The sequence below is a fragment of the Pinus tabuliformis genome, chromosome 6, assembly GCF_031772625.1.
Source record: "Pinus tabuliformis cultivar Carrire ecotype Pingquan chromosome 6, CPIR1, whole genome shotgun sequence".
In the NCBI taxonomy this organism is placed as follows: Eukaryota; Viridiplantae; Streptophyta; class Pinopsida; order Pinales; family Pinaceae; genus Pinus; species Pinus tabuliformis.
Window position 1 is genome coordinate 606,685,932 of NC_142292.1, and position 72,089 is coordinate 606,758,020.

General features: G+C 36.3%; 1 protein-coding gene, 1 non-coding gene and 1 pseudogene across 2 annotated transcripts; all 3 read right to left on the reverse strand.

The window, feature by feature from the left end:
- Positions 1-20,427: 20,427 nt before the first annotated feature.
- On the reverse strand, positions 20,428-24,094 carry LOC149260032 (NADP-dependent malic enzyme-like). The gene is made up of 6 exons (XM_089378517.1): positions 24,038-24,094; positions 22,943-23,026; positions 22,743-22,841; positions 21,946-22,044; positions 20,750-20,895; positions 20,428-20,643 (listed from the first exon to the last, which is right to left on the reverse strand). The coding sequence occupies exons 1-5, from the start codon at positions 24,056-24,058 to the stop codon at positions 20,842-20,844; spliced, it is 357 nt and encodes a 118-aa protein (XP_089234643.1). The 5' UTR covers positions 24,059-24,094; the 3' UTR covers positions 20,428-20,643; positions 20,750-20,841.
- Positions 24,095-24,238: 144 nt separating this feature from the next.
- On the reverse strand, positions 24,239-25,822 carry LOC149260033 (putative nucleoredoxin 1 pseudogene; annotated as a pseudogene).
- A 4,769-nt stretch (positions 25,823-30,591) lies between these two features.
- Positions 30,592-30,665, reverse strand: TRNAE-UUC (transfer RNA glutamic acid (anticodon UUC)). Its single transcript has one exon. It is a non-coding gene; the product is annotated as a tRNA-Glu (tRNA).
- Between the last annotated feature and the right edge of the window lie 41,424 nt (positions 30,666-72,089).

The following is a 72,089-nucleotide window of genomic DNA, read 5'->3' on the forward strand; positions in this document are numbered from 1 at the left end:
ATATTGTTACATCATCAAGATAGACCACTATGATCTGGCCAATAAGCCCATGTAAGGATATGTCCATTGCACATTGGAAAGTTTCACCAGCGTTGATTAGCACAAATGGAATTCGTCAAAAAGCGAATGTGCCCCACTTAATTTTGAACGTTGTCTTAAGTCTATCAGGATCTACAACCAGAACCTAGTTATAACTTGAATATCTATCTAATAGAGAAAACATCTCGAACCCTGATATTATTTGTAGTATTTTCTCCATGGACAGAAACGGGTAGTTTTCTTTGTCTGAGGCACGATTGAGATTCTAGAAATCTACAAATAGGAGGATCTCCTCGGACTTCTTCCTCACTGGAACCAAATTTGACACCAGTGTCGAGTGTTGCACTCTGTATATGATTCGAGCATCCAAAAATTTTATTAACTCCTTTTATATGAGAGGCTCAAGTGTTGGATGTACTTTGCTCATTTTTTGTTGAAATGGCTTGGCCTCTTCCTTGATTGGTATCACATGCTAGATGATTTGTGTGTCATATGTATTAAGCTCATCATACATCCAAGGGAACACATCACAGTACTACTTGAATAAGCGGTTGAAATATCTCCTCCCTTGTGGTGTGCAAAAAGTACCGAGATTGACATATTTCAAATCCTTATCAATTCCCAAATTGATCTTCTCATGCAACAGAGTGGAACTGTGGGTCTTGGCATTGACAAGTCACCAAAAATGGTTATACAGATCATACAACTTTTCCAATAATACCACACCCTTGGGGATGAGGTTCCCTTTACTTGCATTGGCTTCATCTTGCAGTGCCTTTTCGTGCTCGTCGTCATCGATCGTTGTGTCCTTAAATACGTCAGCCTTCGCCATAAAATGCAGTATCTGTTGGTCGTCATAAAAAATGCGTAAATTAATGACATTATTCAAGAGGAAAGGTTTATAAAGAATTTCAATAGAAATACCATCCCTTAATGGTGACATCCTAGCAGCAGTGTTTTCTAACGCATCCATGGTTGCATTACGCATTCTTGGAACATAATAATATTAAAAACTTGGAAATGTGAGATAAGATGTCATACCTCTTGTTGGTAACTTTTAAGATGAGGTGACACATAATGTATGGTTTTATGTAATTATCAAACCACAGTTTCTGAGTCACCTGCTACTTTCAGGATGGCAACATTGGAGCCAATGACCTTTTGCAAGACCAAGATGAGTGCTTCGTACTCAACAGTGTTGTTTGTGCACTCAAATTCCAAGCGGATAGAGATCAAATTATTTCTCTTTAGTAGGTCTATTAAAATGCAACTAGCTCCATATCCTTCTTGTGTTTTGGAACCATCGAAATACATAGTCCACATATCATATGTACAAGGACTTGTAACTGCACTACTACTACTACTACTACTAATTATACAAAGTTCATTATCGCCAGTTGGACATGGAAGGAGGTCCAACTGTCTGTCTGATGGAATTGGGGATGGTTGTGAAAGATAAAAACCCCAGTTGAGTCTAAATAAAATAATTTCCAAATAATAATTCTGTGAAATCCATTAGCTCGTTGTGCCCATTCAAGGGAGTGACAATGTGTTTCATATATCTCTCTGATTCTACCTAGATCTTATTTTTTCTACCCCTATACGGAAGCCATAAGTGTGACCAATCTGTGACAAAGTATCCTTGTAGCTTTCTAGACTAGTCTCTACTCAACAACACTCCATATGCTTCTAGAATGTCCACAATCACTATGTTGATGCATTGGTGGACTCGTTTGTCAGATGATAAGTGAATGATAACATCTTTGAGTTCACAAATTTCTTGGACATGAGTCATGTCCAAATGAATGATCTATGTACCTATCTTTTCCCATTTAGCATTGATTTTCCTAGAAATCGATAGTGGCATGACATTCATTGATGCACCCAAATCAACCAAACAATTGTGCACATTGAAATTGAAGATTTCTAAAGTTAGAAATAATGGAGAGCGGAGTGTGTTTGCATCCATCATCAGTGCATTCAGTACATATGTGATATTATTATGAGACTTACTAGATCCCTTGTTCAAAGAGGTAGCATTACCTGTAGAGGTTTTCCCAAGTGCACGTAGAAGGATGTCCTACTAGCTCATGATTTTGGTTAGTTCGAACATGGAGATGTTTGCACGACCCTTCTTCATATCATCCACAATGTTATAACCTATAGCAAAAAGACTCACTAAGGTGCCCGAGGATGGAACTTCGTTTGTTCTATCCGAAGAGATGGTTTTGTCCTTATTGTTGTCGGAAATACTTTTCGTTGAAACTGCTTTCCTGGACTTGCTCTGAGTGTTTTGCACTAAGTTAGCCAGTGGGTTGATTTTCCTTAACAGATTTTCTTTGAGTTTATTCTTCGACAACTCAATGGTGGTTTTCGACCCTTGGCTCCTTAGATTGTAACGATTTTTTTTTTTTGGGGGCTAGATCATCACTCGAAGGCAATTTGTCAGAAGTACTCTTTAGGGATGTGAGGACACAATTAAACATGTTCACAACATGCCCAACACTTGGAGATTCATCAACTATAGTAGCTTCTTCCTTTTCTTCATTAAGCTCAGTTTGCTCTTCAGCCATGACCGAATCGACAAGTTGTGTAGCCATCCTACCTCATGACTTGGTTCCATTCTGGGCACGTCTTTTATGAATGATTCTCTTGATGAAACGTATAATATTGATCCATATCTATCTTCTAAATGTTTAGGATAACATTGGAACTCTACACAAAATTTGCTAGCTGGTTGCTACCACTAATAGAAGTTGTTTCCCTTCTGAATAGCTTATACTTGGGGGGCTTGCTACTCACGGTAGTATCACTTTTCCTTTGTTTGATTTCTGTCATTTCAGTGGTCAGGGACTTGACGAGATGAGTCAAGATTTCAAGATCATTTGGTTCTTTCTCTTTAGCCTTGCTCAGAGAGGCCTAAGACCTCTTACTCGTGTCCTTGGAGTCTTTTGGTGGTTCATCATCTGAGATGAAACCAATAGCACACAAGTCCTTCTCAACAATTGTATCCTCTTCATAATTTTATGTCAATCTCTATTTTGCGGTTCATTTTACAAATTGCGCAATACTTGCTAGCAAGGAAAAAGTGTAGTAATCTATGGTGATGGAGTTATGAAGTTTTGTATTCTCCAAAAAATTGTTCAAGATGCATTGAAACTTTTGTTAAAATCTTTAACTTTATCCTTCTACTCCATCTTAAGATTATCCAACTCATTTAGTAACATGGCAAGGGTCTTGTCATCAACAAATTTTTCCAGAAAGATCTTCTTGAACCCCCTCCAATTCTAGATGGATTTTGGAGGAAGGATGTGATACCATACAACTTCTCTACCATCCAAGGCACATGGAAAACGTCTGCATGAAACATCATCGTAGTGCACCTCAAGTGTTTGTAGATGTAGGTAAATGTTTTCCAAGTGGTATTCAACCTTCACTATCTTATCAGGGTCATACTTCGTTAAGAGCTTCTTTGAATGCCTTGGTATCTTATGTAGGACACCCATAAGTGCTAGTGGGACCTAAGTCATCTAGTCCAGATTTTGATCTTTCATGTCTTCTTCTTCATTGTCCTCCTCTTCTTTATCATAATCTGATAACTCTTCTTCCCGTTCTTCTTCTTCTCTACCCATCCCACCAAAAGTTGTGCCCGAGAGTAGAGTGTTGTCTTTTTCACCACTGTGAAAGAGTGGGGACTCTTCTTGATTATTCACAAATTCTGCAAAGTCCTCGAGAGTGGCAAGGACTACTTCTTCAAGAGTCAAAACTAATATCCCTCTGGAGGTGGTCTTGTTCTTCTTTGGAGAATATGGAAGACTAATTACTCCCAAAATCGATCCAATAACTTTTACAAATTGATGGGTTATAAGGTGAATGGCCCAAAGTTGATCATAGGGATTTCACGTTCAGGCCTGTTCTGAGAAGAGTTACCAACTTCAGAAGCATGAATAGGGGAGGTGGAATGAATGTTGTTGCCTTGACAAAAAGATGGAATGAAGGGGTTAGTGGGTCTATTAGTCATAAAATTCTGGTTTCCCTCCTTCTAGCACCAGAAATGTTGATGTTGATGGACCCACCAACATTCAGGGAATCTCCCAATATGAAGTCCCAATTATACCTCACACTTTTTGGTGTAGGAGTCCCATCTGGTATAAAGGCCCAGTTTCCAAATACTTAAAGATTTGGCTTGGATTTAGCTGTCAGCATAAGAGAGTGATAAAATGATATCTTCGGAAAGCAAGGGAAGTGTGCCTAGTGAGTGTGCAGTTGCAACAATTTTGAGGTTATTCTACTACAAAGGGGAAAGAAAAGTGAGCCTCTAAGTGAGAGGTAATAGTACCACCCAAGAAGAGAAACACATCAACCAGGAGAGTCTTTCTAACATCTAGCGGAATCTTCCACATTAGATGCAGCAGTCGTTACAACCAACAAACAAAGGAAATATTTGTCTAGTATCCCGCAGAATAGTCCATAAGGATGGGACAATAATAATAACCATTACAACAAATTTTCAACAAGATAAGGACTAAAATAATTGAAATAGTTCAACTATCTTAGTACATGTGAAAGCAAACATGAAATACAAACGTCCACAGAATAGTCTTACAAACATTCATAATCCATGCATGAAGAACGTGTTGGTCTTAAAATGCTTCTATTATTAAATAAATGTTCCAAGACACATGTTTACAATGTACATCACTAGCCCTAGTAGTGGGACATTGGAGCCACTCCTTTCTCCTCAAAGAGCTAGTTGATCTCTCTAATGCCTTGTGGGAGGAGCAAAGGTGAAAATTCCTTTGTTCATATAATGAGGGGTATATATAACCAATGGTGATGCTTCCCCTTTGTGACTCTTTGGCTAACCTCATGACTGTTCAACTCCCTATCAATTTTCAACTTACATGAATCTTCATATTCATGTGTGTCCTTTGGAATTCCACATTACAATACATTTGAATACAATATACATGGTCCACAATCATGATGTGTCATATGACTACTCATGACATAACATGACATGACAATGTTGACATGGACTGATTGATGATGTGGCAATGTCAAGTCATTGTTGCTGCTAAGTGTTGGATGTCTTCTTAGATATTCTTTCTCTTATCCTCCGCATGGCTTGGTGATACAAAGTCTTCAATGATATTAATTCTTGGATGGTATTTGCAAACTTGTGTCCCTTTGCTTCCTCTTGATAGATCCACTTGTGAATATAGATGCAAGAGAGCCTTTAGGCATGCTTCCCTCCTTCTACTTCTTCATCATCTCACCATGAATTTATAGTGTACATATTCCTGCAATTCATTCATGATGAGACTACATCAATCTAAAAACCCCCTAGTCTAAGATGATGCATTCTTGTCCATGAACTGAGCCTAAGACAAGTCATAGACTGGGGAAATGGGCCCAATGATTTCACATTGCACGTTTCTAGTAGACAGGGGGAGAGCTTGATCACTGAGATTGCGCAGTTTGTAGCTTAGGCTAGACTAAGGGATATTTCTGCACAATCCTCACTGAGGGGAAAAATTGTGCAATGCCCGCTAGAGTGTTGAAAAGTGTGCAACAAGAAATGCTTGTTGAGAATGCAACAAGATGATGGAGCTTAGTGAAAAGAGTCGCCTTCACTAAGTGGGCCCGCAGGCAAATTATGGCGCAAGTTCTATTTTTGATCCCAGCAGGGATGATCACAGTATGGGTGATCATAGTATGGGTGATCACAGTATGAGTGATCACAGTATGAGTGATCAAAGTCTATTTTTAGACTGGCTGTCAAAAATAGAAAAGTCAAATATTATTGTCTCATAATAATATTTGGACTATAAACTTGATCTTATTCTCTTGGAGCACTTCAGGATGAGCTACGGATGTGGTACATGCAGATCCCAGAAGGAAATACATGGTTACCTATGGGATGACTAATATTTTCATGCAGGACTTCAGTTAGAACTCAAGTGAGTTGAGTTTAGTGGACTGGAGGTGCAGTTGATGGAGTTGTGTTCAGTTTAACTTTGTTAAATTAGTTGTATTTAGTCTAACTGATGAATAGACTAGAGATGAGTTGGGTGAATTAGTTATTAATTAATTCACAAGTTATTAACCCATAATGCAACTATAGAATACATCAGTTAACTTAGTTGCATGTCAGTGCATGTTCAGTTCAACAGGGACAGGTGTTAGAGGATCAGATTGCTATCAGTTGTGACTATAGCTGTGCATGATGATTTGCACAATCAGAGGGATTGAGTATGCCAATGAATTGGCCAATACCAAGAATTGTAGCTTGTGCTCACGTCCAACACAGTGTGAGTGATTATTTGCAGGTCAAATACGGGTTTGGTAAACCATTCTCATCAATTCTTGAGCAGGTATTGAGCTGTGGAGGCAGGCAAGCAGCGGGGGAGATTTGGAGATCAGATCTGAGTTGTATTATGTGTAGCATGAGGAGATAGTACCGAGTACTTGGGATGAGTATTATACTATGTATTGTTACATGATTCAATCAGTATAATATACAGATAGTGTGGGGTTTTTAGCGAGATGCTTTCCCCGGGAAAATACTGCGTTGATATGTGTGATTGATGCTTCTATGTGCACCTGTGAATGTTTCTGCTTCTGTAAATTGATGATCAACGTAGAGGAGGTTATGTATTATGCATGTATTCTGCAATAATGTATAATCAGGATAATCTCTGTGAATATGTGTCATATTATTCAAAATTTTCTACATAAAGGACAAAATTGTGTAGTTCAAGCAGGCAGTGGTTATTATGGGATGGGGCCCTAGGAGGGAAAACTACGCAATTTTAGGAGGTAAGGGGGACTGGGCAGCTGAGAGGCCTGAAGGGCAGAACTGGACAGTTTCTGGATGCAATCAGCGCTGACTGAGGAAAGGACATTGGAGTAAGAATTTGCATAGTTTTGGAGGCCAAGGGAGGCTAGGGTTTTTGCGCATTGTGCAGTTCCAGTAGGCAATGGAAAATCTTAAGGGTTGAAGATGCAAAGTGGATAGTTCAAGGTAGACTGGGAGAGGAAATTGCGCAATTCTGGAGGATAAGGTCAGGAGTTGGACTTAGGAATTGCGCAAAAAAAATAACCCTGGAAGATAGGGATAACACACTATGCAGTTCAAGTAGCAGGTTCACATCCAAGAGGGCTAAGACTGCATATTTCACAGTTCATTCAGGGACCGGTGAAGCTAAGTTTCCCAGTCGGGAGGATTTTCTGAAAATGGCTAAGTGCAAGAAGGGAGATGGACTTGTGATAAACCTCAACTAAGATCAAACACTTAGCATACTTTGATGAGACAAAAACATAGATCATTGTAACACACAAAAATCATTCCCCTTTGCATGACTTCATCATGACAAGATATGACAAGTGCGACACTTAAGATAGGCTTTAGGATGACCGTGATGACACTTGTGCGAAAATGCTCAAGACTTTGTGTATGAGTGCGACAAATGCTTACATAGTTGGGAAAAGTCATATACATGCATATCAACCTTAGAAACCACCAGGAAATGCTCACAAACATTGTACGATAGTCAAGCATGCGAAAAGATGAAAGTTAGCCCAACATGCAAAAGGGACCAAAGAACTTCCAGAAATCTCATGAAATGAGCTCTAGTGTTTGCAACAAGAAGGAAAAGGCCAAGGAAAGCTCTAAAATTTGGGTGCAAGCCAAAATTTTGGAGGTGTTGTAGCAGCTACAATAGTACTATGGTCCTTAGAAGATGTTGTAAAATATTGGTACTATGGCATACAAATTGGATTTTCCTGCATCTTCCAAAGTACACCCATTTTTCCATGTTTCATGCTTAAAGAAGGTTATCGATGACAAGCTCCAAATTCAAACAACATTTATAGAACATGATGAGGAAGGAAACACCATATTGGAGCCTTAAGAAATCACAGAAACAAGAACTTGATAGCTACAAAATCGATCAATTTTAGAGTATCTCATTAAGTAGAAGAACTTACACATTGAAGATTCCACATGGTAGGATAAGAATTTAATACAAAAGCATCCAAAACTACTCAAATGTTGAGGATAACACTTTTTTTGAAGGAGGTGCATTTTAAGTCCCTATAATACAAGTGTAGCCCCCCTATTGTTATTATTGTGCCCTTACATTATTATTGTTATGTAGGTTATGATTATATTGTGGCCCCTTAAACTCATATATATACAAAGGAGGTATTGTCATTTGTATCATCCAAGAATTATTCATTTATGTGATGTAAAGGAGGTTCCCCCCTTGAAGAGGCTAATTTTCTAGTCAATGATCTATCTTTTCTTCTATTTTGTGTTCTGGTTGCATAAAAAAATAGACAAATTCAGATAAAAATGGCATCCTCAAGTCCTACCAAGATCACAAATAAAAAATGTAACAAGAAGTAAATCAATCACAAATAGATTGGTAGGAAAGCCTTATTAAATACGAGAAAATCATATTTTATGGGACCAAATTATATATGAGATTACAAAGTTATGGAATTCTTTTTCATTAATTGGAGATGAATCTACATTATCTTATTAGATAAAGCAAGCTATTTAACATGTTTGGAACAGACTAGACAATAAACGTCAAATGGTTGACATAATTATAAATTTCCTCAATTCTAAAAACTAGCATGAATTGAATGAACTAGGGGTTATAAACATTACATTACTAATTATGGAGAGAAAAAAAGTATTGAATAAGAAAAATATCACACAACAAGCTAAAAATAAATGTAATATAATAGAAAAATGTAGAGCATTTTTTGAACAAGTTTAATATTTTGTCGGGGATGGGATTACCTTCTTGCTAGAGTAAAAATGGTAATTTAATTTCATAGGAAGAATACAAAGAGTTGATTTTGAGGGAAATAAATAAAACTAAATTTGACAAATATGAAAAGAATGTTAAAGGGTCATTTTATCTTGGAAAAGTTAATTGATGATTTCAACCTCTCATGGCAGCTTAAAATTCTATCTACTACAGTGACTACATATGAAAAACATATGGAATTGGATATAGCTTACAAAAAAATGGATACATTTAATTACCCATAGGTTCAAACTATGATTATCTTGCTCAATTTGCATGATGATTCATCAAAACAATTGGACGATGAGAACATTTGATAATCTAATATGTGGCAGGCCTTTAGTCTATTTTTCCAACAAATTCCTATTTTTGTCATTTTGGTCCTACAAAACTACAAATGTAATTAATAGTTACTAGGATTTTTTTATATAACAACATTTGAAGACTTAGTACTGAAGGATCAAGATTTTGATATCTTTTGAAAAACTTGTAAGAGGGATGATAATTTTCCTGTCAGATTGGTCAAATTCGGTCTTTTGTTAGTCATAGTTTGTGTCAAACTTTGTAATTTTTTCCACTATTAATGAAAAAATAGCTTTCTTCTATATTCTCATTTCATTTTAAGAACATAACTGAAAAGTTAATATTGGGTACTATTTCCCCATTAATGTGTCTGCATTCAACATTACTAAAAGTGATTTTATGAAAGACTAAGTTTATTTCCAACATAATTCCCTTTTAATTAGATATCTGCAGAAAAATTCATATTGTGAATATGAGTTTGTTATGGGTATACTAAATTCTATTGCTTATTACATCTTCCAAAAAATAAGATTTTGAATGTTAATTTAATAATCTTGATCTTGTACATTTGCTCTATCCAATATCTTACATGATATTTTTCTATCCTAAATGATTGATTGCCTAAAAACTAATAATTTAAGATATTGTCCTCAAATATTGAGAGAGATATAAATCCATACCAAATCAATTATTTGAATGGATTGATTCCTTGGCATAGTTTTCTAGCTAGGAACCTTTCAAGGAACAACACTTACAACAATAAGGTTTCAAAAGAGGAGCTGCACACAATAATCTTACATCTAAATTCAAAATCAAATTCTATTAATCATTGTGATTTATGTGGATGATATCATATTTGGAAGTAATGATGACATAAATGTAAAAAGAATTTGAGATGTCTATTCTTAGAGAATAGTCATTCTTTCTAGGCTTGTAGATTTCTCAATCTAGCAAAAGGAATATTCATTTCTTAAATGAAATACATCAAGGGAATGTTGAATAAAATTAGAATGGAAGATTATGAACCTATTAGCACACCCTTGATCACAGGATGTAAATTAAGAAAATATGATAAATCCCAAAGAAAAGAAAACAATGTATAAGTTAATAAATAGCAACCTACTATATATGACAACACCAACGCTATACATCATGGAAGTAGTAGGATTACTTGCAAGATTTAAATATACACCAAAGGAGACACATGTGCAAGCAACCAATTTTTTTTAGATATATTAAGGGAAAAATGGATTTTGGCTTTTTGTATTCAAGAAGTGAGGATTTCACTCCAACAACATATACAAATGTAGATTGGGTGGGAAGTATTAATGAAAATACAAGTACAATGTAGGGATAATTTTTTCTAGGAAACTACATAGTATCATGGTTGAGCAAGAAGAAAATTTCAATCTCTCTCTCCATAGTGAAAGCCACATTTATTGCAGCAACATCATGTTGCACATAAGTTCTTTAGATGAAGTAGACATCAAGGGATATCAAGGTAGAATATGATAAAACAATCTCAATCATTTCTGGAAATTCAAGGGAAATCAAATTTTAAAAGAATCATGTTATGCACTCGAAGACAAATAATGTTCCCATAAAGTACCACTTCCTAAGAGAACAAGTAGTTGAACAAAGTTTCAAGCTAGAATACATTGCAACCAAGAAATAAGTTGCGAATATTTTTACCAAACCCCTTCCTAGAGAAACATTTGAATATCTCAGACAAAAAATAGGAGTGATACCTATCTCATCTACTCAGTAAATGGAACCACAAGCTTAGGGGGAAAAACCCTTTACCATCGATGTCAAAGGGGGAGAAGTTCCAAATAGAGGAAGAATTGTAGACACAAGGAGAGTTACAGGCAGAGGGAGTGTTACAATATTGTTGCAAAATTGGCTAATATTTACCATCAATAAAAATGGGGGATATTTTTGGAAATATTATTGACATCGATGTCAAATATATGGGGAATTGTAGACGTCCAAGATAAATATTGCAATATGAATGTTGTTGGAAATATTGTTTAGATACCTAGTTCTTTTATGCTCAGTTTGGATACCCTATTCGAAGGGCATTTTCACTCTAAATACCTAACTCAAACGGAATCATAGGATATATGGTTGAAAATATCAAATATCATTCTAATAACTTTCATATGGTATATGAAACTCCCTCTAACTCCATACGTATTAGGGTATATGAAATATTCTACCAGGTTGGCCGCAACTAGAAAGTATAAGTCGACCTAAACAATTTTACAAGTTGGCCCCATAAGTGAATGAAATAACACTATAAAAAAAGGATATGTGAAAGAATTTGATATCATCCAAGCAATAAGAGCTTTGATGTGTGTAAGAGAAGCTAAGGAATACTCTTGGGGTTTTAAAGGTGGAGCAAAAATGTGATTTGTTGAGTCAATGAGTCATCTTAGCATTTTCTCTGTAATTTTTTCTTTTGGGATGTTTCAAGCCATGAAATTTCGAGGAAATAGAGGTGAGATATTCATTTACATGTGGTAAAAACTTTAGGCATTGGTTCTTTACATTTTCTAAGATATTCCATATGAAAGTTAGGTTTTTTTATGGATCTTGAAGTCTACTTCAAATGAGTCATCTCAGGATTTACACTATAGCTTTAGTTTTGGCGTGTTTCAGACCAAAAAAATTTGCGTAGATAGAGGTGAGATCTCTATGTATATGTAATCAAAATTCCATAATTTTGTCACTATAATTTCAAATATATCACATGTGGAATTTATGGTTTTTGAATAGCCATGAAATCAATTTCAAACAAGTTGGTTTGGAATTTTTGTTATAATTTTTTTCTAGGATATTTTATACTATGAAATTTGAAAGACACATGGACACATATAGTAGTACTTTGGATAAAAAATGTATACTTTAGCTCATGTGTACTTTCTGAGGTATGCCTTGTGGAAATTAGGGTTTCTGAATGATTTTTGAAATAAGTTTCAAACATGTTAACTAGGAATTTTCATTGTAACATATTTTCTAGGACTTTCCAAACTATGAAGCTTTTAGAGATCCAAGGAGACATACAAAATTTCCTTAGGTAAACATTTCAAAATTAGATTTGCAAAATTGGATACATGGTATGATGTACAAGTTTGTTCTTGGAAAGAAGTCAAAGGAAACAAGTTTTTGGAAAAGCGGACCTATTGAAGGTAGAAGAAACAAGAAGATATGGTAAAGGAACATGTAGTTACTAGACCTAATGAAAGAAAATGTAACAAGAAAAATAAGTGAATTAGTTTGGTCCTTATGAATATTTGCAGCAATGGGTATTGGTTCCTCTAGTAGGTCATTTCGTGCAACTATTTGCAATGATGGGGATTGGCATCTCTAGTAGGTTGGTTCCTATAAATATTTGCATCAATGGGGATTAGTGTCTCTATTATGGGATTAGTGTCCTTTTGTTCAATTCAAAAAAAAATGTGTCGCCTTTATATTGTTTCATTCTATGTTTTATTTCCATATTCATTTTGATTTTATTGCTCAATGATTTTATTGGTAACATGGTGTCGTGCAATATATCATGGAGATAGAAACTTTGGTGTGGTATGATATAACATGGAGATAGAAACTTTGGTGTTGTGTGACATATTCCATCAACACTATTTTAGTTTCATACAACATGAAGAAGAAAACCATCATAAATTGCAAAGATAAAAACACCAGAGTGATGTAATACACCACAACAATAGAAACTTTGGTATGATGTGATAGATAATGGAGACAATAATTCTCTTGTGATGTAACATTGCACACTAAAACTATCTTGATGTGTTGCAAAACAAAGGAGAAAAATCGTATATTGTGAAGATAGAAACTTCGTTACAATGTGATACACCATGAAGATAGAAACTTTGGTGCAGTGCAACATATCACACTAAAAAAATCTTGGTGTATCTCTCTTAAAGGTTGGTACAATAGGTTTCATGTGTTGCACCTCTCATAACATTTGGTGTGAAATGGAATTCACTTTAAAAATATTGGTCATCTCTACCATTTAAACTTTATATTATTCATGCTTTATAAAACATTTGATTTCATGTGTATCACATAACAGGAAATTTTGATGCAATGCATGATCTAAAAACCTTGGACTAATGTGCCTTTTGATCATGGTCCCTTTAAATTTATGTGAAATTCTTGTATTGGATACTTTTAGACAAAATTATTTTGCCACATCCTTCTTAAATTTGTGTGTAATATATCTTAAACAACCTAGTAATATATTACACTCCTTTGGAACTAGACTTTGAACCCTTAAGTGCATAATTTCCTTGTATCAAAAACCCTAATCAAATAATAATGGAAATTAGATGTTAACTCTTTCCTGATACACAAAGCATGTATCTCTTTCTCAATTTCTCATTTTCCAACCAACATGTGATACGGGGAAAAAATAGATACTGATGAAGAAAGAAAATCTAACTCGAAATAACATTCCATACAATTGTATCACAAATTATATGCACGACACATGCATCCATAAAAGAATTTACATCGATTTCTTTCTCACTTACTTTTCTAAGTAGAATTAGCATTGCTATCATTAGCAAAAGGCATGTAATGCAAAAGTTAGCCAAGCACTTTGGCATACTCGGAATCAATGGTTGAACATTAGGCTAGAAATGTGAAGTAGACAAAATACTTAGAATCCACGGTTGAAAGTTGGAGTGAAAATATGGATTGATACACGTATGTTGAATTAAATCAATGTGGATTATTGGGCTATTATTGGCCATGTACACAATTAAGCCATGAAAAAGACTAAAGCCCATTTCGATAACTCAATATCAAGTAGATTTACAAATCTATGAGGATTTATACAGTAATAAAAGTTTCGCTATGTATATTTCCATTTGCATGTTTATATTTATTATCATTAATTTCAATGAAATTTTAAATTTTATAGTATTTTTTTTCTTCAGAAAAGAAATCAATATTTCTTTTTTTCCTGAGGATTATATTGAGGTAAGGGATTTTACTTAATGAATTTATGACATAGTATATGTATTTGACGCATACTAAACAATATTTTTAATTTGACTACATATTGCAAAATACCTTTAAAAATAATTTTATTTAATCCCCTACCAATACTAACCCAATACACCTTCCAATTTAAAAAACCCTATTTGTAGAAATTTTGAATAATGAAACACTTATTCACAGAGATTATCCTGATTATACACTATTGCGGAATACATGCATAATACATAACCTCCTCTACGTTGATCATCAATTTAGCAGCATTTAAAACAATGAAACATCAATCGCATGCACACATTAACACAGTATGTAACTCGGGGAAAGCATACAGCCGAAAACCCCACACTATATGTATATTATAATGATTGAGAACATGTAACAATACATAGTACAATATTCCTTGCAAGTACTCAGTACTATCTCCACCTGTTACACACAAACTAGCACAGATCTGATGCCTCAAATCTCCTCCACTGTTTGCCTGCCTCCACTGCGCAATCCTGCATGAGAATAATGATGAATGGCTGATCCAAACTCGTCTTTTTCTTGGCTGAACCATGCAATCCTCATTGGCATTACTCAATCCATGCATGTGCAAAATCTCATGCACAACTGATAGTCACAACTCACCCTTTCACTTACCTCTAACACCTGTCTTTGTTGAATTGTCCATGCACTGAGTTAACTGATGTATTCTTTAGTTTCTTTATGAGTTAATAATTAGTGAATTAATTAATAATTAATTCACACAACTCATCACTAGTGTATTCTTTAGTTAGACTAAAATACAAGTAGTTCAACTAAGTCAAACTGAACACAACTCCATCAACTCCACATCCAACTCCACAGAACTCACATGCATGAGTTTTAACTGAAGTCCTCCATGCAATATCTCAACTAACACATAAGAAACCACGTGATTCCTTCTGTCAGTTGCATGTGCCACATTCGTAGCTCAAACTGAAGTGCTCCAAGAGAATAAGATAATGTTTAGAGTCCAAATATTACTAAGGGCTAATAATATTTGACTGTTTCTATTTTTAGTCTGGCAATCTAAAAATAGACTCTGATCACTCCGTTGTGAACCAAAAATAGAAGTCCATATATTTTTCCCAACATGACCAATCATCCATAAACAACATCCTGCAACTCATATACCATGATCCATATGTCTAAAAATAGACTTTGCGCCAAAAATAGCCTGCGAGCCCACTTAGTGAAGGCGACTTCTTTTCACTAAGCTCCATAATCTTGTTGCATTCTCAACACTCCCTCTCAATAAGATATGGATTATCAACAACCCCTATCCTGTAACTCTGGAATGTCCTGCATGCAACACATTTGCCCAGTCCACTTGCTCCAACAACACTTGGAACAAAAACGCTCCCAACTGACCACTCTGTTGGGCTAGGAACATACTCTGATGCTGAAGCTCTACCTGCTGCTGACAAGTGCTCCCTCTCTGACATCTGCGCTACTGCAACATCTCCATGCATCTCACACCATTGCACACCTATCTGTGCCACCTAACACTGTGCAAAACACTTGTGCCTCTTGCATTGTTGCATCCTACTAGCTATGCGTTGTCCTAAGATTCCCTGCACTATCGCTCTCTCCGCCGCTCCATCCGCATCTGTCTCTACCCAATCAGCCAGTTCCTGCTACTCCACATCGGGGCTTCCGTAGCAAGGTCTCATCCAAGAGGTTGGGTACCTCAAGGATCTTGCCCCTCCTCCTTGGGACGATCAATCCACATCACCCCACCTCCCACCTGGAGGTATGGCTGCATGCGATCCCTCTGCCCACCTGGCTCGAAGTTTCCCCCTATTGGAGGTCTCTGCATGAGTAGATGTCTCTACTCGATCTCCTCTCAGCTTCCCTTGTTGTGGCTGCTCCACAACCTCCTGAAGTTGTTGCACCAATCGTGGCTCCTCCACAATCGTCTGAGACTTCTTCTGGCTCTGCATGTTGAGAGGTAATCTACGCTCCCTCTCAACCACCAAGTCTCCATCAGTTGCCTCATTGCTCAAGGCCTTTCATGCATCTTGAACCTCAAGAGCATACAGGTTCTTGACCCGTGAACCAATCTGCTTCACCTGTCTAGTGATGATGTGTCTAAGGAACACCTTTCCCTCACTGAAGACTACATCATAGCCTCTGTCTTCCAGCATCGCGATCGACACCAAGTTTCTCTTCAGTCCTGGTACATACTTGACATCGGTCAAGGTAAGGCGAGCTCCATGCTCCCTCTGAAAAATAACCATGCCTACACCTGAGACGCTATACTTCTCATCATTACCCATCGCTATGAGTATCTGGAGATCTTTCTCCTCCAAAGTACTGAACAAACTCTTGTCATCGGTCATGTGGAAAGAAGCTCCACTGTCAAGAAACCAACCACTTCCCACCATGGATGAAACCATGCATGCGAAGAGTGTGAAATCCAACTCGAACTGTGAAGCAAGTGCCTCACCTTCAGATCCTTCCCTGGATCCCTTCTTGTACTTCTTCTTTGGGAAATTAGTAGCATAATGGCCCAACTCATGACAACGAAAGCATCTCACCTTCGACTTGTCACCCTTCTTCCCATCATTGGAAGAACTAGATTCAGAAAGAGAACCCTTCTCCTTCCCCTTATTCACCTTACTCGCTAAGGCACAATTCTCCTCATCATGCATGGATGAAGAACTGTCTCTGGTGCTCCGTCTGATCTCCTCTTGCGCAAGATCCGACCAAAGTCTCTCCCATCCTGGTAATTTCTCCCGACCATTGACAGAGTCCTGATAGGAATGCCAACTCTTCGGAAGACCAAGGAGAGCCAAGCTCACCAAGTCCTCATCATCGACAGTCACCCCCACACTTCCCAGCTCATCCCGGCATTGGGTGAACTTCGTGAGATACCTGGGCATAATGTCTCCATTCTCACACTTGATGTTTTTGATTTTATCCTTGAGCGCCATTCCACCAGCTCAAAACTCAACCGCTTCTGATTTAAAATTCGTGAGAACAAAGTATTTCTCATACAGAGATTGACTGTATGGGATTTTACTAGATATCTCACCTTCCAAAGGAAGGCTGAATCCAGAGGCTACCTGGCCCGATTACAGACTATGCCTGAAGAAATAAAATGTAAACACTTTCTGAATAATAGATCTGATGATCAATAACTCTATACCATGTAGAACGTTTTCTACAAATCAACCAGCTTTGATACCATGTAGAAATTTTGAATAATGAAACACTTATTCACATAGATTATCCCGATTATACACTGTTGCGGAATACATGCATAATACATAACCTCCTCTACGTTGATCATCAATTTAGCAGCATTAAAAACAATGAAACATCAATTGCATGCACACATTAACACAGTATGTAACCCGGGGAAAGCATACAGCTGAAAACCCCACACTATTTGTATATTATAACGATTGAGAACATGTAACAATACATAGTACAATACTCCTCGCAAGTACTCAGTACTATCTCCACCTGTTACACACAAACTAGCTCAGATCTGATGCCTCAAATCTCCTCCACTGTTTGCCTGCCTCCACTGCGCAATCCTGCATGAGAATAATGATGAATGGTTGATCCAAACTCGTCTTTTTCTTGGCTGAACAATGCAATCCTCATTGGCATTACTCAATCCATGCATGTGCAAAATCTCATGCACAACTAATAGTCACAACTCACCCTTTCACTTACCTCTAACACCTGTCTCTGTTGAACTGTCCATGCAGTGAGTTAACTGATGTATTCTTTAGTTTCTTTATGAGTTAATAATTAGTGAATTAATTAATAATTAATTCACACAACTCATCACTAGTGTATTCTTTAGTTATGCTAAAATACAACTAGTTCAACTAAGTCAAACTGAACACAACTCCATCAACTCCACATCCAACTCCACAGAACTCACATGCATGAGTTCTAACAGAAGTCCTCCATGCAATAGCTCAACTAACACATAAGAAACCACGTGATTCCTTCTGTCAGTTGCATGTGCCACATCCGTAGCTCGAACTAAAGTGCTCCAAGAGAATAAGATAATGTTTAGAGTCCAAATATTACTAAGGGCTAACAATATTTGATTGTTTCTATTTTTAGCCTGGCAGTCTAAAAATAGACTCTGATCACTCCACTGTGAACCAAAAATAGAAGTCCATCTATTTTTCCCAACATGACCAATCATCCATAAACAGCATCCTGCAACTCATAGATCATGATCCATATGTCTAAAAATAGACATAGTCTAAAAATAGACTTTGCGCCAAAAATAGTCTGCGGGCCCACTTAGTGAAGGTGACTTCTTTTCACTAAGCTCCATAATCTTGTTGCATTCTCAACACTATTTTCACTAAATATTGTAGGTATCCATTTTTCATTAACTTTGAGCTCCATTTTTTATGCACAACATCTAAAAATCCTTTACCTCCTATTAAATGCTCAATATATTACTTCGTTTTTTCCTCAATATATATCCCCAAATATGAACACATGTGGTATGGTATTTTTCCCCCCAGTGAAGCCCCTCTGGATTGAGGTTGTTGGTACTAGACTAGCTCACATGTATACTCACTCAAGATTTGACAAGGGTTGAAGCCAATACAACAATATTAATAGGCACAAAGTCGCAACAATATTTATCAAGGCATTATAGCTCATCGTGTCACTAGTGAGGATTTGAGCCTGGGTGGAGAAGATAACAACCATTCCGCCCAACCACCCAAGTAACCCCAATTGACAAAATAAAAGTTTCCATGATACCTATATAACAATAAAGGTTTCAATCTATAGAAATATCCTTCATAGATATATGTATTTATTGCAAATACATGGAAATATTATGAAGAGAATATGTATTTATTAAGGATATAATAAACATTTCTAAGCCTTGTAAAAACAATGTGAATAGTGATGCCATTCGACTTCAATCTATGATGCCATTTTTTAGTGTCCTTACTCTTGCTTTATTGCTAAAATTGAGTTAATTGTAGTATCCTTACTCTTGTTTTATTGCTAAAATTAAGTTAATTGGATTTGATGTTAAATGAAAAGTATATCATGGATTTGATTTCTAATGTGCATTTAAAACCTACATTGTCTGTTGATCATCACCTACCATTAGAGCTATTGGTGTAGTGTTCAAGGATGACTTCATGTACCTACAAACCAATCACAAAACATATAAATTAGATAACAATAAAATATATGTTTAAAGCAAATGGTTATATGGTAATTTTAATTTTGTTGTTGCTTTTTAAATTATTATTATTATTTTTAGAAACGTTACTTCTAGGTAGGGTTATTGAGCCAAATCAAACTCTGCAACCAATCACAAATTAGGGAGTCAAGTTTTAAAATATCTAAACAAAAATTAATTAAATAAAAAATAACTTTGATGAACTTAGAAGAACAAAAATTAATTGAATTGGGTCAATTGTGTTTGACCACTACGACGATTTCTATAATCAAACAAACTGATAAGTATGTCATCCATAATGACAAGAACTTGGGTATAACAAATTATTAGTCCAAAGGTCAATCACTTTGGAGTAGAATAAGTATTACCTAACATGACAAGGAATTGTCTAGAAAAAGGAATTAGTCCAAAGATCAATCATTACTATACATATTAACTAAAATGACAAGGAGTTGGTTGGAGAAAAGTATTGGTCCCAAGATCAAGCACTCTGGAGTAGGTGGCCAATCTTGGACATGTGATTAAGGGGATTCGTCACTCCTACAAAGGGGAGGCCTAACCCATAAATTATTATTGTAACATGGGGAATTTTTTAGAGTCTTACAAGTCTTTTTATATGAGGTAGCTATGACATTGGTTGGAAATGTTGCAAATAATGCAAGAAGAATTTTTGTGATGTTAAAGTTGAAGATCATTGGATTACCCATGTTGACATTATCTTATGTCAACAAAGTATTTTAGATTAATTGTGAAGTGAGTGAATTCTATATCGGATTGATATTAGTTAACAAGAAAGGTCAATAACGCATTTCAATGACAAGTTTCAATGAGTATGGAAGAAATACTCAATATATGACATGATTTAGAGTTATATGTAATTGTTAAAGTATAGAGGCACTACTCGTTACCAATACTCAATATATGACATTATTTAGAGTTATATGTAATTGTGAAAGTATAGAGGCACTACTCGTTACCATTATTCTTTTATGTGTACATATGACCAATGCTAAAATTTATTGACAACTTTAAACAAGGGGAGTTGCAAGCAACAAGTCCCTGCATCAAGTTAAAAATCTAAGTACTCAAATTCTTTTCCAGATAAATGAGCACTCCATTGCTACCAACTCTTTTAGCTGTTCAGCACGATCGGCTCCCCATCCAGCGCCCCAGCTTACAAGCTCCCAAGCTCCCCAGCCAGCTCAAGAAAACCAGCCAGCAATCAGCAAACCCCCGGTTAATCTGTATAGTATTTGATAAAAAGCAGTCAGCATAGTCATTCAGGTCAAACCATCATTAAGTAGAACTAATGAAAAATGTTTCAACTCTGTTTGCGAAGATTACTCACAAGCAGTCATGCAGTTACTAAATAGTATCGATCTCTCTCAAATTCTTTTCCAGATAAATGAGCACTCCGTTGCTACCAACTCTTTTAGCTGTTCAGCACGATCGGCTCCCCATCCAGCGCCCCAGCTTACAAGCTCCCAAGCTCCCCTGCCAGCTCAAGAAAACCAGTCATATAGCATCATGCAACAAGTCAATTTGTGTGCTATTAAACCATTGAATTACACCCATTTTATAACTGCAGTGCTGAAGCGAACGCATCTAAGCTTTAATACAGTCATGGGATGCAAGTTTCAGCTCATATTCTCAAAGCAATTACTAACATGAAATACTTAATAAATATCTCCCTCATTTGACTCTAACTCTAACTCTAAGACATTTCTCCATCTCCCACAGGTATAAAGCATCTCTCAATCCATCACAATCAGAGAGTGAGTGCCAAGTGGGTCTTGTCTTTGGCAGTTGGCACAACAGAAAGCTGTGTCGTCTCTGCTACAAAGTTGACAATGCTTAAGGATGCATCATGCAACACAAGAATCCACATAGGATTGCCAGGCTTAAACAAACTATAACAAGTAGAACAAAGACATGAAATAATAAAAATCTATACAAGTTCTTCAGATTTAATTCATTTAACTGAATTATACTAGCGTTGAGGAAGTAGGGTTTGTAGGAAGAAGCAGCAAATAACTTTAGTTGAAAAGCATGGGAAGCACGGATGTGCTCCTGAAAATAAAGAGATATGGAACACAGACAAACTTCAAAAAAGTCAGAAGAAGACTAGTTTAGGCAGGATCAGAAAGTAGAAATGGAGCTCGGCAACCAGTACAATAAATCTTCCTCCAATCTAGATAAGAAATTGGAAGTAAAGACTCAAGAGCGGCCACAACTTGGACTAATCACTTTAGAAAGAGTCATAATCTTGAAAGCAATTTGGCTCAGAAACTCTATTATAATATTGTGTAGGTTGGAAAGATATAATACTGCATTGGTTGGGGACAACATACGCATAACTTTTGGATTTCGTAGCAGAAAGGCAAAAGAAATTCTCATAAACCTATGTCTGCAGGTAATAGAGATTGGTGTCCGGCCTAGAAATTCTGTATACAAGCCTGGAAGATAAGATCACCATTATTTTCAGTCAGTGTAGAGTAATTTGTCTGTCTCATTTGCATGGTTCACACAAAAAGCTGGATTTACCTCTCCGGCTCCTAGGAAGAGGAAGGTATGATCAGCCAATGTTCCACCAGTTGCCTTTAATGATGCAACCAACCCTGCCAGAACCACTGCAGCTGTCCCCTGAAATACAAAAGATGCATCATGCAACACAAGAATCCACATAGGATTGCTAGGCTTAAACAAACTATAACAAGTAGAACAAAGACATGAAATAATAAAAATCTATACAAGTTCTTCAGATTTAATTCATTTAACTGAATTGTACTAGCGTTGAGGAAGTAGGGTTTGTAGGAAGAAGCAGCAAATAACTTTAGTTGAAAAGCATGGGAAGCACGGATGTGCTCCTGAAAATAAAGAGATATGGAACACAGACAAACTTCAAAAAAGTCAGAAGAAGACTAGTTTAGGCAGGATTAGAAAGTAGAAATGGAGCTCGGCAACCAGTACAATAAATCTTCCTCCAATCTAGATAAGAAATTGGAAGTAAAGACTCAAGAGCGGCCACAACTTGGACTAATCACTTTAGAAAGAGTCATAATCTTGAAAGCAATTTGGCTCAGAAACTCTATTATAATATTGTGTAGGTTGGAAAGATATAATACTGCATTGGTTGGGGACAACATAAGCAGAACTTTTGGATTTCATAGCAGAAAGGCAAAAGAAATTCTCATAAACCTATGTCTGCAGGTAATAGAGATTGGTGTCCGGCCTAGAAATTCTGTATACAAGCCTGGAAGATAAGATCACCATTATTTTCAGTCAGTGTAAAGTAATTTGTCTGTCTCATTTGCATGGTTCACACAAAAAGCTAGATTTACCTCTCCGGCTCCTAGGAAGAGGAAGGTATGATCAGCCAATGTTCCACCAGTTGCCTTTAATGATGCAACCAACCCTGCCAGAACCACTGCAGCTGTCCCCTGAAATACAAAAGATGCATCCTGATTCTTCATTGAAAACCTGGTTTGTTACATAGGTTGCATTGTAAAATAACCAAAATGATCAGTCATTGTAGGCAAACCTGAATGTCATCATTGAACACGAGATGGGTTTTCCGATATTTTGCCAGCAACTCAAAGGCATTGTGATTGGCAAAGTCTTCAAACTGTCATGAGGACGTAAAATGTCATTTAATCAATCAATTGTGCATGTTTTTCTTTATAGAGGTTTGCTTGGTCTATTGCAAATAGAGTGCAAAAACAAACAGGCTTATTAAATTGAAAATCCTAAAATATTTGTTCATTTATAATCTTCTTGCATGGTTTCAATAACTAGCAAGAATTTTCCAGCTCCGAGACATATCTTATCAAAGTCCCAACAAAATGCTAAAGGTAACTACCATACAAAGTAAATATGTTCATGCAAAAATGATATGAAAATCAATTCCTAAAGTATTTGTTCATTTATAATCTTCTTGCATGGTTTCAATAACTATCATGAGCTTTCCAGCTCCTAGGCATATCTTATCAAAGTACCAACAAAATGCTAAGGTAGCTAGCATACAAAGTAAATATGTTCATGCAAAATGATATGAAAATCAATTATCTTGACAAAAGAAACAAGTGTTTAGCAACTAACCTGTAATTGTGAAATTTACCTGACATCCAAGATCCCCAAGTCCCAGAATGCGTTCACCATCAGTGACAACTATAACATTAACACTCCTTTCACTCCAGTTCTTCAAAATTTCTAGGATCTTACCTCTGCAAAAACCATACCCTCGCAAGTTTTAACGCAGTGAAACAAATTTAAAGGATGAACCTAACAAAAAAGAATTGGAGTTTATAACCTTTCATTCCGCTCCTGCCAAGAGAAATTGTGTAACCCAGTAAACTATACTGTCAAACATATTTTATGCAATTTCCTTCCAGTAGTATCAACCAGCTAAGAAGCTGGTAATAATAAATATATATGCTACTGCAGTAGACAGATAGTTTTCATATTAACATAGATAATAACCACATGCCAAAGATGGCCCACAAGGGACTGACACCAAAACTATTGATGATATTGGAGGGAGAACAGAAAAATGCTCAAACCATTTAAAGGAGAAATAGAAAAATGCTCAGACCATACTCGGGTTTCGATAAAAGTTTGGATATTTCAATAGAAATACCTCGAGGTCCATCAGTGCCATGTATTTCTGCAATGAAGTTTGATATTGGGGAATGTTATTCAGAAGCCTTTTTTCCTGTAGAAATGTAACAATAGGTTTAGCAACCAATAGATAAATCTCACATACGAGATAGTCACAAAAGAAAAAGGAAAAGAAAAGAGTGTTCTTTCACTTCCTGTACTTTGCAAAGAGATAAAACATCTAAATCACAGTAAAGGGAACCATAAAAACTAAAGAGCATTCATTGCAAATATCCAAATCTATGCAAATCGGAGAGGAAATTACTTGAAGTTCTTGTGCAGCCCTTAACGCTTCCTCTTTCGCCCTCAGCTCATCAAATCTCTCTGCGGTGAATGGATATCCCTCAACCCCATATTCTTCAATGATCTCCACACCTTCAGTCGTTATAACTCTGCCCTCTCTGTCCAGAAAAACAAGGCACGGAATGCCATCAACCTGGAAGGCCTCATTAAGCTTCTTCCTTGTATTACCATCTGAGAATGGCAGGGCAAGCCATGGCATGGTGTGGTGGTATTCCTCGAATGACTTCTCATCAAAATCCGCAGAAACGAAGAGAATCTCGAAGTCCCCCTTCTCCAATAACTTTTTATAGATTTCAGAAAAAACGGGGGTGAAAGCCTTGCATGGAGGACACCAATGGGCAGAAAAGTACAGACCCACTTGTTTCCCTTCCAGTTCTCCAACTTTCACCTGTAGATTACATTGGATTCAATACAAAAATGCAATGTTGCAGCAAAATAAATGATAACAGAGACTATAAGTATAGCAATCGTACCTTGTCTCCATTATTTCTGATCAGGAAATCACGTTCCCCGTTGCAAAGCAAAGAGCTCAAACTGTCATTGGTTGTTTCCTTTTGCACAGCCATAGCAAGCTAACACAATCTCTCTCTCGGTTCCGAGCCAACTTTCTTCCACTGCAATCTCTGAGGGCTAAGAAAGAGAATTTATAGACACAGGAGAACAGACAAGTGAAGATTAGTTTAAACAAATGAGACAGAGACCAGGTAGTTGTACACGAGTAAAAGAAGTATAACCTGAAATGACCAAAGAGGGTATATTAGTGATGTAATTTAACATTAAAAGGAAACGAAGCTCTTGGAAAACTAAAAATTATAACACGTCCATGTGGGCCCGATGAGGGCCACATGGCTCACCTCCTTCTCCGTGGGATAGCAGGGCCACATGGCTCACCTCCTTCTCCGTGGGATAGCATGGAGGGACTAAACCATGCCACTTAACATTGTATCATGGTCATATGTCAATACAGGAGGCAGAAGGATAATCCAACTGTCCACTGCACATGCACCAGTTTCAATTTCATGGCCTTCTAGGTTTGTCTCATCCAGCTGCCAACACTCCCAGATGAGCAGAACACATTAAGCCCTGTTTTTTTCATCTTTTCGCAGAATAGTGGTTGTTTACATACACCTAAACTCCAACAATCCAGCAAGTAGAAAGATGGATCGTAATGGGCATACTGGGTCCAATGGATCACGCCGTATTAAGATACAGATGAACAATACCACAATTGAGTCCTCAGTGGCCACAGAGCACGTAGACATTCGCGAGCTCTCAATAGCTGAAACAGAATTTCTAGGGTTATCAGAGGGCGACTCTGACTGAAGAATTGCGTGGGATAGATGCTCCAATTCCTGCTCGCGCTCCTGAAGATCTTCACAAGGAATCTCATCGACGGGAGCCAAAGCATAATACATTGTCAATGCCGTATTGTTGTCGCTGGAATATTGCCCTCGGCTCTCTTCAAGTCCAAACAGAGAATTCATTGGCGAGATGTTCGTGATTGATATCCAGATTATACATTCGCGAGCTCTCAATAGCTGAAACAAAATTTCTAGGGTTATCAGAGGGCGACTCTGACTGAAGAATTGCGTGGGATAGATGCTCCAATTCCTGCTCGCGCTCCTGAAGATATTCACAAGGAATCTCATCGACCGGAGCCAAAGCATAATACATCGTCAATGCCGTATTGTTGTCGCTGGAATATTGCCCTCGGCTCTCTTCAAGTCCAAACAGAGAATTCATTTTGTGAGAAATTGCACTGAATATCTTTTTGTTCTTGATGAGGCCAAGAACAGCAACCTTGGTCTTCAATGCGTGGGCTGCTTTACCCTTGACAGTATTTGATTTGGATTTCAGCACTGTGCTCAGGACCGACCTCACTTCCCTCACCACCCATGGCAAGTTGTTTAGTCTCTTCTGAGCCCGCTGTTTCAGAAAATCTGGACATTTCTGTACAGGCTGTGGAGCCCCAACCTGTGCTTAGCTTGTTCTGGTTCTATATTAGCCCTGCCTGAAACACATTTTGAACCAGCAACAACGAAAGCCAAGCAGCCAACAAAAGAACTAGGAGGTGCTCAGGTATGTATCGATCTTACCCATGTTCGTTAGCTTGACTTGTTCTGAATTTCGTTAGCTTAGCTTGCTCTGCTCTGGTTCTGTAAGCTTAGCTTGTTCTGGTTCTATATTAGCCCTGCCTGAAATACATTTTGAACCAGCAACAGCGAAAGCCAAGCAGCCAACAAAAGAACTAGCAGATGCCAATGAAGGAGCTGGAGCTTGGAAGGAGCTGGCTCTGGCTCCCCGTGCAGAGCCATTCACGCAGATGGCAGCATAGGCGACAGATGAAGCAGTAGAAGCAGCAACACTCACATGCAGTAGATTTGCGGTGAAATCGCCATGTGGGTAGCCAGGTGTAGCATATATGTTCATATATACCAGCATATTCCTGAGAGCTGAGCCTGCAAACAAACCTGCAAACAAATGTTAGCGAACTAATGCTAACATACCTATAACATTAATATGAATACATCGACCGCCACAAATAATAAACACGGTAAAGGTAGGGTTAACCCTAAGGTCCAGCCTCTTCTGCCTCGGGAAGAGGTCAAATAAGATGGCAAAGCCTCAGCCCGAAATAAGACTTTGGTTATCTCGGCACATCCCCGCACAGCACGCTTGGTAACTTTATAATAATCGCCGAATAACACCGCACTAAAACTGAAAACTAATGCTAACTCAAAGCTGTTCGATTACTATAGTCCCTGCCCATTGCCAGATGGCAGGGACTAATAAGTGATGAATCAAAATCTTAGGTAGATAGCAATAACCAAGAAATGCTAAATCAAAAACTTATGCAGATATAGCTTTTGCAAAGCTATATTTTTGTATTGAAGTACAAGTCTATGGGAAAAATAAAATGTTATGAAAAATAAAGTGTTTATGTTGGAAGCAAAGAAGAATGAGTATGTTGGATTTGGAACAATTAAAGAAGTGTTTGTGTAATTCTAAGACAGATTAAAGGAGAAAAGAAAATAAATAACATGCAAATGTCTTGTCCTCCTAATTTGTTTCTATTTGTGGATTATTTTGTTTTTTAGGGTTTGAAATTTTATTTATAATTTTTTTTGTTTTATATAGCTATTTGCATTTAATGTTAATATTATTTTGATCCACTTTCTCACCTTTAAAGAAAAAATAAAAAAAGTGCCCTCCCTTTTGATTGTTTTGTTTTAATTTTAGTCTCATTTAATTATTATTTTTGTTATAGGATCTTGACTCATTAATCAGGTGTGTGTGTGTGTGTGTATATATATATATATATATATATATATATATATATATATATATATATATATATATATATATATATATATATATATACTTTGTTCCCTATCTTTGATTGACCTAGATTATTTGTTTCTTATTAACATTTACGTTTTTCGATCTTTCTTTCTATATATATATATATATATATATATATATATGATTATTATTATTCTTAAATTAGCCCTTATAGGAATATTATTTGATCTTAATAATCATTATTAAAATATTATTTTTCATAAACTAGCCATTAAAAAAGATAATAATAATAATTTTACTTTCCCTTTTGATTGCTTTGTTTTAATTTTAATCTCCTTTAATTATTATTTTTGTTATAGGATCTTGACTCATTAATTAGGCCTTGAATCCTATTTATTTTTTATTTTTTTATTTTTTTTACTCTGTTTCTTGTATTTGGTTGACTTGGTGTTGGGAACGGTTTCTCCCAATGACGGTTTTGGGGCTAAAAGCCCATGTTTTGAGACAAATTTTGTAATAAAGTTGTAAAGTCTCTACATTTTGTGGTCGTGGAGCACGAAGGTGTCAAGAGTCATAAAGGGTTTTCCACCCTTATTTTTTAAAGAGTAAAGTCGGCTGTAAGGATCCACCCATGGTCCACGGACCATGGGAGTTTATAAAAATGAGCTAAGTAAGCTCTAGGAAGTGAAGTTAGTAGATAAGTTTTGGAGTCTTGATAGAGAAGTCTAAGTGTTTCGGGTCTTAGCGTAGGTAGAGGCTCTGCAATTGAGTGCGCAGAGGCCTAGAGTGGAAGTCTGCAGCTGAGTACGTAGAGGCCTAGAGTGGAAGCGGACCCATGTAGCTCTGTGTGCAAGGCGAATAGAGTCTGTATTAATATGAAGATATCAATAAAGAGAAGTATTATGAAAATTTTGTGTATTTATTTCTTATTAATGCATCTAGTTCAAGTTACAATATTCATGTGATGCGTGAATGTATGTGACTATATTGGTTAATTAAACACAAGTAAGGATATCAGTTTACACGGTGCTAACTGTGGTTGATTAGTAAGATAAGTAAAACACTTAAGATAACTTGGGAACCTATACAATACATTGTCATAGTGGCGCGGAAGTACTTGGATTGCAGGTTAAGGTTGCACGAAGGTCAATCGTACACCTTCATGGAGGTACTGAAGGGTGGAATAAAGGGTAGATTGATAGAGCCCTAAAGCTTAGTCACCTGTGTGAAAGTAGGAACAAAGGGTATAAACCGACATCACAACCATCTTAGGGTGCGGAAACTTGGTTCCAGCATCCCCCCATACTGCTTCGGGTGAAACTTTGGTCCGCACTCCGTGGGTTGATGTCGAAAGGGCCAATACTGTAGGGATTTGTTTGGCTAACTAACGTTGAACCTTGGTCAGGCCCCACAAAGCCAACACTTGGATAATTTGTTTCTTATTAATGTTTACGTTTCGATCTTTCATAATTAATATTATTTTTAATTTTATTTTTATCTTAATTATTATTACAAATTATAATATTATTATTCTTAAACTAGATGTATTATTTGATCTTAATACTCATTATTAAAATATTAATTTTCATAAACTAGTCGTTATATGATCTTTTGGTCTTTGCATCACCCTCTATTTAAGCTTGTGCCATGATCTGCATCTTCATCTGGTCCTAGTGATGAACCACACTAGCTGGTTCGAAATGCGTCGACAAAATTTTCTCCTATGTGATTTCTACTGAAAAGACTCTTCTTAATGTAATATGGATCACGGAAGCCTGAATTCAAAAATATGCAAATGTTCATAAAAGGTATCATACAGAATAATGAATAATGTAGTTTAAATGTTCTATGTTTTTGCACTTTACAAGGTATATTTTCTAATGTGTTTTTCGTGAAATCCAAATCTATATAGATTAAGTGCCTCGATGTTTCTGAAGGTTCTAAATTTATTTATACATTTACATAGTTTCAAACAACAAAAAATAATGTTCTCATTAAGAATTGCAACATCACATTCTAGTAAAAAAGGAAAAAACATAAGTCACATTGAGTCAAACAAGTTGATGATAGTGCACATGAAACCTACAAGTGCAACAAGTTATGAGACACCATGAAATTTACAAGTCTTTACCTTTTTCAACGAGTGACCATATAATCTACAAATCTAAGTCTCCTTTGATTCTTTTAGAAAGAATTCCATGGTTAAAGCATGAGAAAGGTTTAAAATAACAATGCACATGTAACCTATAGGTACAAGAAGTTATGGAACAACATGAAATTTGCGCATCTCTACCTTGTCCAGTAAGTGACCACATAATCTACAAGTCTAAGTCTCCTTTAACTTTTTTAAGAAAGAATTTCATAGTTAAAACATGAAAAAAGTTTAAAATAACAATATACATAAAACCTACTCCTATAGTTATTTTATGAAAGAATTTCAAAGTTTGAAACATGAGAAAAGTTTTAAATAACAATGCACAACATGTAACCTAGGTACAAAAAGTTATGGAACAACATGAAATTTGCACCCCTCTACCTTGTGCAATAAATGACCAAATTTACACCTCTACCTTGTCTAATAAATGACCATATAATCTACAAGTCTAAATCTCTTTTAATTTTTTTAGGAAAGAATTGCATGCCTCACCTTGTCTAATAAGCAACCATATAATTTACAACTCTAAATCTCCTTTGATTGTTTTAACAACACCATAAAATTCTCTACCTTGTCTCACAAGTGACCATATTTCACAAAAACATAGAAAAGTTTTAAATATTTCACAAAAACATAGAAAAGTTTTAAATGACAATAATTACGGTAAACCATGAAATTTACAACTCTCAACCTTATCCCACACGTGACCATATAATCTACAAGTCTAAGTCAAATATGACGATGCAAAAAGGCCAAACCATCAAAAAGATATCTTCCGTTGCCGGGATTTGAACCCGGGTCGCCTGGGTGAAAACCAGGTATCCTAATCGGACTAGACGACAACGGAGACGTTCACATATTTATCTAACAATGTACTAATTGAATATATGAAGTTGTCAGTGAACTTTCTCCTCATATTTTCGATAGGAAGCGGCGCCTGTCCTTCCTACCGAGCTAAGAATTGAATAAACGGCAACTAGAAAAAAGAGTGTACGAAAGAAGTGCGTCCTAGTTCACGCCGAGCTGTTTATACAAAGTCACATTATGTACGTAAACAAAATATCGTGCAGCCAGCCATCCCCTGGTACGCATATCTCTAACCCAAATCAACGAACATAAATCAGATCTTGTCCACGATTACTGTGGCTGAAAATTGAACCCAATTTTCGCTACAAAAAGGGCATCACAGCAACTGTGGTTCGTTGGCCATTAAAATTAGAACTCATGTTGCGGTCATATTGGGTATCCCAAAAAGGCAATGTATCAAATTTGTCCAAAAGTTCAAAAATAAAAATTTGACAATAAGAGGGTTTGAATCATGTTTTTGATGGTGGAAATTGATTTAACACCATCATAAATAAATGAGGCTGTCAAAATCTTGAAACTTCACAGTGGTAACCTGGATTTCAAAAAAAATATTGTCGGATTTTATCAAAATCGTGCTAGAATTTTCATGGTTTTTCAGGTGAAATTTATGCCTCATTAGAGTACACTTCCAAAAAATGGTTTAACCATCTTTTTTTGTAAATTAAAACCTTTATATTACATATAAAAACACTGATTACATGGATATCTAAATGCGCACAAAGGATGGGACTCCTTTCCACGAATTTCTCTTTTGCTCAGCCTAAACAATATACACTTCACCAAATACATCAAAATTAAGGCCAAAAATGGCTTAGTTACCTTCCCAAACATACTCGACACTAGTACATATGCCAAAACCCACATACATACACGACACTGACACAAATGTAAGTACCCAGAGAGGGTGACTAACTCTAACTCCCTCCCAAGCATTTACCCAACAACCATTAGAAACAACAATTACACCTCACTTGGAGAGTCGTTAGGGCCTACAAGATTGCTAGGCCATGACCCTCTAAGCAATATTTCAATGGCATCCAATAATTATGACAAGAACCTAGCAGAGACATCTTGAGAAAACAAAGCCTTCCATAAAAAAATATAATCCACATACCACCGTTAGCATATAACATAAGATGGAAATGGGAATAACGTAATCCAAAACAATGCCATAAGCACCCCACAAAAACACAAGGCCATGACCAAACTACATCATCGTTATCCAAGGATAAAGAATATGCTCAATGAACCTTAAGAGAACAAAGTTAGAGGCACTAGAAAGAACCTCAGGCTACCACCCACTGCCCATACTCATTGATCATCTTCTGAAGATGAAATATTAGTTGGAGCCCTTGTACTGGAACCTGGAGGATCCATAAGAATCGCAAGTTATATGGCTTTCCACATGTGTCAGACGAGCATCAATTTTATCCATACAAAACCTTTAATTCCTCAACATCCTCTTCACATCCTCAAGATAAGCAAAGATATTGTATTTCTCCACCTAATTATCCCTCAGTACCAAGCCTACCAGAGTCTTCATTTTCCAATGGAGAGCTACTAAGTTTAAGTAATGTTTTCTCCTGCCCTTGGTGTGACTAGGATCCAACACCCAAACTGACATATCTTCCAACAACTCAAAGTCCAAAAGGGACTTCATTTCCTCACCTGCTTTTTTCTCTAGCTCATTGATTTCGTGACATGTATCAGGTGGTACTGCATTAAGATAAGTTGCCACCAAATCTTGGGCAAAGAACATTGCCCCTCATTGCCTAGGTTGAGCTCTACCAACACCTCCCCTCGTGCTCCTCATCCTTTGCCTTGGCGACATCATCGAATCTCAAGGAGGAGAATCAATACCCCTTAAAGGATTACCTCTACCTGCAAAAGGACATGCACACCGACTCAACCCACCCTTTTCAATACCAGGAAACCAACAAACAAGCTCATCACCCATACAAAAGACTGGAGCTCAGACGCAGACCCACTAGAGAGGGTAAAGGATAAAATTTCCTCAGTTGAAGACACCTCACCCTTGACCAATGAACAATAAAATCACCTCCCTAAGACCATATGAATTCAACGCCTAGGAGAAACTAGACAATCACCCAATTCCCACACCTGACACTTTCCTCGCCTCACAAATAAACCCTCCCAAGCCAATTCTCATAGAAACTTCCAACTATAATAAGAAATACCCCTCTGACATCGAGGGAAAAACACCCTAGACAAGCCCCGACACCAAATTAAAACTAAATGCTCAACATTATCCCCATAGCCAAGAAGACAATTCCTACAAATCATAATCAAGACTCTTAAGACCAAACCTTCTAGAGCAACTAAGAAAAAAATCAATAGACACAAAGGAAGGAATTCAGTAAGCATAGAAGGCTTACAAAATGAAAAACCCAACATGACCCTTGTAATGGAGACTACCACTAGCCAGCAACACCAGGCATCACAAATGACCTACTCTACCACGCTCTCGATGAAAAGAACACCTTGAATTCCTTGACATCAAGCACAATCCTTTGCTACCCACAACACCAAAACCTTCACACATGTCTCCTTTGCGAGCAACTTGCATCAGGAGACTGAGGACCTTGCATCAACTCCTTCCCTCTCACCACAAATGAGTTTTCCAACCCTCAAAACACCCTAGTAAACCCTCTACCAACTGCGACATTGCATGCGAGGCTCCCTCCATGTCCTCCTGATCCGGACTTATGCAACAATGCAACAAAATACAGATATAAACATAAACACATAGATGAAACAAAAATAAAACCTCATTTCATTAATATCAAAGAACTGAAATATGCTTACATAAATAATGGAAATAACCTAGCTTAGGTGATGGTACCTTATCTCTGAGAAAAGATGTGGCGACTACATGCCTCTAACCTGTGTTACAATGAGGTTCAATGGCCTTTTTATCAATGAGAAACCCTAAACATCCAAAAACCTAACCCTAGGAGATGAAGCACCAAAAGCTTGTGAGCCCTTTTAGGGTAAATTGGAATGTCAACTTCCTAGGGTCGTAAGTTTCGCATAGATCTCTGTTTGGCTATCATAATACCTCATTTCAAAGATCTCAAAGAAGAGGCCAATTTTTTTTTGGAAAACAAGTTTGGCACTTTTCTAGTCTCTCCATTTTTCCTGAAAACTTCTTTTAGTCCCTCAAAACGGCCATGGGAGTTTAGGACCCAAAAATCTAACAAAAATAATAAGTTTTGCTACAATTAAGGAAACTGAAAAGAAACAACGGTGGGGGTCCAAGTGGAATAGGCGAGTGGCCACCAATATCCACCTAGATCAATGCTCCCTAAGGAAGCGATGATCCCCATTGTGTTGAGTGCCTCCATGAAATGGGGAAGTTCTGCTAAACTTGGTCTCTGGTGAACCACTTGCCTAGGTGCAGGAGTTGGCCATCTTTGACAAGCCGATACAATTTGATCTTTTGTTGGCGAGTGTTCTTGATCTGCGTGTCCATGATCCAATCATTTGTGCCCTGTTCCATGCAGTCTAGGTTTAACTCTCTTGGTGTGAGTTGTTTTGCAATGTATGATGTTTCTAGTAATGGTGGAAAATATGGTCGCAGCCAGCCCACATTGAATATTAGGTGCATACAAAGGAATGGTGGAATGTTGAGCTCAAAATGATTGTCCCATACAACCTTGGTGATGGTGTATGACCCATATCAGAGTGGGAAAAGCTTGCAGTGGGGCCTAGTGAGGCGCTCCTTCTACAAATGTAACCAAACTTTGTTGCCCACCTAGAACTTATGTGGCACTCGATGTTGATCATGATGTTGCTTGTACTTAGTATTAGCTCTACCCAATATGTCATGGACCTATTGGTAGATGTGTTGAATGTGCTCAATGAAGTTGTTGGCCCGGTCAACTTCAGACTGGACATGAACCGAATCTGCTTGAGTAGTTGCAAATGGTATGACGACATCAATGGGACATAGTGGTTGGAATTCCAACCCCACCTGAAAAGGGTTGTGGCCAGTTGAGCTGTGGAGAGATCTATTGTAGTTGTGTTGGATAGAGGGGAGGTTTTCATTCCATGTGTGTGGATGCTTCGAGTTGTACATGCACAAAATGTGCACGATCATCATGTTGACGACCTTTATTTGGCCATCAGTTTGGGGGTGGAAGGTCGTGGACTTAGTGAGCTTGGTATCCAACATCGACCAAAGGCTTCACCAAAATGTACTCAATAACTTGTTGTCCTGATCTAATATAATGGATTGTTGGATCCCAAAATGTACCCACAATCATTTAAAGAAGTGCTTTGCAGCGGCTTTTGTTGTGATACTCTTCTCGCAGGCCACTAGAATAGCCATCTTAGAGAATCTTTTGACAACCACGAACACACAAGCATTGCCATGCTTAGTAGAAGGAAGAATCAAAATGTAATCCATGGGGATGGATTCCCAATGCCAACAATTAGGAGTAGGAAGAGGAGTATATGTGCCTTAGTTATTGGTTGTTGGTTTGGTAATGATGCAGTCCGTGCAGGATCTAATGTACTTCCCAACATCTAGTCGAAGGTTCGGCCAATAAAACTACTTCTGCAACACTGCCATTGTTTTCTCTACTCTGAAATGTCCAACGACCCGAATTTAGTGCGCCTTCTAGATCATCTTGGCACGCTGGCTTATATGAACACAAAGGTGTCCTAGGTGGCATAATAGTATGCCCTGGAGGTGAAAATATGGAACTTGCTTTCCTTCCAGGAGCATCTGGTATGTGTTGCCGAATTCCAGAGCATTCTTGTAAATATGCAGCCACCTCGAAGTCTCGTGTCCACACGAGTCGAGCATAGTGGTTACCACCATAACTGGTAGCCAACTGAGACAATCTGCAACATTATTGCTGCTGCCCTTCTTATACTTGATGTTCAAATGGAATTGTTGTAGATATGTGGACCATTTCTGATGGCGGTCTTTCTACAACTTCCCTTGTGTATGTATGAACTGCAAGGGTTGGTTGTCTGCATGGATGATTGTTTCCTTCCCCATAATGTAATGCTTCCATTGTCAGCAGGTCTGCACAATATAATGCATCTCTTTGTCGTAAGTGGGATACTTTCGTACTATATCTGAATGTGTCTCACTGTGATATGCCATTGGATGCCCCTGCTGGGTAAAAACTACACCAATAGCATAGTCATAAGCGCCTGTCTCAATTTCAAATGGTTGTTGTAGGTCTGGTAACGTGAGCACTGGTGCAGAGCAGAGGCAATGCTTCAACTCAAAAAACACCTTTTGTTGGGATTGAGACCAAAATAACTTTGTTTTTTCTCCTCCCTTGGTGACTTGACTCAAAGGCCAAATGATATGAGAGAATCACAACACGAACCTGTGATAGAAATTTGCAAGACCCAGAAAGTTGTGGAGCTCTATTAGAGTGGTTGGGACTGACCAATCTTGAATAACTTGTATCTTGGATGGGTCCACATGCACACCCTGCTCATTAATGGTTTACCCCATATATTGAACCCGTGTCATACCAAAAGCACATTTCTCCAAATTGGCACACAATTTGTGATGTCATGAGGTTTGGAGGACCTATCGGATATGGTGTATGTCCTCTTCCTAACTCTGGTTGAAGATCAGGATGTCATCCAGGTAAACTACCACAAATGAGTTGGTAAAGGGCCACAAGATGTCGTCCATAAACTGCATGAAGGTTGCAGGTACATTCGTCAACCTGAAAGGCATGACCAACGATTCGAAAAGGCCCTCCTTGGATTTGAAGGCATTTTTCAACACATCAAAGGGTTCAATCGATACCTAGTGATAACCAAAATTCAATTCGATCTTGCTGAAATATTTGGCCCCCTTCAGCTAGTCTAGAAAGTCATCAATCTGTGGGATTGGATACCTACTCCGGAAAATGATCTTATTCAACACCTAATATTCAATACAAATTCTCTAGAACACGACCGGGCTCCCACAGGGTGATGAACTTGGCCAGATGTGCCCTTTATGCAACAACTCCTGAATTTGCCTCTTAATTTAATCGTTCTCTAGAACAGAGTGTTGGTAGATCGGTCCATTGGGTTGCAGCATGCCTGGGGTCAGATCGATGGAGTGCTTGACCTAACAGTGTAGGTGTACCCCTGTGGGTGAGTGAGGATGTCTCTGTACTCTTTCACTACCTTGTATATCTTCTGTTTCCATGCAGAGGAGACTTGTCTGGAGGCTGTGGATGTGGCCACACTCTTCTTCTTTCCCTAAGGGCGAATCACAAGGAAGAAAAAATTCCCAGTCTGGGAAATGATCTTACTGCATTTCTTCACAGAGATCAAAGAGGTGGCAGTAGGTGGTGCTACCTATGGTATCTTTTATAACTTATTACCCAAAGAAATAATGACAGTGTTAGGCCTAGACGCATACACAACATGATGCTTCCACAAGTATGGTTGGATTAATAATACATGGCAAACTTCAAGAGGAGAAACATCACATAGCACCTCATTTGGGAAGGTGACATTGTTGGCTAACGCATAAATCTTGCCCTTGGTGAAGCCACCCGATGGTGTACAACTGCAGGTGTGGTGTGGTCAGTAGGCTCATCTGCTTCACGGCTTCTACTGAAATGAGGTTCTTTTGGATTTCGTTATCGACAATGAACTATATCGAAGAGCCCTTCACCCACATCTGTGAGTGGAAGAACTTCTCCCCCTCCTCTGGATCTTCGGGCTCAATCTTCTGGATCTTGGTGGTGGCAATAGTGGCACTAGGATCTGGATCAATAATTTGCTTCCCTTTGTCATTCCCCTTGTCAGTTTCTGACTCAGAGTTAGAACATGCATTTGATTTAGAAGCCTTAAGCTCGACCACTAGTGACTGCTTGGCTCGACACTCACTTGTGTTGTGAGTAGGGATCTTATGGAACTCACGCCATTTCTCTGTGTCCTTCTTTGTCTTCCTGGTGTTTTTCTTTGCTTGCGGTTTCGGCGGGTTGTTCTGGGTCACCTTGCCTTGGATTTTTCCTTTCTTCTACAGTTTGGGGGTGCCTTTCCCTTGCTTCGGATTCACTGATCTAAAGTATTACTTCTTTTATTTAAATTTCTTCTCAATATAGACAACGTATCGATAGGCCACGCCTAGCAAGGAGATATCCAAGAACTCCATATCATCCTAAATGTAGTACTTGAGTCCCAAATTCTGCTCAGAATCCTTGATACCCAGTGTTGTGCGAAGGGTGTGAAAAATATTTGTGAACTCCAACACATCTTGGTCCCTTCCCTGCCACATTGTCTTCCACTTTATGTATTTATCTTCATAGCTCCCGATAGGGTAATATTGTTCCTTGATGGCATATCGGAAAGAATTCCAAGTAGGTGCGGCTGAAAATAGTGAGGGTTCCCTCTTGTCCTTTTGTTCACAGTAAGTTTCCCACCAGTCCCTGACATGGGGGGTGGCTTTGAGAAGTGCAAAAGTAATCTTTTCCCAATTGGAAAAGTCATGAACCAAAAAATATCCTTCCAACAGAGTTAACCATCTATCTATGACGTTTGCCTCTATTTGGCCTTCAAATATGGGAATGTAAAAGTTAACTTGTACCTTAAAAGGAGTGACAACTCTAGAGTGGTTGCTGAATGAAGATGTGTCGCCTGTGGGTAGCCGTCGAAGGATCTAGGAAAATTTATCCATCATCGTGTTCCTCTGCCGCTCAAGGGCTTCCTCAAGCAATATTTTGAAAGGATCCCCTGCTCCCTTGCATTTCTTTTCTTCTGCCATGGGAGGTCGTCGAGGTTTGTGAGGTTGGTCTTGCAGAGATTCAACCAATTCGAGCCCTAACTCCTTATACCTTGACCTCATTGGGGACATGTAAAGAAAAACAGAGAAATAACATACCTCTCTGATACCACTGGTCTAGACTTATGCAGGTATGCAACAAAATACAAATATAAACATAAACCCAGAGATGCAACCGAAATAAAACTTCATTTCATTAATATCAAAGCACTAAAATATGCTTACATACATAATGGAAATAAACTAGCTCGAGTGATGGTACCTTATCTCCGAGAAGTGTTACAATGAGGCTCGGTGGCCTTTTTATCATTAAGAAACAATGGGAAACCCTAAACATCCAAAAACCTAACCCTAGGAGATGAAGCACCAAAAGCTTGCGGGCCCCATTGGGGTAAGTTGGAATGTCAACTTCCCAGGGTCATAACTTTGGCCTACAATCTTTGTTTGGCTATCATAATAACTAGTATACTAATATGACACTTTTCTAGTCTCTTTGTTTTCCCTAAAAATGTCTTTTAGTCCCTTAAAACGGCTCCAGAAGTTTAGTACCCGAAAAAATGCCAAAAATAGTAATTTTTGCTACAATTAAGGAAACTGGAAAAAAAAACAATTGTGGTGGTCTAAGTCGAATAGGCGGGTGGCCACCAATATCCACTTGGATCAACTCCCATCATAAATGAAAAATTAAGAGATCGAAGGTGGTGGGCACAATGTCCCCGACCTGTTCCATTTCATTACACCCCCTTCGAGAAAATGGTTTAACCATCTTATTTACAAAATTTATTGTGTTTTTTTTAAACATCACCAAATCTAAATCTTGCATAATTTAGTGCATATCTATATAGTGCCTATGCACATATGTAATTTTAATGGCTTCTTTTGGGTATATATATATATATATATATATATATATGAATACTGTGATATACATGGTAAGTTCCTAGTCCAGAGGATGTGGTCCACCTGTTAGGTGGAGAGGTTTGGTCTCCATAGGTCTTGTGGTCCAATCCCAAGCAAGACTATGTATGCCTAAGCGTTGTTCCAACCGCGATTCCTTCACATGAAAAAAATCACATGGTAAGTTCCGTGAAAAAATATTTAAAAAATATAATAATAACTTGAGATATTGTGATTAGTGAAAGTAAGAATTAAAAAGAAGGAAGCAAGTAAAAAAGTTATTTTGAGAAATATCGATAAGAAAATATGATATAAAATAATTTTTTTTGTTTTGTTTTATGTTATTTTCCTATGTTAGTTCATAATTGGAAGTTGAAATCTCAACTACATGTAAATAGTCGTATCTAGCATAGAATGTCAACATTTTACTTCTTCAATTTCTGATGAGAAACACATATGTGGTGATAGAGAATAGTATGTAATTTTTGTTATGTTAATAAGCATGTTTACATGTAATGTTTTAAAAGTTATTAATTATATATATTATGTGTTGGTTTAATTAAAAAAAAGGAGATTTTTAGTAGTCATTGTTTAGTAAAAGGTTGTAGTTAAAGTTACTTGCATTTTATAAATGAGAATTTGTGATTATTTGCATTAATAATTTTTGTTTTAGACACGTAGCTAACATCTAACCCTAATATTTGAATTATTGTCAATTCTGTTGTCATAATTACAACCATTTAACTTATATAGTTTGGCTACTATTTTATACTTTTACAACTATAAATCCCAACTATGGAATATTATTTCAAGGTTTTATAACCATTTCTTAGTTTGAAAAATAGTTACTTTTAACAAATCAAGAAGATATAATATTTCTCATTAGATAGATAACTAATGTTCACATTATGAATTGAATTATGACAATTCATGTAGTAAGTCTGTTATATTTTATGCATTCCTGGGTAGGCATTCTTTTGGGTTCACTATTTATTCTCAATTATCTTGAGCTATTTTGTCTTTGGTCTTCTGTTTTCTCAGCCCCTCTGTGTAAGCTTTTGTTTCTTGCTAGTCTTCCTCCCTTTTGGGCTACGTCTTTCATGACCTTTTACCCTTCTTTTTTTATTACCATTGCCACACTCTTTTTCTCTCCTAGCATTTTCTTTCTGCCCTCAACACAATTCATCCTCCTATCTAGATTGATCCCCTTGCTTTTACTATCCCCCTTCCCCATGCATAACTAATTTCAAGTTGGTCTCTCCTTGTCTTCTTTCTCAACTTTCCTTGTCCTTCACTTTAAGCTCGGGGTTTCACTTTCTTTCTTGGCTAGCTATACCTCGCTAACATGATCACATTTATCATGGCATCACATACTTGCATGGTCTTGAAAGTTCTTTGGCTCAAGTGAGAGCTATAAGCTCCACCCAATGTTACAGGTAACATACCCCTCAGCCCATCCGGGTGGAAATTGAACAAGCTAAACATGACTCCATGAGATTGTTGAGGGACATTTTGTCTAACTGACACAAAGATTGTAACAAATATGGGTGACTAGGTACCTAACAAGGGTCATAATTGAGTTAGATCTAGCTAGTAAAATATACTATTGATATCTATTGGCATATTAAGCCTCTGATGGAAAGAGTTTTATTGGTTTGAAATGAGGAAAAAGAAAAATTCTTACTGATATTGGACGAAATGTAGCTCACCATGCAGTGACTAGATTGCAGACTTGGTCGTGTGGAAGCTCAATTGGGCATCCCTCCAGAGTTAGGTTGCTTCCTTGGTTGTAGCAATAAGCCTACTATTGTTGAGGCCTTGAACTTAGATAATTCCAAATGAAAAATTTTCTTTGATTTTATGTTTTCAATTTCCTAGTTCAATTCATAGTTTTTCATCTAGATTATGACTTTAACAACCTTGCTATATCAGTTAGCTCTTTTTGTAATCTTTTGAAAATCAATAAATTGTTTAAATGGTTACTTATTAAACTTTAATCCTCTTTCTAATCTCATATTCTTAATACGAGGCTATAACAAATTTTTCCCTATTTAATAAATTTTTTTAATATTAATTTATTTATTTTTATCTGAATTTATTTATTTTTATCTGAAAATATAGATATATATACACATTCCCATTCTATAACATATCTCTTAAAGCTAGAGAATAATGAGACAATATTCACTTCTCTTAAACCCAGAAAATAATGAGACAATATTCACTTAAACTAGGAGAATCCACGAGGAAAATAGATTTAAAACTAATGATAACCCCATTTTATTATTTTACAATGTTTTTTTTTTTTTAAACTTGCCCCTTAGAAAATAAAAATAAAAATGTTCACGTTCCCACTATTATTACATCTCTTTTAAACCTAGAAAATAGTGAGACAATCTTCATTTACACCACATTAGGGGTGCCCGTGTCACAACATTAGGGTGCCATGTCACCTCTTGTCCAAATCATCTCCCACCGTAGCCTAGATCCCACCGGTCTTTGGCCCTTGCTAGAGACCATTTCCCATTATAAAAGGTATGAGAATTTTAAGGAGTCACCAACCCTGACAATAAATGAAGATTTTCTTTGAATTTTATGTTTTCAATTTCCTACTTCAATTCATAGTTTTTCAACTAGATTATGAACTTAACAACCTCCTTATATTGGTTAGTTTTTTTGGAAATTAATAAATGGTTTTTAATTAAACATTAATCTTCTTTTTAGTCTGATTCCATCAATAGCAGGCTAGGACAAAAAAATTAATCCTCTTTCTAGTACACACCATTTCCTATTATAAAATGTAACTGAGAATTTTAAGGGGTCCCCCACCGTGTTAATTCCAAATGAAGATTTTCTTTTAATTTTATGTTTTCAATTTCCAGTTTAATTCATAGTTTACCAACTAGATTATGAACTTAACAACCTATTAACCTCGTTATATTGGTTAGCTCCTTTTGTAATTTTTTGGAAATCAATAAATTTTTTAAATGGTTGTTTATTAAACTTCCATCTTCTTTTTAGTCTGATTTCACTAATAGCAGGCCATGACAAAAAAAATTAATCCTCTTTCTAGTTTGATTCCCTTAATAACACGCCATGACAAAAAAAAAATCCTATTTTATAAACATTTTTTGATATTAAAAATAAATTTTTTTACCTAATCACACTCACACACTCCTATAACATATCTCTTAAACGTAGAGAATAATGAGATAATATTCGCTTAAACCATGAGAATTAGGAAAATGGATTTAAAAAATAATAATAATAACCACATAAAAAGTTGCACCTTAAAAAAGAAAATAAAAATGTTCACGTTCTCACTATTATTGCATCTCTTTTAAACTTAGGAAATAGTGAGACGATATTAATTTAAACCACATGAAGAAAAGGTTAAAAAAAATTAACGATAATATACGAATTTAGGCTTCTATAGTCTATACTTTGAGTATTGAGAAATCTTTCGACATTAATTACATCAGAAATATTTTGTCGACGTGTTTCGAACCATCTAGTGTGGTTCATCATTGGGACAAGAAGATGAATCAAATAATGACATCCGATAAAAATAGATACAAAACCAAAACATAATATATTTATTTTATATACTTTATATATAAAATAAAAAAGTATAAAGAAAAAATATAATATACTTATTTTATATAATATAAATAAAAATGATTTTGTTTCCTGTATTATAACCAAAAAAAATGACTAGCTTAAAAATTCTAAAGAATGAAATAATAATTCTTACACCCTAAATTCCCAATACTCATAGATAAGATGATCTTTTATTCATCATGGAGATATTTATTCACTGCTATTGGGAGTGGAGTTATACTAAGCTACTTGTATCCCATAAATGTGGGAGACACTGAATTTTTGGTTTTCTGATGAAAAAACATAATATTCAGTTTTCATTTTTTGTTGTGGCATTTTATAATTGTTTGATTTGCTTGAGCTTAGAAATGTTAGAATTAATGGAAGAAATGTATCATTAGAGTTTTGACACATTCTGCTAGAGTGTTGTTTTACAATAAGTGTAAGTTCTACCCACGTAGGTCTTATTATCATTCTAGTTGTAATTAGTTGTTATGGTTATTTGTTGTACCTGTCCCATTACTATAAATATGGGACCCTATTGTGTGTTTAGAGATGTATCACATCTAAAAAAGTATTTTTTCTTGTGTGTTTGGATACCTCATGCTTTTTATATTGTTTTTCTAATCCAGTATCAGAGCGCATGGCTTGAGATAGAAATGGTGTGAAAGAGTTGGAATGTGAGGGAATGTAAGAGAAGATATGATCCATAATAGCATTAATTGGCTTCACTATTGAATGTTTAACTTGGGATAACTATACTCCATGATCAAGGATAGCTATTATTAAACAATTGGAGCTTTGGTAGATGACTCACAAACTTTGAGAAAATATATTGGATTATACATAGGTGTTTTTCATTGCTCTCCAGTCTAGAGATCCACCTTGGAAGTCACTAGATGCACATCCTAAGTTTCTTTTTTTGCTAATGCAAGAGTCGTGCCTTCTATTCCAAATAACCAAAAAAGGAGAAATTTACATATAATACAAACAACCAAAGGCTAAACCATTTAGCCTAGGGTTTTACTCCCTAACCCAAAGGTTGAAGTAACCAGAGACCCATACAACAGAGCAAAAGTAACCCAGATTTGAAAAAGAAATGCCCCCTAGCTAAACAAAATTTTAGTTCCGTGGAGAGAAAAAAAGAAAAGCGTGAGTGGCTCGCTTGGACACCCTTCAAGACCCGGACCCACCAACCTGCACACCGTATCATGGCCATTGATTATCCTCGCCAGATCCAACGACGGAGGATCATATCGCATGAATAATAAGTTCTGAGAATAACCGCCCGATGAGGGAAGTATTCTCTCACCTACCTTGGCCATGTGTAGAGTGGTGAGTGAATCGCGCTCAACTCATAGAAACTGCTCCCGCTTTAAGGGCGCGCAATAAACTGAAAACCACCCCACGGCTGGTATTGCCACTACGGGTAGTAATGTGGAGGGTTTCATGTCGGCTGAGAAAGCCGAGACTCTGGTCCTTCACATCACCCCCACTCCTCAATCACTTGATTCCAAGGAAGAAGGAAATCTTCTTACCACCGTTGATATTCGTTGTCCGATCATCCAAGAATCATTGTCTGCCAAGCAACTTCCAACTAAGACCCCTGTGATCGCGCTTTCCTGGGCTGAGAAAGCTGGCAGAGACCTGTATCCCCATTGCAAAATCATCTTTGAAACACCATTTCATATTGGACCCAGTTTTTGTGGCTGATGACCAACTCTGTTTCGATATAGCGTTCTGTCCTCATTCACCTGATTGAGACAGTTCTCCCTCAAACTACCCTGTGGCATCTCTTGCCATCTAAACTTGACACTGCTTTTGGTGCAAAGAGCCCCTTTATTAGCTAGAATATCCGCCAATTTATTGGCCGTTCTTCGCACATGAGTGAAACTTACGGTTCTCAAGTGCAGAAGGTGGAACTGTATCCTTTGAAAGACCTGAAGCAGCCTCCAGTGTCTTGAGACCTTTTCCGGTGCCGAACCACAACAGATTCTCTTAACCAAATTGATGATTAGCTCAGAGTCAGCTTCAATTATGATGTTCTGAAGATTGTCCTGCTTTAGGATTTCTAAACATTGTTCTAGTGCTATAAGCTCCGCCATATTGTTTGTGGCTCTTCCCAGATGGCAATGATAAATAAAATGGATGCACCCGTTTTCATCCCTTAACACCCCACCATAACCAGCAATACCTGGATTGCCTTTTGAGGCTCCATCTATGTTGAATTTCATAAAACCCTGAGGGGGAGGATGCCAGAAGTCTTTCTCAGTGACCATTTTCTTTACCTTCATGTCCATGCCCTGAGGAATAAGCCCCTGCATTCCCAACTGAAGAAGTATCTGCATATCAGCTTCTGAAGGGGGATTTTTTGGGTAAGCTTGCATTAAAGTTCCCACCGTCTCCTTGATCTGACGTAAGATCTGAGCCATGATGCTCTGGTAGGAACTTTTTTTTGTTTTTGAAGATTCTGTTGTTCCTTTCTTTCTAGACATTCCATATTATGAAGCTTGGAGTTAAAGCCCAAGCTTTGCTGACTATTTCATAATCAAATAAGTTTCCTCTCCAGTTATTAAGGGTATTGGTGATGCTCCCTCTATCCCTGTCTGTCTTTCTGAAAATGAAGGCAAAAGCATCCCACAAGTTGGAGGTGAAAATGCAGGTATTGAGTAGGTGCTCCATCGTTTCCTCTTTAGACTCACAAAGCTGGCATCTAGATGGTCCCAACACACCCCTCTTCCTAATGTTCTCCCAAGTAAGAATTTTCTTATGATGTACCAGCCACATGAAAAGTTTGGTTTTCATCCATCCTTGGTGCCTCCATAGGTTCTGCCAAACCCTATCTGGTTCATTAGAATCCAGCTCCAGGATTAAGCACTTTGCCTCCTTAAGATTAAAGGTGCCTTCATTATTATTGCCCCATCTAAGTTGGTCATGATCCTCTGAAACCAGTATTTTCCTTTGGTCCAACATTGTTAGAAGTGCATCAGCTTTTGCTTTCAAGGGGTTGTCATCCCTGTAATCCATATTCTTCCAGGTACGCCATTTTCCTTCATTACTTGTCTGATCCCAAAAATCTTTTACCCTAAGTAGCCCTTTGGTGTTAGTGTCATTCTTGAGATCCACAAAGTCCTCTCTTAGTAGTAGAGGTTCTTGTTGCCATTTATCCTCCCAAAACAATGCTAGATCTCCCGCTCTGATTTCCCAGAAACTATTTTTTTGAACTATGCTTTTGTTCTCCCACGCTTTATTCTAGATGTAGGAGCCTTTTATGTTGCTAGACATCCTTATGAGGTCACTGTTTTGCCAATTGCTAGCGTATTTTTCTTTCCAAATACGAGCCCACTGAGCCTCTGGATCTTTTACCCATCTCCACCATAATTTTTCCCCTAAAACTTTGTTTAGCACTTCCGGATCATCCAGACCAAGACCTCCGTGGTTTTTAGGTCTGAAAATAGTATCCCAGGCAACCAAGGCCCATTTCTTTTTCTCCTCCCCCTTACCCCAAAGAAAGTCTCTTTGAATGATTCTAAATTGATGCAAGACTCCTTTTGGAGCTAGAAGGGCTGAAAGCATGAAGATGGGGATTGATTGAAGGACAGCTTTTGTAAGCACCAGTCGGCCTGCCAAGTTCAAAGATCTAATTGTCCATTTTCGGGTCTTGTCCTGCATCTTGTTAATCACTGGCTCCCAAATACTCTTGTGCAGAGGTTTGTCAGTTAGTGGAACTCCCAAGTATTTGGAAGGTAGCACATCTCTTTGAAAGCCCAGAATTCTGGAGATATTCCACTGAATAGCAATATTAGTATTAAAGAAGAAAATCTTAGACTTGGAGAGGCTTACCTCTGTACCTGCTGCCATGGCAAAGTCACTCAGGATTCGTTTATAAGCTAGCGCCTCTTTTACCATGGGGATGCCTGAAGCATGGTGTCATCTACAAATTTTTGATGGGTCAAAGCCTGTCCAGTCTCGGAGAGTCTGAGACCCTGGATAGTACCCACTTCTTTAGCATGCTTGATAGATCGACCAAGTCCTTCCATCATAAGGATGAAGAGAAAGGGGGAGAGAGGATCTCCCTGCCTGAGGCCTCTTGAAGGTTTAAAAGTCTTAGATGGAGAACCATTAACCAGAATTGAAAAACTAGATGAAGTCACCAGGGCCATAACCCACCTTACCCAGTTGTGGTCAAATCCAAAGGCTAGAAGGACCTTCCTGATGTAGGTCCAATTCAACTTGTCATAAGCTTTGGCAAGGTCCAATTGCATAATCATTCCCGCCTTCCTATTACTTGACAATGAATGAACCACCTCATGTGCTTGGATGATGTTATTGAGGATTTGTCTACCCTCCACATAACCTGTTTGCTCCACAGAAACCAGAGTGGGAAGAAGGGGTTTGAGTCTATTTGCCATTACTTTGGATATTATCTTGTACACCACATTACATAAAGCTATGGGTCTAAATTTGTCTGGAGTCAGAGCATTGTCCTATTTGGGAATCAGAGAGATGAAGGAAGTATTGAGCACCTTCAGAATGGTTCTACTCATCATGGAGTCCTCCACGACATTCATAATATCTTGCTTGACAATGTTCCAACAAGCTTTAAAGAAATCAAAATTGAAATCATCAGGGCCAGGCGCTTTTCCATTCTGCATTTCTTCAATAACATCACTAACCTCCTCTTCATTCACCGGCCTATTGAGATTGTAATTCTCTAATCTTGTTACTAGCTTAGGAATGTGCTTAGGGAAGTCCCTAATAAAATGAGCTCTATCTATGATGGTCTCCTCTATGATACTTCGAAAGTGCTGAACCAACACAGCTTCTATGTCTTCATGGGTATTGAGTAATTGACCTTTGGAGTCCTTAATCATTGAGATCCTATTATGCGACCTGTTCTCCATTGTAGATCTGTGGAAAAACCTTGTGTTTCTCTCCCCTTCTTTTAGCCATTGAACTCTTGATTTTTGTCTCCAAAATATCTCCTCTTGCTTACATAAGTTCTCCCAGTCCTGATGAAGCTTGGTGGCTTGATCGTTCCTTGCCCTATCAAAGCCATCCATTATAAGGGCTTGATTGAGTTCCTGCATTTTACCTTTGACAACTTTTTTCACTTCAAAAATATTTCCAAACTCATTCTTGTTCCAATCTTTGAGTCTGAGCTTGATATGTTTCAGTCGTTTGTGTAGTAGAAACATTCTCATACCCTGAATCTGCAGATCCTCTGTCCACCATTTTGCAATGTTGTTGAGAAAATCTGGGTGGGTGAGCCAGATATTCTCAAATCTAAAAGGTCTGTTCTTGGGGGTGCCAATGCCCTGAACCTCAAGTTGGATAGGCCAATGGTTCAAGCCACTGAAGGGGAGAATTCTCACTGTCATATCCATGCCTGTGAGCATGAGGTCCTCTGAGATAAGGAATCTGTCTAACTTTGAGGCTACTTGAGACTCTCCTCCTCTCTTATTGTTCCATGTAAAGAGGCCATTACTCGTATCTGTGTCAACTAGCTTCATGTTATCTAGAAAATTATGAAATTCTATAGAGTCTTTGCTTAAAGTTCTAGTCCCACCTTTTTTCTCCGTAAGGGATTTGATCATGTTAAAGTCCCCGCCCATTATCCATGGTATTCCTGCGTGTCTATTTCTTAGTTCCACAAGAGAATCTAGAAGCCTGAGTTTATCATCAGGTCTTTGAGGGCCATAAACATTTGTAATTAAATACATCTCCCTGTCTCCCATAGGCTGAATAACCACTGATAAATAATTCCTTGATGCCTCAGCATCTATTATGCCAATATTTTGGGGGTTCCAAAGAGTAAGGATACCTCCTGCTATTTTTTCTGCTTTGACTTCTAGAAACTCATATTTATTGAGCCATTTACTGTGTATTTCCTTTATTTTTTGAATGGAACATTTAGTTTCCTGGATAAAGATCATGTTCGGAGCTTCTTGTTTCATTCTATTGTTGAGTATCCTTTGTTTCCTTTTACTTCCTAGACCTCTGATATTCCAAGATGTTAACTTCATTATGAAAGATTTGTAAAGGAGTAGCTGGTTAGATCTTTCATCTTACCTGAATCTATCATTAGTTTTCCACATTCCATCAATAAATCATTTAGTTTTTTTCTGCCCCTTTTCTTTCCTGGATTCCTGGGAGCTAGTCCTGGTGTGGTTTTCATAATTTTCACCCCCTTGTTGCCTTGCCTTTCGGTGTGTCTTTGTCCTTCCAATGCATTAGTCTGAGTTCTACATAGGAACAACTGCTGCACTCTGTTCTGGTACAAAATTCATCATCCAAGGCCACATATAAAGGCCAGCAACGGCATAGAAATAGGGCCCTCCTTCAAACACCCTGTCTTTGTCCTCTATATTTGTGAAGACTACCATGAAGAAACCTTTTGATCCAAGATGTAGGTCTATGTCTCCTTTAGGTTTCCAGTGGTATTTAATCCACGCCTGCAGCGCCTTCTCAGTGGGCCATAATCCCATGAATTTACAAATGATAGCATAGGTTCACATGTGATCCCTGTGTGCCTACAGTGCAAGATTATTTAAAACTACTTTGGGTGTGACCTCAGCCTTAGGCTTACATGGACCCTTTTGCATTTTGTTTTCTGCTTCCTTTTTCTTGTCCTCTTCCTCATTTTCTTTTAATCTATTGTCCTCCCTTGAATTGGTCAAATCCTGTGCCTCGTCAATGTTCCTCTTCCCTTCTCCTAAAAGACCTCTAGCCGTCTCCAATGGTTTCTTACCTCGACTGGCTACTGCTTGGCTGTAGGAGGGAGTGGAGCTCCCTCCTTTGCGCCCCTCCATGGCGTTCAACTCCTGAATATTCTTGAAACCCTAGCTCTTACCAGTCTCTCACCCTCTACCACTTCTCGATGCACATCCTAAGTTTCAACTGTGGGGTATTTCTTCAATATATCCAAAACCTCCTCTTATATTATCATATACATCATCTTTGTGGTATGGCATCTCATCAACTGGAACTCCTCCAACAATAAAACCACACTCCACCTCCAACCCACCAAATGAACTGTTGCTTTTCCTACCGAAAACGTGTGGAGCTCACAAGATTCAAGTGCCACTACACCAACATGTTATGCACCCTCCATAGGAAGAAAATATATTGGGGTTTCATTTTATTCCCATAATGTTCCACTAGATATTTATAGTGTATTTTGTGGTTCACATGGTGTAACCCTCTACATGGGGATTAAATGATTTGCAAGCTTTTACATTGATGTTGTTGCATGTATTTTGTGGCTAATGATTATATCGGATTAGGTAATTCAAAAGTTAATTTACTTTGAGGCATACTTTATTATGTCGTTGGAGTTGCACTATTTGCCAAACATTGTTGTTTGCATTTTTTTAATACTCAAGGAACCAAATCCAACTGTTGAGCCTACTTAATGTTTCTCCTTGAGCTCTAGATTGGCAGATCCAAGCTTTGTGTGGAGCATCCCTTTCTTCTAACCATGACCCGCCGTGACCAAATTTTAGGCTACTATTACAATGAGTAATATATGATATTTTTTCATGGTATATATGAAATTTTCTGACTTTCTGACTTTATTATTAATGAAATAAAGAGAAATTTGGAGAAAACATGCCCACATGTTTTTATTTGTTTTTTCTAATTGGGTAACAATGGAGGTTTATAAATTCAATGTCATGACTCTTCCATATGTGCACAAGAGGGAGAATCGACCAACATAGATACTAGTGTGAGAGTGGATGATGTATGTGTATTCTATAATGGATGAGGCATAAAACTTTGATGTAAAGATCGATGGGTAATGGGTCATAATATTTAGGGGATATTTCGGAGTTGTACTCTAATAGCCCCACCTATTACATAGTTATCTGTGAGATTCAAAAGATTTATACCAAGGAAAATCATGGGTTATGCTTATAAGGCCTTGTAATTGCAAGTGTATACCACTATGAGTTAATCTTCTTGGTGGACAACATTATTAGAGTGCTGGAATCCATTGTGGTTACTTTGTTGTATGGATAATTACATATATGAAGAGAGATGTTTTGAAAATGTGTTGTGGAGGGACGACCTTATTTTAAGAGGTCACGTGTAAGAGCTCACCTATAGATCTAAGAACTATGGATATTTTTCTTTTCCAAAAAATGAAAGTGAATTTATTTAGAAGTTAGAAATTATTCCCATTTTGTTTGCTTAGAGTAAGTTTGTAGTGTTGGGTGTTTGTTGTTCATGAAAATATCTCAATGAAGACACGATGCGGATGAATTTAATCAATTCACAAGCAATATAAATAGTTTTGGAGATATGAATTAGAAGTTAGCACTGGAAGGAAAGAGCATCCTACAAGACTTGACTTTAAAAATGGGAAAAGGATGAAAAGGACTTCACAATGCTAATCATGAAATTTAATTACTGCAACAAAATATTGACGATTCTTTGTAAGAAATAGACAAGTTACATAAGAGAAATGATCCATAATGGGCGACGTTGTAGAATAGAGATTACGACATAATAAATCTATCATGAATTTGTTGGTCTCACTACACAACACATTAGCACATTGGAGGAAAGGTTGGTATCACTATATCAATGGGTAGGTGATTTTTCAAAATTCAAGATCAAAAGGATAATTCATAGAATCATTGTAGCAAGAGTTCTTGGAAAAGGAAAACATGTTGTTAGCACTTGAGAATGAAGTAAAACAATCAAAACAAGATGAAGTAATATGTGATGCAATTTGTGATAAAAGTGACCTGATTCAAATATTTGTTGTGATACTTGTCATTTGATTGATGATAATAATATTGGTGTGTCTCTCTCATGTTATGAGGCCCAGAATGATGACCATGTTGATATTTATAAAGATGAATCCTTACTAAATATGATAAAATAGTTTGTTTTGAAAAACACACAAAAGGAATTGGTTCCAAACTTTTGAATAAAATGGGTTTTGATGGGAAAGGTTTAGGAAAAAATGGTCAAGGTATCCACAAGCCCATACAGATACGTGTAAGGCCAAGAAATGAAGGACTTGGTTATGAAGGTAAAACAACTAATGAAGCTATCAAGTTCATGAAAGAAGAAATATTAATAGCATGTGAGTCATACACAAGTATGAATGCAATGAATCAAGTGCATAAAAAATAACTATTATGTAATAATGATAGAAAAAAAGGACATGTACAAGTTAAGTGTTGGAACTTAGACATATCAAATCCTCACATATAGGGGCATTATGGTTGGATAGAAGTGAATGAATGGAAGAAAGTTACTTTTATGTTGAAATGATTCTACAAGGTTAAGTTTTCCAATATACAACAATATCTCCCATACAAATTTCATGAGTCTGATGGTCCTCCAAAAGTCAATTTTCATTAAGGAAAGGGTTGTCATTTTATTGAGAATTTTCTTTGTGTCATGAGTATTTTTTTCTTGTAATGGTTCATGGTAAATCAAAAACCATTTTGTAAAGGGAAAGACAAGTGAGTCAAGTATGAGTAAAGAGATAAAGGATAATTGAGAAGTGATGTGTGGAGATGAAATGAGCTTATATGTTTGGGCATATCAATTGCTACAAAGGAGTGATGGTAGAAATAATGTGCAAAGGATGCATGATCAATCGTACCCAACACCCTAGAGTTTTGGTCCAAGTAGTGAAAGTTGTTTTCCTCATGTGTTTGATAAGCCTTGTTGAGTCAAGCCTACATGCATTGGTGTGTAGTGTCCCTCTTTTGAGTAGAGATGAATGTGACATCACGTTAAGGAATTAACCACTTTTATAGGTACAATTTCTATTGTATGTCAGCTTGATGTGGAATCCGAGAAATTGAATATTCAATTGAAGGAGGGAATGTGAAATAGAAGAATCTCAGAGTGAGATGGATTTCTTTTTATGGACATAAATAATCAGTTTTATGCAATTGGAAAAGGAAACAAAGAGAGTTCAAATATGAAGCTCAAGTGAAGACAATAAAAAGTTGGTGATAGTGCACGGGGAAGACGTGTGGTGACAATGTAGATGAAAATGCAAAGGAAATGAAAGAAAGTTTAAGAATGAAGTTCATGTGAAGATAATAAAAAATTTATGATGGTGCATGAGGAAGTCTTGTGGTAGGAACGAAGATGGAATTGCATGAAAACCAATAATGATTGGAAATCAAAGATACAAGTTTGTAACTATTGTAGATGTAAGTCATATATTGTGTTTGTAAGAAAGTATATGGTGTCATGTTTTACTTGATGTACTGGCCCAAAGGGTATAGCTGGTATCTCCATAGATGGAGTATGAAAATTGTATGTACCTGAGTCAAATGTAAGCCTAATGAGGAAATGTGTACCCCCATGTAGTTCATGGTAATATTAAAAAAAAATTGTAGAGGAAGGTTTTTGGTCAACTAGAAACCACATGACAAGGGAAGGTTAGTTATTAGTCGGAACCCACTGATGCAATGTTTTATTTTTGGTTAGTTGAAACTATTTGATGTGTTGTTCGTAGTAAGAAGAAACCATGTGAGAATATGATGAGGAAACAAAAGTTTGCAAGAGATAGGGAATATATAGACAAAGATTTGTGTAGAGTATTTTTGTTTTTTGGGAGTTTGACGTAGGATCATTGGGAGCATGGTTATGAGTAAGCCAAGAAAATCCAAAGTATGGCTAAGGGTAAGTCTAGAAAACCTATGACTATGATGATGGTGATGCAAGGGAGATAAAGGTACATGTACATTAATGAAGATATGTGATTCAAGGATGGTTGAATGAACCATGTACATGAAGGACATCCTACTAGACTAGTAGTTGTAGCAATGAGTTACCCATACATCCCAATGGATGGTTGTTCCTTTATATAAACATCAACATTTTGGTAATGTTTGTAAATGCTAGGTTGGATTAGACATAGACTTGTCAATCAAAAGGTTCATAAAATCATGTGTCACAAATAAGAATATATTGATGAAGACATTAACTAATGGAGATTAAATCAAGTTAGGTGTCATAAAGAATATATTTCTCCATTAAGGGGGGTGTTAAAGTTAATGGGATAAATGTATTGTTTCTATGAATTAGGGTTCCAATAAATTCTTCTAGTGAGTGTTATTTCCTAATAAGTATGAGTTGTACCCCACGTAGGTTTCATTTATCATTCCAATTGTAATTGTTTTTTATGGTTATCTATTATACCTGTCCCTTTACTATAAATGTAAGACCTTATTATGTGTTCGAAGATGTATAAGATCTAATAAATACTTCTTCTTGAGTGTTTGGATATCTCATGTTGTTTCTGTTATTTTTTCAATTAGAAATAGCTTCATTCATGTGTGGTCTTTCATCCCTCTCTGAAACTAGGAATATGAAAGTCAATTATACAGTTGCACTTAGCATGACCTTCACCTTCTAATTTGTTTCAATCTCCATGTGTTGATCTACTAGTTAATGAAAATCCCCTTATTTCATATTCATTATTGTCATGTTAGCATGGTTAATTTCCCTTCTATTCCTGATTTATATCTATAATGAAATTGAGAGAGGTGATATCCACCAAAACAAGCCCAAAGTTATAGACATCAAATTTATCTGTCGGTTGATAACATTGATGGTATTCTCAGTCAACACACCTGGGTGTGTAGGTGGAACAATGGTGACATATGACCCATTATCACACACAAGCCTACAAAACCCAAAATATTCTACCTTAGACATTAAAATTCTTACCCAAAATAATATTGGAAGTATTTGACATCTCTGTGGATTATAGGTGAATCAAGGTTGTGAAGGAAAGCGAAAGCCTTGGTAGTTTGTATGGAAATTTTTCATCGAGATTCCCATGGTAATCCATTGGAGCCTTTGCAGTAGCCATGGAGGTGATAAACCATGATCCCATTTGGGACACAATATGATACAAACAAAACATTTTGATTGCCTTCATACTCACTACCATAAAAACAAACCACATGTGGATGATTCAAGGTTGAAAATATCTTCACAACATTAATGAACCATTCTTCTTTACAACCACACTTCATTTGTCCCCATCCCCAAGACTGATGAGCTTTACTTGATTATAGATTTCTAAAATATTACGAAATCCGATAGATAGAAGCAAAGTCAATTTTTTGACCTCAATGTTCCTAATATCTAAAATTGAGATAACGATGGCTTCTCGAACCTTTTTCAAATAAACCGATTGAAACCATCCATTCCCCCACTATGCTCTCTTCATAAACGAAACTTGTAACCTTGCAAATTTCTTGTAATAGAATATTGGAAAATTACCTATTTTAAGCCCAATACGTCCATGTATTTCCATGACCTCGCTTATGGAGACCACAAAAAAACCTAATAAGATTTTTTCTTTTCTTCACACAAAACTTTAGGAATAGTAATATTGTTAACATTGCCAACACAATCCCTCCAATGGAGCAATTCAAGTTTGAGTGAAGATATAGATGTCAATCCTGAAGAGAATATCAGTGGAAACAAATTGCAAAATTCATTTTCCACTCAACCACAAGTCATATTTACCTATTTTAATAGTCGAATTCTTTCGACCTCCTAAACATAGTTTTCAGTAAGAGAAAGCATACTTGACATATGGGTGGAAACGTGTAACAATTACTTCAGTTGTTGTCCCACCAAAATGTCAAATTGGTGTATCCATTTGAAAAAAATCAAAACTATACCACCACATTTCAGTGTAATTATTTAAAAGTTAATATTTTCCTTCCAGAGGCATTAGTTAATGATCATAATAATATGATTAATGTTATTATTTTCCAAGATACAAAGCTCCTATATGGGATATTCACTTCCCCAATATTAAGTAGAGGATGGTGACTAACCTAAAATTCCAGGTTGCCACAGTCGCTGTGTCTTTTAAGGTGGACACATGGTGCAAACATAATATTGAGGAGGAGGGGAAAGTTACGAAGGTAAGGATTTTTAAGGTATGACACGAAAAAATATAGGGGAAAAATTTAACTAATTGGTTATTTTTTGGATATTTTTTGAAAAAAATATTTGTCCATTTGGTTAAAAATAAGTTTTTTTTTGTAAGTAAGAATATTTCTATTATATTATAAAGCGGTAATTACAATCGACGTGGTACTCGAGTGGTCTAACAGAACATAGCCCCACCATCGGAAAAATAAAATTTCATATGCTTCATTCCCTTACAAAATTTGCAATTCAACCTAGTCTGAGTGATTTGAGAATTTTTGTGCTCATCTTGTTTTTTAGTATGCCTAGTTACAAAAATTACAACATTGAAAATAGTATGAGGATTAACAAAAGTAACAAAATTTATAGCATTGTTTTTCTAGACAGGGACCAAAACCATAGAGAGCGAGCCCAAACATAGAATAGACACAATTCATCAGATTGACTACACCGAGGGGTCTTCTTCTAGCCTAATCATATTTTTTGGGGTGATGTCGTTCGGGGTGTCCTCAGAGGCCTGATGACTGGTGGATGCTCCTCCTATCTCTCACTTAATGCTCGACATACCGTCCCTACTCTCTTGCATGGTTTCCATACGACACTTCGGTAGTGCGTAATGAGGTGAGTCCTTAGTAACAAAGCATCTATGGTGAATTGTATCCACATAAATAGTTGTTGAGCTTAGCCACAAGGGACATTGTATTCTCGCTTTTCTCCTACTGAGTTGTAGAGTCTCCAAAATGTATTCAAAATATCACCCACTTTCACCTTTATCATCACCATTTCACTCACATGTCGCAACTCCATAGCCATATAATCTTTCATTAGCCTCCATTTTCATAATTATATGGGTTACCTTTGTGTTTTCCAAAAGATAATGATTTCTAGTATTATAAGTGAATTAAATGGTTAAAACTTAGAAAAATGACATATACTTGCTAATACTTAAAAGTGGCTTGAGTTTCATGACATGTGTAGGTCATTTGGAAGCTTCCAAGACACCCTTATGTGGCCTCCAATGCTCAAATTCGAATTCCCTTCAAGATATGGAAGAAGATTTGGATAAAGGTCAAAGAGGATATGTGTCTCATCATTACCTATTTGAGTTGTAACTTTGTGATACTTTATAGGGATCTAGGGAGAGAATAATGGACCTCCATTAATGAGGTAGCTTCTTATGTTTTTGTATAAATAGGAGAGCCTCCTCCTTTCAAAGGCATGTGTAAAGTTGGGGAAATGCTCATGTTTTGAATATAGAATTTGGATTTGGCACCATGCTCATGAGTGATATTCACTTTGATTTGGTTATGCTTGCATTTGGAGCCTCTCAACTTTCCATCCCTCATGCTTTTGGATTGGCTACCTACAATGTGTGAGATTTATTGTTTTTTTTAGATTTATTGTTTTTCATAGATTAAGATTTATTGCTTTCATAGATTAAGATTTATTTATTTCATATCTTTTCATGTGTGAGAGGTTGAGTGATTGTTTTTATTTGCTTTTTACCTAGAGGTTAAGAGCGATTGTTTTTATTTTCTTTCTACCTAGAAGTTAAGAGCAATTATTTTTATTTAGTTTCGTATCTTTCCCTATGTGAGAGGTTAAGAGTGATTGTTTTTATTTGCTTTCTAACTAGAGGTTAAGAGCGATTGTTTTTATTCGCTTTCATATCTTTTCCTGTGTGAGAGGTTAAGAATGATTGTTTTTCTTTCATTTCATGTAATTTCAATTCCGCCAGCTGTACTATAATTGTACTATAATTTCTTTTGAATTGATTGTTGAATTAGAATAGGTGAATTTGGTTTGTCTTTATTTGGTTTCATAGTTAGGTTGATCTAAATTGGAAGTTAATTTCTAGCATATACAGTGCACACACGCTTCACAAGTTTTACGAAACCCCCGGGATGACAATTAAATGATAGATAATTAATTTTCCTCAACATTTTGGCATCATTACCAGGGAAATGTGCATAGGCACTAAATTTCATTCTAGAGATCATTTTTCAGTTTTTTTCTAGATGCATGAATCATTTAGCTACATATCATATATATATATATATATATATATATATATATATATATATATATATATATATATATATATATATATATAAACCATTTATGGACAAAGGATCTAGAATGCAGATCAAACATTCTTTGGAGCACAAGGACTACATTAAGGAATGGTATCGAAACGCGATTGCACCACGACATTCATCTGTTCTTCAAGAGATCTTTGCAGAAAATCTGAAGGTTAAAACGTTTTTTCATGTCCTCATACACAATCAGGTAAATTTTACAAATTTGGATATGAATGTTCTAGAAAGTCTAATCCGTAAATGGCTCCATTTGAAACATTCATATACTTAAAAAATAAAAATTCTTTCAAGTAGGATAAAATAGGAAAAATAAAATGAAGCTTGATTGTATTTTTTTTAAAATAGTCCTTGATTGCATTTTTTTAAGTTTTTATACTTTAAAATATTTAGATTTTTATTTATTTTCTTGTATTTTTTTCATTAACATCAAAAATAATTTCAATAAAAATCATGTTTTGATTTTAAATAAAATAAAAAATCATTTTTTATTTTTATTTTTCAATAAACAAAAAAACAAATTCATGTTTTTGAATAAGGAAAATAAGAATTCTGAAATCAATTTTCTTCTTTGATTTTCATTCCCAAAAGGATTGACAAACTGAAGAAGGCTCTCGTGTGACCTGCAAAGAATTTATTTTTATTTTTATTTTTATTTTTTGGTGTTAGCTTGGAATCCAAATTCAAAAATCCATAATAATAAAAAATATATATAAAAAAATAAAAAAAAATAAAAAAACTTGCTTGAATGGATGCATATTTGGTGAAAAAAACTGTAATGAATTTGATCTTCTGGAAATCTCATATGATATCCAATGTTATCCACTTGTGCAAACCTTCATTCACTTCATTATTAAATTGAAATTGGGTAACTAAATCCATAAATCTCAAATGATATCTAATTCTTCGGATTGGAACTTGTAGCTTCATGAACTGCGATATCTACTTAACCATACTGCATGATTGGCATGGAATTTTATTTCACCTCACATCTGTAAGAACAAAATAACTCACATTAATCATAAGCATATATAGTAAAAATACATATTATTGTTGTTGATTAGGATTGCATCTTTGAAGAGCAAATGATCCTATAATTATGGCAATTCCTATGATTGCTGATGTGACAAGCCCACGACGCTACAAGGTATCTCATGGCCATTCCTTAGGAACTCTCTGAGACAATTCTGTTACTAGTGAGATGTGATTATTTTCTCCATGATGCTCTCTTAAAGAATCCCCAATGTTATCAGAATAATAAATACGAAGAAAGCATCAATTTCTTATGAAACTGGACAGAAGAATGAGTCAATAAGACTTAAAAGGAAAAACAGTGAATTTCAATGCAAGCTTCAGGATCTACAGGAGGAAAGAGAGTTGTCTCAAAGAAAGGTAAAATTACTTGAGGAAGAAGCTACAACTAAAGGCACATGCTTTATCCAAGGCTGAGCAAAAGTATTTTGGAATGTCAATGAGTAAAGTGGAACACACATCACCTTGTCAGGATTGAAAAGAGGTGGCTGAACTCCATGAGAGGCTACGGTTTATTGAGGGTGAATTGGAAATTGTTACAAAGGTGTTCAAGGTAAAAGAGAGAGATCTTGATGGTAATATTGAATGATTAGAAAATGTTAGCTGAGCTTTGTGCTTTAGAGCAGCTTGAGATTGGCAATTTTCTTGCAGGAGAAGAAACATCCATTATTTAATTCCAAGACCCAGTAGTTACCTGAGCATTTTCCAGAATGCGTAACAACTTAAAAACTTCATTTTTGAAACACTATTTCTGGCCAAATGAAAATGAATTTGAAAAAATAAAACAGGTGTTTTCCTCAGAACGGGGTTAGTTGTAAAACCCGGAACAATTTTCTCAAATTCCTAACCGATTGGGAGATATTCAGGGTTCTCTGGAGCCTTACTTGGCAAATTGCGTGAGAAAAAAACGATTTTTAATTAATGCAGAGACAGTTGCGGCCATGCAAGGATCAGATCCAGTTTTGGATGCTATAGTGGTTTAAACAATCAATTTTTTTATTTGCTTCACCTAAATCTATGGATTGGTTGTAGGGTGATCTCCTCAATTCCTCCTTTGAGGCAAGATCTTCTACTCATTTGGGAGCTTCTGCATGTTGCAAGCATTACACATCTTACGAAATGGATAACTGGAAGGACCATAGTCACATTTTTTTTTTGATGTTGTGATTAGCCAACAAGACTTGTTGGATACATATCAACCATCGTTCAAGAGCTGTGTGCAGGAAGGGCGTGCCAGTGGTATCATGTGTTCTTACAACAACCTTAATGGAGTCCCAACATGTGCTGATTTTAACCTTATCAACAAGGTCGCGAGAACTGATTGAGGACTTCAAGGTTATATTACATTAGACTGTATCACTATCTACCTTGTTTACACTGCTCATCAGTATGCTCGGATTGCAGATTTGAGTTTTGGTTCATTTTCTGAACGTGATTGTTGTACACAATTCCATTTGATTTCCTTCAGATTCACAGCTTCAGCATTATCACCAGGAGGAGGAGGAGGAGTAGTAGGGAACAAAGAAACCCTGGTGAATAAATCTACTTAGAGATCAAAGGATCAAATCCCTAGCATGCCCAGTACACAGAAAACGTTTTTACATGGCAAATTTTGTTTTTTTCGTTTTTGTTATGTTTTTTTAATGTTACGTTGTGTTTTTTTTAAAGAATGTTTTTGTAATGCTTATATATGTGTTTTATATATTTATATATGTTATGTTTTATGAAAAAGTATTTTTGTATATTGATTTTACATATAATTTTTTTGTATATATTTCATTTTGTAAATATTTCTTTAATTTTTTTAGATTGTATATTTTATTGTTTTTCAAGAAAATTGCCATGAGAAAAATTGTCAAAAAAAAATGATGCGAAATATGGAGAAAATTGAGAAAAATATTGTTGTGATGGTCCACTCAAACACACCTGTTGAAGCGAGCAATATATATATATATATATATATATATATATATATATATATATATATATATATATATATATATATATATATATATATATATATATATATATTCTATTTGCTAATTTTTCTGAAAGAGGTATTGATCAATTTCAAGATTGGACTAGTTATTTCTTCATAACAAAAATGCATGGTTGTATGTAATTAACTATCTATTCAGGATTTTAGCTACAAAAACTGTGCAATTTTGTAGCTGAACAACAATTCTACAACTGAACCACAATTCTATAGCTATGTATTTAACTCAATCATCTACTTGTCAATAATGCATTCTAATCAGAAAATCATGATCAAAATTTAATGGATTTGTCTAATGATTATGTTTTCAAGCATGATGCATGAAAGAAGAAGAACTATGAAGGCGCTTTATTTGTAGGATCCATTGATGAATTTTTGATCAAATATTCTTTTGTAGGAATCATTAAGCATTTGAAATAATATTTCTTTATCTTTATGAAATGCTATGATTCAAACATAAATTGAAGAAATTGTTTACTTTTACAAATTGGATTTATTATCACAATTGTGAAATTGGACTAACCATTTGAAACGAAGACACGTCATGAACCTGTTAATTATGCAATTTTTTTGTATGTATCAAAAAGAAATTGATCACTTCTCTTTGAACACACTTACGTTTATTGCAATGTTAGTGCCATGTTTATTTTCAGGTTCCAGGGCAATCAGAGAATTGAAGGAGGCCAATTTATGCATGATTGGATTTCTACAACCAATTTCAAGAGACATAAACCAATTGAATCTATTTCTATCATCCATAAATTCCATCATTTTTCCTCTCCAAACTCACAAGCTATCCAAGCATTTTTGCTAAGCAGCATCATCACCATTTTTCTTGCATAGAGTCGCATGTTTTCCACTTGTATTTTCCATTCACATTTTCCATAATTTCCATTCATTAACCCATTAATAGAGACATTCAACTCGCTTACATGTTGATTTGTCCTTTTGATTTCCATTCACTTGTTTACCCTCTTGTCATTTTCCTTTTCACTTTGTCAAATAAACTTTGATCCACTGCAAAAAATTCACCCATAGTCCTTCAAAATTATTGTTTTATGCTCACGTTAGATGATGGAGGATTCATTAAGCCCTCCCTTCTAACAAGTCTTGGCCTAACGACATCAACACATTATCTAGGTTCAGGGCTAGAGTCCTATTAGTACCTTGAGGCTTGTATGCATCAATGACAAGTTCTCTCGCTAACAATCATGGCAATACATCAATGTCCCTTGATCGTTGGATCTTGCAAGTGGATAGACATCAGGTCATCTATTCGCACTTTGCAAGATGTACTTAGGTACCTTGGCACTCGTTGATATTAATGGCGAGTTTGCTTCGCATTAGTTAATGGAATTCATTAATGGACGGTAATCCAATGACTTCTCTTCATGCTCGACAACAACACATTCATTCGCATGACTAGAATTGTACCATTGGGTTTTGTAGCAGGTGAAGACTATATCATTTCAGCATTTTGCAACAGATACAACAAATTTAGCAGAAGAAATAAAGAATCCACTTTCACCGCCTCATCCACTATTTATGCAACCAAGAAGCAAATGAAATTCTACATTCTATTCCATGATCCAACAATAGTTACAACTTCTCTACATATGCACAGTTTGTCCACTTCGTAGGTAAGTAAAGGTATGTACTTTTCTAGCTTTTAATCATAGAATTCCTTGAATACTGAAATTATTATTTTTGGAAAATACTTCACCATATTTCCTTTCTCATTTGAAAAAAATCGTAAACACCTTTAGTTGGGGGGGGGGGGTGGGAAGGGACATCCATTTATGATCACTCTTCATAATCACTTCATTCCATTTCACTTCATTTCATCCTAACATACTTTTCCTAATCACTATGATTGCATTATGGTTCAAAAGTTATGTGATTTGCAAATAATGCCTAAATGATGAGCATATTATATGGTTGATTTAAAGATGCATTCTTAAATATGTTCAATAAATATTGTTGCAACAAAAAGAAACAAGGTATTGATACACAAGAACCAATACCAATTAAGATTTGGTTGTCACACAAGAACCAACCAAACATGTTGCAATTCAATGTATGACAAGGAATATTTTGCAAAAAGAAACGAAATTGTCAAATGCAAAGTTTAAGGACAATTGATATAAGTCAAACTCATTCAAAAGAAACTCATGATTAAGCAATGCAGTAGATTGCATGAGGACATGCAATAACGTCAATTGGGGGTATGTAGAGTCTCCAAAATGTATTCAAAATATCATCCAATTTCACCTTTATCACCACCATTTCACTCACATGTCGCAAATCCATAGCCATATAATCTTTCATTGGCCTTCATTTTCATAATTATATGGGTTACCTTTGTGTTTTCCAAAAGATAATGATTTCTAGTATTATAAGTGAATTAAATAGTTAAAACTTAGAAAAATGACATATACTTTCTAATACTTAAAAGTGTCTTGAGTTTCATGACATGTGTAGGTCATTTCGAAGCTTCCAAGACACCCTTATGTGGCCTCCAATGCTCAAATTCGAATTCCCTTCAAGATATGGAAGAAGATTTGGATAAAGGTCAAAGAGGATATGTGTCTCATCATTACCTATTTGAGTTGTAACTCTATGATATTTTCTAGGGATCTAGGGAGAGAATAATGGACCTCCATTAATGAAGTAGCTTCTTATGTTTTTGTATAAATAGGAGAGCCTCCTTTCAAAGGAATGTGTAAAGTTGGGGAAATGCTCATGTTTTGAATATAGAATTTGGATTTGGCACCATGCTCATGAGTGATGTTCACTTTGATTTGGTTATGCTTGCATTTGGAGCCTCTCAACTTTCCATCTCTCATGCTTTTGGATTGGCCACCTACAATGTGTGAGATTTATTGTTTTTCATAGATTGTGATTTATTTCTTTCATAGATTAATATTTATTGCTTTCATATCTTTTCATGTGTGAGAGGTTAAGAGTGATTGTTTTTATTTTCTTTCTACCTAGAAGTTAAGAAAAATTGTTTTTATTTGGTTTCATATCTTTTCCTGTGTGAGAGGTTAGGAGTGATTGTTTTTATTTGCTTTCTACCTAGAGGTTAAGAACGATTGCTTTTATTTGCTTTTGTATCTTTTCTTGTGTGAGAGGTTAAGAATGATTGTTTTTGCTTTCATTTCATGTAATTTCAATTCTGCGCGTTGTATTATAATTTATTTTGAATTTAATGTTGAATTAGAATATGTGAATTTGGTTTGTCGTTATTTTGTTTCATAGTTAAGTTGATCTAAATTGGAAGTTAATTTATAGCATACACAGTGCACGCACGCTTCACAAGTTTTATGAAACCCCCGGGTTGACAATTAAATGATAGGTAATTAATTTTCCTCAATAAGAGCCAACCAAAGCATGGTTTTAGGTTTCCATGAAAGTTCAATTGTGTAGCTGTAGAAGATTTCCTTAGCCCTAGTGAATTTGGGGTTAGGAATCCACTTGAATTGGGCATCAACATCCTAATTGTTGATGTGACAACGAATGTTACTAGCTTGGAGTTCAATATCATGGATGTTCTCATGGGTCTCCAGAGAGACCAAACTTTTTTAATGATAACGACTCTCCTAGCCGACACTTCAGAGCGTGTTCTCGGTTGCATGTTGGCTTGATTCCAACGCTCATTGTTTCTTCCCCTTCCTCTATGGGGGGGTGAGAGACAAGAGATGTCAAGGGACCATTTTGAAGGGGAGGGAGTTAGGGTTATGACAGGTAGGGCATGAAGCAGAGGATGGGGGAAAGAGGGTGGAAGGAGCGATGAATAGGATCTTGGGGATCAAGGTATTCATAGGTGAGTTAGACGATGGGGAGGTTGAGGAGGAAAGTGGCTATAATTAAGCCATTGAATGTTTCTAGAGACAAGTATAGGGCATTCATAGTAGTGCAAAGGATTTTATTGGGTCTTGGGTCGCAGGGGTGACAGTCATAGATTAACATCACGATCGATATTTTCAATTCCACAGGCGAATAGTTGGAGTTAATGCCTGAGGTGTGTTTCAAGATAATGAATTTAAGGAGAACGTACCATCAGGGTTTGTGACATATGTTGTACCTTTGCAGAGTTATGATGATCGCATACAATGTTTTCCTTGGTGTTGATATCCTCACACTCTTTGATGAGGGGACCTTCCCCCACGTCCTTGCATGTAAGGGATCTCAGCTTGTATTTTCCAGTTGTACCCTCGTTGGCGATCCTGTCAGCCAAACTATTCACCTTCCTTCTAATCACCTGGAAATGGATCCCACTGAGATTGCTAATTTGTTGGCTGATATGATGAAGCATCTTGGTTAACCTCCAATTGTCTGTTACCCTAGTCTTTGTAGCCCCTTGCTAAATTTTGCGGGCATCTAAGGTTGCAAACATCAAGTTTCCTTCGATGATCAAGGGGAAAAATCCTTTCTCTTTGGGAATGGATAGACCATGTTCCATTGCCTGAAGGTCTACTGCATCGTTAGTGGTGATACCTAGGTTCCCATAGTAAACCCAGAGGATTTCCCTAGTTGTGTTCCTGAACACACCACCGAATCACGCTGCCCTGAGGTTTTCTTTGGCTACACCATCATAATTCAATTTCACTACATCTTTCTCAGGGGGGGCTAGCGACAGGGGGCTTCAAGGGTAACATTAGTAGGGTTGGGTTGGCCAGAGATGGAAAATGCAGGTTCAGAAGGAGAAATATGTGTTGATCTATGGGTCGAGGGGGGCTAGTGAAGTTGGGAATTTTTGAGATGGCGATAGTTTCTTGGATGATTTTCTTAATGGAGGTAAGGAGGCTTTCCTCCAATAAAATATTCCATGCCTTGTTCACTACGAGATGGGGAATATATTAGATCACCAATTTTCGGGAGTAGTGTGAATGGAAGATCTGTCTTTGGCTGTGGTTCTGAAAATCTCATCCGCCCATGGGATGGTTGATGGTCCCATCTTCAATTCAAAAATAGGACATCTCGAGGGACCAGTAAACCATTTTCTCCACATATTATCCCATGTGAGAATTTTTCCCTACATGACCCACCAAAGAAAAAGGGCAATTTTTGGCTAGAGTTGTTTCTCCCAAAGGAATTTTCAATTTTTGATGTTTCTAAAGTTTATCATGATTGACTATGTAGCCATAGGCCTCCTTGAGACTAAAGAGCCTAGCTGAGTTCTTTCCTCAATGAAGCATGTCTTCCCCCTGATCGGTCTAAATTTTCCTTTCTTGGATGGTTTGATCAAAGGCGTCCCAATCGAGATTTTTAGGCAGGGGTGTGCACTCCTGAGCATCTAGCCATTCTCTCCACCTAGAATCCAATGTGTTAGGTTTCATATAGTGGGATACATGAAGTTTCCCTTTAGATTGCCTGGACCTTCGAAAAGAGGCATACTGATCCCTTTCCAGGACCGGTAATTGTTGCCAAGCATCCTCCCAGAAGAGGGACCTTTCCCCATTGCAAATTTCCCATAAGTTGTGTTCTTGTATGATGGTTTTTTTTTTCCATGTCTGGTTCCATATGGCTGATCCAATGACATTTCATGTGAGCCTGATGAGATCCATGTTGCATTTATTAGGTGCATTCTTCTCTTTCCAAGGAAGACCCTAGGGTGTGAGCGAGTTGTCCAACCATATCCATCAAGTTTTAGCCCCCAGGGATTTCCCTAGAAGTTTCGGGTCTCTCAAACCAAGCCCTCTAATGGTCTTAGGCTTACATAATTGTTCCCATGTAACTAAGGCCCATTTCTTCTTTATGTCTGAACCTCTCCATAAGAAGTTGCATTGAATGCTCCGAATGGCATTAGTTACCAACCTAGGGGCGCCCAGGGTTGAGAAATGACAGAGGGGCATGGCTTGCAAAACATATTTTACCAAGACAAGTCTACCTGCCAGATTGAGGGAGTGAAAGGTCCAGTTGGAGAGTTTTTTATGCAGCCTATTAAGGAGGTCCTCCCAATTAACTCTTATGTAGGCTTTTTAATGAGGGGAACCCCAAGTATTTTGAGGGAAGTGAGCACCTCTGAAAACCAATAATTCTGGTGATGTTTCTTTGAATGGCCAGGGGGTATTAAAGAAGAATATTTTGGATTTCTCAAGGTTGATGGAGGTTCCAGAAGCTTCAGAAAAGTAGTTGAGAATGCACTTGAAGGATTATGCTTCATTAACAGTGGGGACTCCCATCAAGATAGTGTCGTCGATGAATTACTGGTGGGTCGAAGTTGGGCAAGGTTGTGGAGCTTGAGGATGATGAGCGTGTTGTTGGTGCTGGCAGCCTAGAGGGTCTTGCTTAAACCTTTGGCCATGATGATAAAAAGGAAGTGGGATATAGGATCTCCTTACCTGATACCTCTGGAGGGATAGAAAGGCTTGGAAGGTGAACCGTTGACCAGGATAGAAAAGAAGGCTCACGAGACTAGAGGCATGATCAAGTCTATACAATCCTGGTGGAAGCTAAAGGCAGCTAAGAATTCATGCATATATTCCCAGTTGAGTTTGTCGAAGGCTTTCGACATATCCAATTGCACCATCATGCCAGGCTTTCTAAGGGTTTTGAGTGAGTGTATCATTTCATGTTATAAGATAATTCTATGCATAATTTCTCAACCCTCCAAATACCTCGCTTGGTTGGTTGAGATAAGGAGGGGAAGAACAATCTTGATCCTATTGGCCAAAACCTTGGAGATGATTTTATAAATTACATTACAAAGGGAAATAGGTTGGAAATTATTCGGAGAATCAGCTCCTTCCTCCTTGGGATGAGAGTGAGAAAGGTGGCATTCAATGCTTGCAGGACTATTTTTTTAATCCTTGAGTCCTCCACTAGGGTATGAACTTCATCTTTGATGAAAGACCAACAAATTTTGAAAAAATCAATGGTGAAACCATTTGGTCTGAGAGCTTTTCCATTCGTCATGGCCATTACTGCTTCCTCAACTTCCTGCATTGATACTTCCCTAAGGAGCATTTTGTTGTGGTCCTGGTTGAGGATTGTGGGAATGTTGTTAGTGATCTCCCTTATGGCATGGGATCTGTCTACCTAAGGTTCCTCCAGGAGCTTGCTATAAAAATCATTTAGCTCGCTCAAAATGTCTTCATGGGAGTTAACAATACTTCCATCCTTAGTTCTTAGGCTAAGGATTATGTTGTTCCTTCGGTGTTGAACCATGGAGCGATGGAAGAAGGAGGAGTTCCCTTCCCCACACTAGAACCAATAGATTCTAGATTTTTGCTGCCAGAGTTTTTCCTTGCTTAGCTCGGTCTTCCCATTATTTGTGAAGGTTCATTTCCTCCTCTTTCATCTGGTCCGCAATTCCATGTTGGATGATTCATTGTTGAAGTTCCTCCATGCTTTGCTCTAGCTCCTTTTTGTCCTTGATAATGTTACCAAAGACTTCTTTGTTCCAAATTTTGGTTTTGTTTTTTATATTCTTCAATTTTTTATGGAATTGGTACATTCTAATGTCGGTACGAGGTCGAGATCTTTCCCACTAGTTCTTCATGTTGCTTAGGAAGTCTGGATGCTCTAGCCAAAAGGCTTCAAATCATAACGGTCAATTTTAGGGGGATACGGTAATATGCAACCTTAGAGCTATTGGCCAGTGATCAGAGCCTGTTTGGGGTAAGATTCGACATTCAATTTCTTAGGAGGTCAAATAGATTGCTTCCAAGATCAGAAATCTATCAAGCCTTGAGGCTATCTTCCTATACCCACCTCTTATGTTATTCCAGGTATAGGTACCATTCATTATTGGAATGTCTATCAGTTCCATTTTGTTGATAGTTTCTTGGAAGATTTCAAAGTCTCTATCCAACTTCCGTAGACCTCCTTTATTTTCCGATAGGTTAAGGACCATTTTGAAGTCTCCCCCTATGATTTTGAAGGGATGAGGTATGATGTCAATGATCCTCATAACCGAAGATAACATTTAAATCATCCCTTCCACCTTGTGGGATGAATAGAATAATGTAAACTTTGAAACGAGAATTGTAAACTCAAAATTAGAACTCTAGCCAAAAAACAAAAAAAAAAAACATGAAAAACAACACGAAAATAAAAACTATTGATACGAATAACGTTTTTTTGTTTTTTTTGTTTTGTTTTGTTTGTTTGTTTGTTTTGTTTTGTTTGTTTGTTTGTTTGTTTGTTTGTTTTGTTTTGTTTTTTTTTTTTTTTTTTTCATGGTAACTTTTCAACTTTTTAAAAAATAGAAGTAAAAACCAATAAAAACCAATTTTTTTGTGCAAAAAACACCCTGAAAAGAAAAGTGTTAATGTTTGAATAACATCAACAAAAACAAACAAAAACACAAAAAGTTAAAGAATAATAACAAGTAAATAAAAAAAAATTATTAAAACATAACAAAATTTTTAAAAATAATAGCAACTAAATAAAAAAATATATTAAAACATAATTTTTTTTAATATGACAAAAGAAAAAAACAGATATTAAAAAAATAATAAAAGTAAAAATCAAACATAAAAAATGTAAAAAAAAATAAAAAAATTAACACATAAAAAATTAAAATTAAAAATAAAAAAATAAAAACAAAATAAAGGTTAAAAAATATTTATATAAAAAATACTTAATTTAAAAAAAAAAAAAAAAAAAAAAAAATTAAATAAATAAAAGATAACCCAAAATAAAATAAAAATTTTAAAAAATAATATAACATAATTTTAAAAATAAATAAATTAATTAAAACAATCAAAATAAACAAATAATTAAAATGAACAAATAATACATTATAATAATATTAAAAACATAAAAAAATAATAAAAAAAAAAAATAATTTAAAATAAAAAGAAAACATTATAAAAAAAAATTAATTAAAAAAAAAATAAGAAATAAAAAACATTAAAATTTAAGAAAATTTTCAAAAACTTAAAAAAAAAAAACATAAAATAATAGTATTAAATTAAAAGAAAAAACATTAAATATAAAAAAAACTTTAAACCTACTTAAACCAAAAAAAACCATTAAAAAACACATAAAAATGAATAAAAGAGGGAGGCTGGTGGGGTTGCGTGGGCACAACCCTGCCGACCCCGGTGGCCAAACAGGCCCAGGGCACGGGAGCTCGATTCTAAGCACAACCCCCTTCCTCCCTCGCCCACCTCGATGGCCAAACAAGCTTAGGGCAGGGAAGGCATGATTCTTGGAATCATGCCTCCCTCGCCTGGGCCCCATTGGGGCATAATTTTTTAATTTTTTTTATTTATTTAAATATTTTTATATGATTCTTTTTAGATTTTTTTTTTTTTTTTTTTTTTTTATATGTTTTTTGTTTTAATTGTTTATTTTTATTTTTTAATGTATTTTAAGTTTATTTTAATGTTTCTTTTTTCAATTTATTTTTTGTAACGTTTCTTTTCCCTTTTTTTAATTAAAAAAAAAAAATTGTTTCAATGTTTTTTTTAATGCTTTATTATTTTTAATTTTTAATGTTTTTTTTAGATTTAACGATATTTTTTTATGTTTTTTAATTTTTGTTTTTAAAGGTTTTTTTTAATATTGTATGTTTTATTTTTATTTTGTTATCTTTACTTGAAATTTTATCTAAAAAAATCAAATTTTATCACTTTTTGATATAAAATTCATAAAAATATCATAAAATTTCATATTTTTCCAATTGTTTTTTTAATTTTTTCAAATTTTTTATTTATTTAACATGTCATTTTTAGCAAAAAGATATGCAAAATGTATATTTTTGGTCTAGTGTTTAAAATTATTATTTTTTAGTGACAATTATTTTATGTGTATTAAAGTATTAATTAACAATATATAAATATACAAAAAATCCTAACCTCAAAATATTAATGCTATTTTTTATTTAATTATTTTGCAAAAAAAAAAAAAAATCATTATAAAAAAACTAAGAAAAACAAAAGCCACATGTTTAGAAAACTATTGAAAAACAAACATGTTAGGACAAAAAACAAGAAGAGGAATAAGACAACTTAAAAAATGGTTAAATAATCAACATTTAAAAATAAAATTGTGCATACTTAAGACATAAGAAAATTTAAAGTGTCAAAAATATGCCTTAAAAAATTGTTGATGTTTTTCAAAATCCGCATGAAAATCACCAACATTTAAAAAAATTATCCACAATTAATACATTAGAAAATTTAAAGTGTTAAAAATAAACCCTATAAAAGAAGTGGTTGATGTTGCATCAACACTTTTCAAAATCAACATGAAAATCACCAACATTTTAAAAAAATTGTTCATATTTGATTAAAAAAAAAAATTAAGTGTCAAAAATATGCTCCAAAAGAAAAGGTGTAATCTGAATCAACACTTTTCAAAATCGGTTGATGTTTTTGCTATCTCAAAAAAATGGGTAATCGGCTCATTTCAAAGTTTACATTGTTATAGATGTTGGTTACACAGATGGTTTCAGTGGTGCCTGTGATGTTGAGGACCACTATGATTGAGCTTCTGGTTACCACTGAAGAATTTAACTCGTATTGAGAGCTCCTCCATATAATCAATTTCCGGCCAACAAAACCAAAAGTTGCATTGGCTAAATTGCTATATCCTTTGTAATATTCCTTTTGTAGGGTCGACAAGTTCTCCATTGCAGCTTAGTCACCCAGAGGAGGACTATGTTTGGTTTATTGATTGTTATTTTGTGTTTTAGAAGTCTTTTTTCTCTAGGGTCATTTAAGCCCGTGATGTTCCAAGAGATGCAATTCATTGAGAAATATGGGGAGTTAGATTGAGATCTCTTACCTTTCCTTGATTAATTAATCTTGCTCCTAGCTCCTAGAGGAGTTGGCATGTGGTTCTCCTCCTTCTCTTTCGACTTGGACCTTTGGGTTTGTCCTGGTCCGCTGTGATATTTGATAAGATTCCTTTAAGAGATTTGTCTTCTAGGGTTGTGTTGGTTGTGTCCTATTTTAATTCCTCTTGTAGCAGATAGGTCCCTTCTATTTTTTGGATATACTCCTCAGGTATAGAAGACAAGACACATTTTCCCATTCCTCTACTATTGAGATGAGATCCACGCCTTCGAGAGCCTCTTCTATAGCATGGTCTTCAATTAAGTTTTCTGATGTT

Bases quoted from the DNA above. Each gene is read 5' to 3' on its own strand.
- LOC149260032 (XM_089378517.1), bottom strand. From the start codon at position 24,058: ATGGCACTGATGGACCTCGAG. The intron at 22,842-22,942 runs GTTTGCCTACAA...TTTGTATTTCAG, and splicing joins TGTTCAATGATGACATTCAG to GGGACAGCTGCAGTGGTTCT. The intron at 20,896-21,945 runs GTAAATCCAGCT...TTGAGCTGGCAG, and splicing joins TCTTCCTAGGAGCCGGAGAG to GGGAGCTTGGGAGCTTGTAA.